The sequence below is a fragment of the Sapajus apella genome, unplaced genomic scaffold (assembly GCF_009761245.1).
Source record: "Sapajus apella isolate SASKATOON/1434 unplaced genomic scaffold, GSC_monkey_1.0 scaffold13, whole genome shotgun sequence".
In the NCBI taxonomy this organism is placed as follows: domain Eukaryota; kingdom Metazoa; phylum Chordata; class Mammalia; order Primates; family Cebidae; genus Sapajus; species Sapajus apella.
In genome coordinates, this window is record NW_022436953.1 from 25,999,805 (window position 1) to 26,071,394 (window position 71,590).

General features: G+C 40.3%; 4 protein-coding genes across 6 annotated transcripts in view; 1 reads left to right on the forward strand and 3 right to left on the reverse strand.

Moving 5' to 3' along the window:
* Window positions 1-410: 410 nt before the first annotated feature.
* Window positions 411-27,723, reverse strand: CUZD1 (CUB and zona pellucida like domains 1). The gene is made up of 10 exons (XM_032281914.1): window positions 27,641-27,723; window positions 13,857-14,316; window positions 9,766-9,916; window positions 7,616-7,830; window positions 6,008-6,158; window positions 5,437-5,654; window positions 4,789-4,961; window positions 3,321-3,712; window positions 2,267-2,535; window positions 411-708 (listed from the first exon to the last, which is right to left on the reverse strand). Exons 2-10 carry the CDS (start codon window positions 13,936-13,938, stop codon window positions 536-538), a joined length of 1,824 nt encoding a protein of 607 aa, XP_032137805.1. The 5' UTR covers window positions 13,939-14,316; window positions 27,641-27,723; the 3' UTR covers window positions 411-535.
* Window positions 17,228-27,877, reverse strand: FAM24B (family with sequence similarity 24 member B). Of its 2 annotated transcripts, none has more exons than XM_032281915.1 (3): window positions 27,641-27,877; window positions 18,509-18,635; window positions 17,228-17,559 (listed from the first exon to the last, which is right to left on the reverse strand). In XM_032281915.1, exons 1-3 carry the CDS (start codon window positions 27,864-27,866, stop codon window positions 17,385-17,387), a joined length of 528 nt encoding a protein of 175 aa, XP_032137806.1. In that variant the 5' UTR covers window positions 27,867-27,877; the 3' UTR covers window positions 17,228-17,384. The 2 variants fall into 2 exon arrangements, with proteins under 2 accessions (XP_032137806.1, XP_032137807.1); XM_032281916.1 differs by lacking the exon at window positions 27,641-27,877 and adding an exon at window positions 19,334-20,934.
* Window positions 27,878-51,437: 23,560 nt separating this feature from the next.
* Window positions 51,438-56,987, forward strand: LOC116553672 (protein FAM24A-like). Its single transcript, XM_032281130.1, has 3 exons — window positions 51,438-51,635; window positions 55,489-55,667; window positions 56,664-56,987. Exons 1-3 carry the CDS (start codon window positions 51,438-51,440, stop codon window positions 56,836-56,838), a joined length of 552 nt encoding a protein of 183 aa, XP_032137021.1. The 3' UTR covers window positions 56,839-56,987.
* An 8,064-nt stretch (window positions 56,988-65,051) lies between these two features.
* The window catches only part of CUNH10orf88 (chromosome unknown C10orf88 homolog), a 21,522-nt gene continuing 14,983 nt past the window's right edge, over window positions 65,052-71,590 (reverse strand). For both annotated transcript variants that reach the window (XM_032281919.1, XM_032281920.1), the window contains one exon: window positions 65,052-66,802. In XM_032281919.1, the coding sequence (XP_032137810.1) occupies window positions 66,568-66,802 (235 nt within the window). In that variant the 3' untranslated portion in view covers window positions 65,052-66,567. The remainder of the gene's footprint in view (window positions 66,803-71,590) is intronic.

A 71,590-nucleotide genomic window follows, 5' to 3' on the forward strand; every position in this document is an offset into this window, starting at 1 on the left:
GAGGTGTCAATTTGTAATTTTTTTTTTTTGAGATGAAGTTTTGCCCTTGTTGCCCAGGTTGGTGTGTAATGGCACAATCTTGGCTCAATGTAACCTCCGCCTCCCAGGTTCAAGTGATTATCCTGCTTCAGTTTTCCAAGTAGCTGGGATTATAGGCATGTGTCACCACACCCCACTAATTTTTGTAGTTTTAGTAGAGACAGGGTTTCACCATGTTGGTCAGGCTGTTCTGCAACTCCTGACCTCAGGTAATCCACCCACCTTGGCCTCCTGAAGTGCTGGGATTATAGACATGAACCACCACACCTGGCCTCATGTAATATTTTTGTATCTTTAGTTCCTAAAATGAGAGCCAACTGACATGATATTTCTTTATTTCCATTGTCCTGTAATGAAACATGTTGACACAGTGACATGCACGCCTGTGTGTCACTTTCAGGCCCTTCCTAATTTATTCATAATATATGTAGCCACGAGGTAGCATTTCCTTTGGCATCCTGGAGAAATGTGTCTCACTTAGGGCTGGACCTGTTAGTTAATAGTTCTGCAGCTTCTGGTATTTGTAGTCTGCCCGTTGATTTACAAAATGCCTCACTGTCATTGTGGCTACAATCACTACATTCAGAGCTAGAACCATGAATGAAAATAGATGCAGACTGTTGAAAGGTTGGTTTGGTGTTTCTTCCGCATGTGTTTCATGCTGAAATCCTGTAATTAGAAACAAGATGAAAATCAGGATTTAAGAAGTAGTAACATTATAAAATGTTGATAACTTTTATAATATCTCTACATATCCTATGTATCTTTTTCTTAACTCTTTTATTTATTTATTTATTTTATTATTATATTTTAAGTCCTGGGGTACATGTGCAGATCATGCAGGTTTGTTACATAGGTATACACGTGCCATGGTGGTGGTTTGCTGCATCCATCGCCCCGTCATCTACATTAGGTATTTCTTCTCATGCTATCCCTCCCCAATCCCCACATCCCCTGCTATTCCTCCCCCCCCCCCCCCCCCCCCCCCCCCCCCCCTGTGTGATGGTCCCCTCCCTGTGTCCATGTGTTCTCATTGTTCAGCACCTGCTTATGAGTCTTATATATGAATTAATGTATAATGCGTAATGCCAACACAATACAGAGGAACCATTATCAAATATTTGAATGCATTTATATTTATATTTATATTTAAACAGTTTGACACAAGTTTAAAATTAAATATAAATATAAATGAATTAGTTTCTTTTCTTGATATCACATCAAAAATGTGTAAAACTCAAGCATAATAGTTAAACGGAAATGCAGGTTCACTTATGATGGTCACTGTTGCTCATTGTTGCCAAAATACATTTTGCCAACAGAAAAAACGTTGTTCATTCCCTTGATATAGGAAAAAAATATTGATGGTTTTTCCATAACAACTTCTCATATTGATGGTATTTCCATAACAACTTCCATTTATACATTTTTAACTAATTTCAAACCAGTGTCTATAGATACACTCTGTAAGCCATTTAGTGAATGCATTTATAAAATCACTAAATTTAACTTTTTTGTTTTTGTTTTTTGCCATAGAAATATTTTGCTACAAACCAGAATCATACTCCTTTATAGTTCTCATCATAATGAATAAATACAGAGGTCATAAAGGTACTTTAATGCCATTTACAACTAAGATAACTTCTTATAGTTTTTCTTTCATTATGGCTTGTCTTAAGCCATTTAATTGCAAACTCTCCTTGAGTATTTACCATCATTCCTTTCATGCATCTCGGTAGATCTCAGGTTTCAAGCCTTTCAAAAGAAACAGGGCTGCCCTGTGTTATTATAATAGATGCTTTGTTTTTAAAAGAAAAAATAAGTTTTTTTCAAATAGGCTATTATGTGGAATGCTGGTTCATTTTGTTTTACTCATTTAAGAGTTAAAATACATTGCTTTCTGATTAATTATCTGCTATGGAATCTATAAGAAGGATTCAGGAAACTAAAGAAAATTTGTTTTTAGAGATGAGGACATTACACTTATACTTAAAAGCCAAATGAATAATGACAAATTATCAGTGTATCATATGCTTACACTGTACATGGTATGCATATTATCAACTGATGGCAATAAATATTAATCCTGTATACTTAAAATTCAGCCTATTTGCTAAAGCTCCTATTATATATCTCTAAACTGTACATGCTTAAGAGTTACTGGATTTGAGCAGCATTTTTATGAGCCATGATGTGCTCTTTGATCATGAAATAACTTTTTTCTTACCTGAATTGCCACTTGCCCTTTGATCCCTTTTCAGACGAATGGGTCCTATGATGGAATCTGTTTTCCACTTATATGAAGAAATATCTCTTTTGCTTCTGGAGATACAACCCTGATTGCAGCGAGACTGGTGGTCACTGCTATCACATATCAAAACTTTACACTGCAGATACACAGAGCTCATACTTCTCAAGAATTTAAAGGCATTAAACTGGAATCTCCCATAGTGTTCAAATAAGGGATACACCTTACATGTCTCATCTCGACTACATCTGAAACAGAATTTATGAACATGTTTAGAAGATACAGACAAATTTAGTCTTTTCCATACTAAAAAGAGATGATACAAAGTTTTCTCTGAACTAAGTTATGAATCCAAAAATCTCTCCAGAAAGACAGTGTCTCTAGTTCATACTACAGTGAGTTAAGACTATAGATCTGATTCCTGGGTGAGATAGCAAGGTTCCTTCTACTCTAAAACTCCTGGTCCATATGACTTAATCAGAAAAACAATATTTATATATTGGAAGTCAAACTTATTTCCTTACATGCTTATCATTAATGTATCAGTACAAATAACATAGCTAAAAACCAACAACTTGTAAGGAAAAAAATGAATTTTTTTTTTCAAATAAGAACTTTATACTTTTTCTCTTAAGAACGCTACATATATTTTATTGATGGCATTATATTTTAAAGATGACACACATGAAATAATCTTCTAGGTTTTTGTTGAAAATAACCAAAATGTCCAAAACCCAAAAATACTAATAGAGCTTTTATAACAAAAAATAAATTTGTTTTCACCCACAAATATTTTGTAAATATGCTTAAAATTCTAGAAGATAAAAGCTATGTCTGTATAAATGTTTAAATTTAAATTATTTGTAATTAGTATATAGTAACTATATTTTATAAAATGATTAAAATGAATTTAATGAAATTTCATGCGGTACCAGAAAAAATGTATATATACACAACACAAAAAATTACTTTATTAAAAATGTTATTCCACAGAAAGGGATATCATATATACATCAGTTACATTAATACATACCCACTCTTGATTATGTCATAGGTTGGAGATGCAAAGTCAGAGGTAGGAGAGGCTCTACAGGTATCAAGAAACACCATCAAATTAGGATCTGAGGTGTGCAGACTGACTTGAACAAAAAGAGTTTGGTTCAAATCCACATAATATGGTGACTCAAGTATAGTATTTTCAAATGAATTGGATTCAAAAAGAGCCATGCTTATGTTATATTTGCCCACTGCAACTTGATTTTGTATTACATCATCTTCTGTTATGTACATTATCTCCACAGTAGAATTATGTTCCATTTCACACTTCACAATAATCTGGAGATGTTTCTGACGGGTGATTACTTCAGAAGTTGAGGATGCAGGAAAGGTGATTATATTGGTGTAGGTAACTGACTCATCTTCTACCTGCAGAATGAGAAAGAATTCAATTTTTATATTTTAAGTCTAGTAATATTTTAGAGCATAGATGTGAATAACATTTACAGGTACAGACATAATTTTCTTAAATCACGAGATAACAGCTTTCCTGTCCAAATACTATAAACCTTAAATGTATTTCATTGAAGAAATATTCTAGGAAAGGAAGAAAGTATGGATAAGAAATACAGCTTGCATTAGAAAGACCTGAAGATAGAATCAGAAATTTTTCAGTTACAGTAAAATCAATTTTGAATGCAGATTTCCAGCCTTAAAAAGACATTAAAGCTTACCATATATTGCTTTCCTTAAGGAGCGCTAAGTTAACGTGGCTAACTGGACAGTTTCTAAAGTATATGTATACCAAGGGTCTGCAAGAGGGACTGTCTTAACTGCCTTCCCTAGGAGTTCAAAGTGTAATAAAGCCTGTGTGTTCATTTTTGGTAAGAAATGAAGATTTACTTCTGTCCTTATCAATTCCTCTGGATTAGCCTCCATTATTTTCAATTAGGTTATTATTTAATGTCTGAGTGAAAAGTTTATGGTATGAATCCTAACGAGACCAAAGGTTGAAAATGTTTGGAATTTTGGATGAAACTTCTAGAAAATGTAGAACAAATCTCAAATTTCCAGTAATATCCTTCATGTTTAAAATAAGGATAATGGGTTTTTTTTCTGTCTTTAAAAGGAAAAGAAGAAGACCCTAAAAATTCAGCTAGATTTTTACTAAATAAGAGGTATAAACATTTTCTGCATATGTGTTACTGGTAGGCTATTAAGCTCACTGAGCATAGACGTTCAAACTCCCTCTAGTGAGTTTTCAGAGTTCTTTACCTTCTGGGAAAGGTAACCATCCTCCAGTTATCCTGAAAATGAATGCAGCAATTTGGCAGCTGTGTATGAATGGATATGTGCACTTACATGCCTTCACATGCTTATCATGCAGTTAAGCCACTAAAACTTGTGAGTTGTTTGTTACAGCAGCTAGCAAACATTACCCTGACTGCATTGGCCAACATGCATTCAGCATTTGACAAAATCCAGCTATCAGTACTTCACTTTACCTTTTTAGTTGTACCACATCCATTAAGAGGGAAAGAAAATTCCACAACATTTGATAATTTTGGTCTGCAAGTTGGGTCATTTAGTTGTAAGTTATTCTCATTAGAGTGAAAATTCTCTAGGAAGAGTTTACTTATAATAACTCTCATCTTGTCAGAAGAGCAAGTTAAAGATGCTGTCAGGGGAAAAAATAAAATAAAAATTAAAAAAAGGATGGTCATGTTTATGCCAGCTAGAAAAGCTGGGTCTTGAAGAGTTATGCATATGAGTAAATATATAAAGAGTCAAAACCATTTTGCCCTAAACAGTAATCAGAATTTTGAGATAGCCAAGCAGTTCACTTTTTACTGTGTTCATTGTGACATTGCTTAGAGCTAGAATCCAGACGTTTTTATTGCGTCTTTGCAGAAGGAATTAAGGGAAACAGTTCATATTGTCTGCAGAAATCCTTTACAGGTTAATAAAATCATTAATTTCCTCTTGCATAAGCAATGCACAGAAATGACCGTCAGGCTTAAGATTATGAATATGTCCCCAACTATATGTGACATGCTTGCAATGAGGAATAACCACAAGGCTAAAAATTAATAGTTTCTATGTATGGAATCTTCAGAGCTCAAAATAGCTAAGGAACATAAAACGTGACTTACTAGTGTTGATGTTTTCTGCATAAATTGAGGTGTAGGAAGCAGAAAAGCCCCGGTAAGAATTGGCATAATCTGTAGACAACACGACAGTCAGAGAGTTGGATGACGATTCGTAGGTGGGAGTCACGTGGCCACAGACTTGTCCAATCAGGCCAGAGTTGGTGGAAGGGCCATCATAGACGGCAATGAAATCAAACTTGCACTGTTTGTCTATTTCTAGTCTAGAGAATGAGGGCATTTGGTGAAAAAGAGTTTCAAACCAATTTAATTCTATGTTCTAACATCCCAACCATCCTACTCTTAAGCGATTATGGATTTTTTTTCCTTCAGTGGTATCTCAGGTTTACGATGACACATCTGGGGATTTGATGGTTCCTGACAAGGACCTCAGAATTTTCAGGAAAATAGTCAACCTAGTTCAGTGGAATAGTATCACTGTTTTCCTTTGTACATCAATTCTTTGAAAAGTGCCCATATATGGGAATTACATGTGATAATTTCTCCTCCCCAAATCCCCCAGTTGCCAGGTGGGGTTACTGCATTTGTTCCAATAGAACTGGGCAGCAGTACTTACAAAACATCTTTGAAGTTTAGTTTTATCTTGTAACCTTTCTCCACTTGTATGTGCCACACACAATAAGCGAGCTCAGGATGAGGCTTTGGGTAATTGGGGCTGGTGAAGGATCCTTCCAAGGTATCCAGGTAACCACCACAGTTTGGAATAGCTGAAATGGATGTGAAGTTGGTCAAGAATGTACATCAAAATAGAGACTTCTTTTCATTTCTGTGTTGTGTATCAAGCGTAACATGTCTCTCCAGAGTATGATTCCATCTCTGTCTTTCCCATGGGTCACATATTGAGGCTTTCATCCTTCTTTATCATTGAAATTTCTGCCCACTGGTGCAGGGCGGAGAGTGAATCTTTATGCTTTTGCCAAACAAATCACATTAAAGTTGTGCTGTAAGATGTGTTGCATCTGGAGATACCCCCATTACCTGAACTGAGCCATAGGGAATAAAGTCACACTCTCCCTTGAAGGCTTTTCCTCACTCTCACCAGCTCAGCTTGCCAGTCTCATCAGCCACTACTACGTGGCCTTCTGTTCTGTCCTCCCTTTCTTCCCATGACTCCTCAGGTGTCAGCTCCAGCAGAGGTGAGTCCTCCTTCCCTGAGTGCCACCCCCACCCACTCTCATCATGCTATTGTTCAAAGCTCAGCTCAGATACAGCCTTCATGAAGCAGCCCTTGGTCTCACCTTTCCCTAGTAAGTACATAAGGAAGCAGCTGGACAGATAAAATGTGGAGAAACAATGCGGAGAGCTCTTTTTGGAGATGTAAAGCACTTTAGACTGGCTGAAGTATAGGGTGCAAGCCGGGCAGTGGCTAGAGGCAAGGCTTGAAAAGGTGGCCTGGGTCCAGCTTGGGAAAACCTTGACTGCTGCACTCTGCAGATGTGCTGGCACCAATAAGTCAGTGGTTTCAGCAGGAGGATGACATGGTCATCACCGGGCCTTGGAAAGAAATCCAGAGTGGACCTCTCCCCTTGAACCCACTCACAGATGTTCTTGGCATTCTGCTTTGGGTCACAGTGGAATGTAAGCACTGTGAATGCAGAACCCTGTAAGTGTAGCCTCCAACCACCTGACAGTCTTAAATTTCAAAGGTAAGACCAGAGATTCCCAGCATGCACTCTCCAGACAACCTTCTTTGTCAGAATCATCTGGGGGCCTTATTAAACATGAAGCTTCAACCACCCCAACCAAGATCTCAGGAATCAGAGAATAGGGAGGTGTGGTCCCTGAAGAGGCATTGCAGAGGATACCAGGGTTACTATTAAATGGGCTGGATGTGGAGTCTCTGCTTTGGGCTCTGACACCGTACCCCTCAACATGGAGCCATCTGATCAGCCCCTTGTCTCTGCCTTATCTGGGAGCTGGTTAGAGAGGCAAGATCATGTGCTCCACCCAGAACCAGTAAATCACAGTATCTGCAATGGGGCCCAGAATCTGTGATTTAACATGTTCTCCAGATGATTCTTATGCACATGTAAGTTAGAGAACTACTGCTCTCCCACATAGAGAAGACTCTGAGGGAATATACTCGACTGAATATTATACGAGGAGAGTGTGTAACCTGTGCTTGCAGGAGACGTGGGTGAAGGCTGTGTAAATGAGGACTTACAGGTGTTAGGAGAGAAGAAGTAGTAGAAGAGAAAAACAGTTCTTTGAATTCTTGCCGAGTCAGTAACTATTTGAAACGTCAATGTATTGGATGATGATTCAAATACAGGAACGTAGTTATTTTTACTGCAGACTTGCCCCAGCAGAGGCCCATTGCTGGAGGTTCCGTCAAAGACTTTAATGCTTTCACTTTCACAGTTTCCATCTGGATCAAGCCTGTGGACAAAACACAACTGTGGCTGGAGAAGCAAAGGGGAGTTTGCAGAGCAGAGTCAATTGCTCACCTAGGCATGTCAATTGACAAAGTGGTGGCACATCTGTTTTCATGTAAACCTCTCCAAGACCAATCACCAACCCCACCATCCTCAGCATCAAACCACACACTGCCAACCTTAATGGGTTCAGGGAAGTGAACTGCTTTACCTATGTCTTTTATCAAGTAAATGATGAGGATGGGTATGGAATCCAGAACTCCTTTCCTTCTACCTATTTCTAGCTCTCCAGTTCCCCATGTCCATGTAAGTCTTTGATGAACCTTCTTATTTGGAATTGTTTCCCATTGACACTTGATATCCAAGGCTGTAGAAAGGTGAAGCAACCTTCTTCCATAGCCACCTTTCCCAAGGAAAAGCAAACCTTAGCGGCTCCCTAGTTGCTCCTTCCTTCCCTTATATCACCACTTCCTCATGCTGAAGGACAGTCTCCTGCCCTTCTTTGGACAGGACAGCCCAGGGTTTTAGATTGTTGCCCATTCTGACAGAGTCTCTCCAAATACCCTCAGAGGATGTACATCCAAAATAGGAAGTAATGCAAGGGTAGAGAAATCTGGGTTCTCCTTCTACTTCAGTCACTTACCTGCTATATAACTTTACAGAAGTGATTTAACCTTTCTTGCTTCAGTTTTCTCATCTGTAAAATGGGGATATCACAGCCTACTTCTCATTATTGTGTGAGGTTTATAACATTCTGAACATGAAGCAACTGCCACAGGCCTGGCACACAGGTGTGCAATAGATGTTAAACATTAATTTCTCCCCTCCCTTGCTCTTCCCACACTTTTTCTTCCCCTCTCTCCTTACACAGCAAGAATAGCATATGTTTCTCAGCAACCTTTCCAGGAAATTTGAGGCCTCTTTTGCTTCTTTGAAGCATAAATTCCAACTTCAGTGGTACAGGGCTATGGTTCTCAAAAGTGTGGTACTTGGACCAGCAGCATTGACGTCACCTGGATATTTGTTAGCTATGCAGAGTCTCAGGTCCCACACACTCCATCTGAGAAAGATAATAGACACTCTGGTGGTGGGGCCCAGCAGTTGTGCTTTAACAAGCCTGCCACATGCTTCTGATGTATGATCAAGTATAAGAACCACTGGGACAGGTGTAAGAGTCAGGGCTCAGGAGCAAGGCTGCTTGGAATCAGTTACTATCCCACTTTTATTACTTTTTAGTCTTGGACCTGGTAAGTGACTTTTCTTGGCTTTCTTATCTATAGTATGGGGATTAGACTGCATCTGCCCAGATGGTTGTTGAGAGGATTAGCTAGAGGCAGATCTCAGGAAACGCTGAGCAACACTGCAGAGCAGAGTCATGTTCTCAGCTTGGCCTCACCCTGCGGTCACCTGTGCACTTATAAAAAGCATTTATAAACATATACTTATTTCAAAATAAAAACTATAAAATAAAAAATATTGATGCCTAGAGTCTACCCCCAGAGATTATAATTGAATTATATGGTGTACAGCCTGGGAGTCTGGATGTGTGAAAGTTCCCCCGCTGATTCAAATGCATAGCAAAATTTGGAACCAGAGTTTAGTATTTTAGGGCCAAGAAACTGCAACTAGACCAGCTAGTTTCTAACCCTGGTCATGCTACTCACTATCTGTGTGACCTCAGACAAGTTCTCAGCCTTGCTGTGTTTGTAGTACTATTATAGTGCTACCCTCGAAGGACCTCTGTGAGCCAGTGCCAGGCACACAGCCATCATCAGTGACTATCAGCCATCATCCTCATCACCATCATCATCATAATGGTTGTCAGTGTCACTACCACCTCTAGCAGCAGCTGAATTATTTCTACGGAGAGTCCCCCTACCCACCCCAATGTGGTCAGTGTTCATTACCCCCTTATTAGGAAATGAAAGCGTCTACTTACTGGACAGAGGAAAAGATAATTCTGATTTTTTTGTTTTCTGGTTTTTCTATTGTCCAGGTGCAGTTCTCATTGGGATTGAGTTGCAGGATCATGGCTTTGTGGGTCTCTGTCATATTGGCACCCCCCAGACTGAATCTGCAGCTTGAATTTCCTGTTAGAGACCACAAAGGGCATTGAGGAAAGCCAACAACAGCCTCTTTCCCCTCCCTAAGAGATTAGGAAGCTGCCTCCCACATGTAATATACATACAAGCAGGCAGCTAATTGTGGATGGCACTTAGCTAACTCCAAAGTAAGTCACAAGCGGTTGATTTCTCCGTCTTGAACCCTTAAGGAGAAGTATTTGTAACTTCTCTACATATGGTCCATAAAAAAGAATATATTAGGGCCTGAAGAAGGATAGTTTATATTTTTAATAGGTTTTCATATGAAAGTAAACCTTTATTTCCCTAGCATAAATACCTAGGAGTGATATCACTGGGTCATATGTTAAGTGTATATTTAACTTCATAAGAAACTGTCAAACTGTTTGCCAGAGAGGCTGTTCTATTTTACAATCCCACCACAATATATGAGAGTTCCAGTTACACTACATTCTTGTCAACACACACTATTGTCAGGTTTTTGTACTGCTTTGTTTAGCTATTCTAATAGATGTGTAACAGCATCCCATCATGGTTTTAACTTGCATTCCCCTAATGGCTAATGACATTGAACATCATTTTATGTTCTTATTTGCCTTTCATATATCCTTTTTGGTGAAGTATCTTTAAGTCTTTTGCCCCTTGGCTTTTTGCTTTTATTAGTTGGGTTTTGAGAGTTTTTTATATATTCTGAATACAAGTCCTTTGTTGCATCTGCAATTTGAAAATATTTTCTCCCAATATGTAGCTTGTCTTTTCATCCTCTTAAGAGTGTATTTCCCAAAACAAAAGTTTCAAATTTTTTATAAAGTCCAATGTATTAATAGTTTCTTTTATGGGTTGTGCTTTTGGTGTCGAAGAACTCTTTGCTTAACCCCAGGTTTCAAAGATTTCTCCTATGTTTTTCTTTTTAAAGTACTATAGTTTTACATTTTACATTTAGATCTATGATCGATTTTGAGCTAATTTATGTATAAGAAATGAGGCTTAGGTTGAGTTCATTATTTGCATATGGATGTCCAATTGTTCCAAGACCATTCGATAAGAAGGCTGTCCTTTCTCTATTAAACTGCCTTTGCACCTTTGTCAAAAATCAATGGACCATATTTGTATGTATCTATTTCTGAACTCTCTATTCTGTTTTATTTATCTGTCTGTCTATCCTTTTGGTAAATGACAACTTCTTGATTACTGTAGTTTATAAAAAGTCTTAATATTAGGTAACATGAATCCTCCAACTTTACTGCTTTTTTGAAAAATTGTTTTAACTATTCCAATTCCTTTTCTTTTTCATACAAATTTTAGAGTCAGCATGTCTGTATCTATTTAGCAATCTTATTGGGATTTTGACAGGAATTGCACTAAATTTATAGATCAACCTGGGGAAAAAAGGATGGTTTTTAAAAGATGCTTGATATCTAGAATGTGTAAAGAATTCTTACAATTCAATAATTAAAAGGCAAATAATCCAATTTAAAATGGACGAAGAACCAGAATAGACATTTTTCCAAAGAAGATCTATAAAAACCAATATGCACAAGAAGATAAACTCAGCATCATTAGTCATCAGGGAAATACAAATCAAAACCACAATGAGATATCACTTCATATGCATTAGGATGGCTACAGTCAAACACAGAAAACAGCAAGTGTTGACAAGGACGTGAAGAAATTGGAATGCTTGCACACTCCTCATGGGATTGTAAAGTGGTACAGCTGCCATGGAAAACAGTCTGGCAGTTCCTCAAAAGATTAAACATACAGTTATCATAACCCAGCAATTCTACCACTGGTCATATCCCCAAAAGAAATAAAAACAAATGTCCACACAAAAACTTGTACACTAATATTCATCTCAACATTAGTCATAAGCCAAATATTCATCAATTGATGAATTAATAAATAAAATGTGGTTTATCCACACACTGGAATATTATTCAGCAATAAAAAGAAATGAGGTACAGTCATCCCTTGGTGTCCACGAATGACTGGTTCCAAGAACCCTTGTGGATACCAAAATCCATGGATGTTGAAGTCCCTTATGTAAAATGACTTAGTGTTTGCATATGACCTACACACATCCTGTACACTTCAAATCATCTCTAGATTACTTATAATACCCAATACAATGTAAATGATGTGTAAAGTGTTGCTACACTGTATTGTTTAGGGAATAATGACAAGGAAAAAAGTCTATACATGCTCCATAACTAACCATTTGTTTTCAGATGTTTTCAATTCACAGTCGTTGAATCCATGAATACTGAACCCACAGGTGCTGAGGGCCGATTGTATTCATACATGCTACAACATATATGAACCTTGAAAATATTATGCTAAGTGAAAGACCATATATTACATGATTTCATTTATGTGAAATATCCAGAATAAGTAAATTTACAGAGACAGAAAGTAGAGTAGTGGTTTCCTTGTGCTGGAGACATCAGGAGAAATGGAGAGTGACTAGTAATGAATACGGTTTCTTCATATATATACATATCTCCACAAAAGCTTGTACACTAATATTCATTGCAACATTAGCGTATATATATATATATATATATATATATATATGGAGAGAGAGAGAGAGAGAGAATCTCACTCTGTTACCTATACTGGATTGCGATGGCACAATCATAGCTCACTGCAGCCTGAAACTCCTGGGCTCAAGTGATCCTCCCACCTCAGCCTCCAGAGTAGCTGGGACTACAGTCATGTACCACCACACCTGGCTAAAATATTTTTTTAAACTTCTTAGCATTGGGGTCTCACTATGTTTTTCAGGGTGGTCTCAGACTCCCGGCCTCAAGCAATGCTTCCATGTCGGCCTCCCAGAGTGCTGAGATTGTAGGCTTGAACCACTGTGCTGGGCTTGAGACGGTTTCTTTCGGGGGTGAAGAATATGTTCTGGAATTAGATAGTGGTGATGTTTGCGCAATTTTGCATATATACTACCAAACACTAAATTGTATACTTTAAAATGGTGGATTTTATGGTATGCAAATCATATGTTAATAAACCTTAAAAAATAGGAAAAAAAGAGAAAAGGGGAAGAGGAAAAATCACTGGATCCTAAACTGTTAGCAGTGGAATTACCCAGTAAGGGGCTGGTCGTGGTGGCTCACACTTGTAATCTCAGCACTTTGGGAGGCCAAAGCGGGTGGATTGCTTGAGCTCAGGAGTTTGAGACCAGCCTGGGCAATGTAGTGAAACCCCAACTATAAAATATTTTTAATTATTTGGTAAATTTTAATATTTTTATGTGCATTGTCAGATGGGCCCAAATAAAATTAGTACTAATTCAAAATCCCACCAAGATTTTGACTAATCCTCAAAAACTCCACCTACATAGGAACAAAGCTTTATTTTTATTTATACTCCCATAACCCCAGCCACCCAGAAACAATCATCATCGAAACCTTGGTGTAAACACTTCTACACCTGTTCCTTTTCTCTATTTCTACATGTTTAAAATGCTCGAATGTATATATTTCAAACATAAGAACCATCATATTGTAGAAACTTCAGATCTTTTTTCTCTCTTAATGTAGACTATGGACACACTACAGATCAGAGTTATTTTAATTTGCCATAAAGAGTGTTCCATTGTATGGATTTACCCTAACAATGAAAATTTGTGTCGTTGTTTACAATTATGTAAGTGCACATATTTATACCTATATCTTTGGACACTTTTATGCTTATTTACAAAACATAAACTCTTAGCAGTGAAATTACTCAGTAAAATCTATACACTTTTGATATTTTTATTGATGTTGTCAGATGAGCCCAAATAAAATTAGAATTTAAAATTGCCCCCCAAGAGTATTAGAGTACATTTTTCTCTGAACTGAGGCCAACAGACATAAACACTTTGAAAAATTCTGAAAGAGGCCTCTTAAGAAGAGAACTTCTCTGTTTTAGTGAATAAATCTGGTTGTTTTCTTACCTTCAGCCTCTGCCAATGTCAACTCCACCAAACAAGAGAGAATTAAGAGGGTCAAAGGCATAAGCCTCCTTACAAGCTCCATCTTGGCAAGGGGCTTGTCAGCCTTAAGGACTGGCAGCTTTTACAGGCTCTGTGTTACATCAGCTTTCTGGACACCTCCAGGGAAATGTCAGTTCCAGCCACACAAGGGGTAGATTTGTGTGAGAACAGAGCAGCTGTGCAACTAGTTTCTTATCAGCAGTCCCCACAGTGAGGGTTCTCTCTCCCCAACTCCTTCCTGGAAATGTTGCCCCCAGTAGAGGCTCTTTGTGGGGATCTCTAGCAGCTGGTTCCCAGCAGGCACTGTGTTGTTTTCCCTGAAACTGACAGGGAGCTGTGCCTTTCTTCTATGCCTGCACATCACAAACAGGTGGTCTCATTGACATCTGAAGTCTTCAGGGCTCTGCTTTGAGAAGGGAACCTGTGGGGGAACAACAGGCCAGTGGGGCAAGGCAGGGGGTGCAGCACCTGGGCAAAATCTGGGTCCAGCTGGCACATTCAGATGCCCTGCCTGGTGGCTGACCCTGTAGCAGAGGGGAAGAGGGTAGAGGATGAAGAGGAAAGAGTGCAGATCCAGATTTCCCTACAGGGATTTCTAGCCGGTTATGTCTGGAGAGGCTGAAGCAAGTGAATTAGTCACTCTGGTATGGTGTTTTCCAGCCGAGAGAAAGAAATCCCAGCGTCCACAGTGAGACTGGGAGGAGCAGGTGGTGGTGGGTGGGAGCTGCCCTCTTTTAATTCATTCATTCATTCATTCATTCACTCAATCAGTAAATATTACTTATTGGTCTAGCGCCTAAGCAACATAGAATTGAATGTGAGAGACAGTCTTGCCCTCATGAAACTTGGATTCTAAGTGGAGAGTTAGACAACAAAAATAAATGAAGAATTCAAATAGTGACAGGAGCTATAGCTACAATAAACAGGATGACTGCATAGATGGTGGTTGCTTGGGGTGGGGAGAAAATCTGACAGTGAGAAGGAGGGCATGTTGAGAGATGAAATCTGAACAAAGGCAGAAAGATAAGAGGGAGGCATTCATGTGTGACCCTGGCTTAGGAGCTTGCATCTTAGGCATAAGAGAGGCCAAGTGCAAAGGCCCTGAGGCAGGGACTAGATGGGCACACCTACAATAGTAGGGAAGAAAGAACAGCCTGGCTGTATGTGAGTGAGAGGAGCGAGCTGGGAGGGGAGGATGGAGAGGAGCAGGTGAAGGTCAGATAGGGAAGGACTCACAGGGCAAATGAGGAGTCTGGGTTTTACTCTAAGTTCAGGTGGAACATTTTGAGTGAATAATGCCGGGACTGGCTACTTTTTGAAGAACCTTTGTGCAGCTCTGTGGCGTTATGACACCGATGTAGGCTGTGTCTCCTAGGGTAAAACCCTCTGGCTACCGTCAGCCACTCTGTTGTTCTGACTGTGCTGCAGCCCAGGACACCTCCCTAGAGAGAGTACAGTCCTATGCTGTGACTCAGGAGATCCATTCCTTTTTGGGCCCACACCTGATGCTGCAGGGGAAAGGCAGCACCTGAGATGCCATGACTTGGTGCTCAGGAGGAGCTTGGACCCTCCCCAAGGCTCTGCTCCATTCCTATCTGCCTGGTCTGGCTGTGAATGAGGTGGGACTGGGTGTCCTGGGGTGAGTTAGCAGGGCACAGGTGTTTGAGGTGGGGCACCCTTCTGGTTACTAACTGTTTGCAGCTGTGTCCACGAATCTCACCCCCACCCTGGGCTTTCCCTCTGATCGCTCTTCCTCTCCCATGGCTGGGATCTTCAACATCCCTGATCCCTCTCCACTGAGTGCGAGAGTTTCATGACCACACTCTGTCAGTGGCCCTGGTAAAGGACCCAGGATTCCAGGTCCAGTCAGGAGAGAAGCCACCTTCAGGCCTCTGGCAACTTCCTGGGAACCATGGGGTGTTGTGGGGTCACCCTGCCTCATCTCACTGCTTCTTCCCTGTCACCTGTGCAAGTCCCCACTTCACACCAAGGACACAGAGGCTCAGAGGAGTCAAGGGACTTTCCCTGGTGAAGGCTGAGTTGGGATGGGAATCGAGTCCATAGGGCTGTAAAGCCCATGTGTGGTGTTCTGCCCTCCTGCGAATGGGAGCATCCTGAAGACCCTTGTCCCACCTGCCTCCCTCACGGTCCCTGCAATACCTGCACCAGGTGTAGTTGCCCATGCAGAGAGGCCCTGGCACAGGCCTCTTGGGTCCAGGCACTGGGCCATCCAGTGGGTGGGATAAGAGGGGATTTGTATGTGTTCCATCTGCTCAGAGCTTGCTGGTGACAGAAATTCAAAGGCAGGGGATGGAGACAGTGTCCAGAAACTTGAGGGGGACAAGTGACCTCCAGCTGGAGGTTTCCCTGACTTGGCCTCTTCCCAAGTATGTGAGGGCTCAAGGCTCAGCCTCCAGGAGGTGCTTGGCTTCTACCCACATCTGCAGCTCCTCTACCCACATCTGGCCCATTTATGTGCCTACATGTCACACCTATTTCCTTCATTTGCAACTTCTGTTTCCTTTTTACCCCCTTTTAGTAGGTTACCACCTGTTACTAGCTAATAATTCCTTACATTCAGTATACATGTGATGGTCACAAGCAAGGGTTTAGTTCATGAGAGGAGTGCACATGGTTACAGATGGGGAATCATGCTTAGAAAGGGGTTCCAGGAGTCTCAGGGGAAGGAGCAGAACAGAAGGCAGTTGGGAGTAGATGTGGGGAGGGGTGCTTCCTGCTGCCTGTTGTTGTGGTCAGGGAGTCTAGGCTTTGGCCTTTGGCTGATGGTTCCTGTTACAGTTGAAGATGTTGATGGCTAGATCAACACACATCACTGTTACCGTGACCCAGAAAGGAGCCACATGCTCTGAAGATTTGGGGGTTGCAGCAGGAGGAATATGGTTTTCAAAATGTCCTTTTGAGGCCACTGAGCTCAGGCCTATCTTACACAGGTCAGACAACTTTAACACAGGGAGGTCCCGCCTGGCTCCTCTCACTGTCTTGCACAAATGGACAGGACAACAGGACAGGTGTCAGGACAACATGACACCATTTTCTGCAGTGGATGCCAACCACCCAAGCCCTCAGGACAACTAAATGAGCAACTCCAGCTGGACAAGATCACCTGGGGCTGAAACTGGGCATGTCCTAAGATCAGTGTGCATTTTCCTTCTAGGGTGGGAGATGTGCTGGACACTTATTTTCTACTCCAACTCTCTTTCTTCTATTGCAATGCTACAAGCTAGTTCCCCCACCTTCCAAAGTGAGTAATAAATATATTTAAACAAAACATGTTTATGATTAACCATAAAAAATACTAGAGGCAGAGACGATTCTTTTTAATATTGTACATTTATTCAAAAGTATATAAAACAACACTGTAAATTATATAGTAACACATAAAATCCCTAGAACTTGATTTGAATAACAAAATATTCTATTAAGAAAGAAATACTGCTCATGAAGATTTTTGTGCCCACCTTTCCCAGGTCAGAGGCCCTCATTTATGTCACAACAGCAAGGTGGCAGGGAATCAAAATCGGCGTATATTGTACATCCTTCACAGCACTGTAGGGCAGGACAAGACTCTGTGGCAATGGTGTTGGCCTGGCTGTTCTTGGCATACAACACTTTGTCTGGGTTGTGACCAGATTCCTTTGCAGCTCTTGAGAAAAGACACACACAAAGCACAGGCTTAGAATTTTTTCTTCTCAGTCCTTTTGTTAGAAATGTTGGGGATATCTGGGAAGTTTAGTGCTGAAGCCAATCAAACATGAACACCAGTCCTAAATTAAAGCTCTCACCCCTCTCCCAAGTTCCTCTCAATTTTTTTCCTCTCCTATGATTGCTATAAATGTAAACTGAGGTTATAAAAGTAAGAGTGAGTGAATTCGCAAGCAAAGTCACCCAGCTGGTTACTGCAGGCCCTCAAGATGCAGAAATGATGAGAAGGTGCTGCATTCAGCTGTGCCCAGGGCTCCCGGATGTGCCATTGTGAACTCCTTTGAATGGGGACACAATTGCATCTGACAACTAATCTCTACTGTACTTAAAGGGTCTTCTCCCCAAACTGCAATCTTCTCTTATCTGACCTACCCTCCCTTGTCCGCTGTCCCCCAGGTTTTTCACACAGTTCAGCTGTCCCTGAGATCTAGAGGCCCAGTTATTTTCCCCAAGGCCGTCAGAAACAAATGGAGAGCTCCCAACACAGGCAAGAAGAAATCAATCCAGCAGCCTGTCCTCCATGTGAGCACAAGGCAGAGCTCATTCACGCAGCCTCCCCTACAGAATCTTCAGCCTACAGTGCCCAGGACAGAGGGAGGGTTGGCCATGGTACTGAACTAAACACCAGATGGTAAACTTGGTGAGGTCCTGTGACAGCCAAGCAGCACTGACACTCACAGCCCCAAGCTGAGAACATTCTACAAAACCCAGCCAGGAAGGAAAACAAATAAGATTATGCACTCAGCTGCCTTTTTGCCTTTTCAAAGCTGCCTGTTCTTCTTGACCTCACCTAGGAATATGGCCACAGTAGCAAGGAATAAACTTGCTCCAACAGGGAGCCCAGATATCCCATTGAGGGAGTGTTATTCCCTTTTCCCCAGGTGACTCACTTTAGTGCGTTGCCTATTTTGAAGTAAAGACAGAGCACAACAACTACCAGCAGGAGCAAGGCCATCAGGATACCACCAGCAATGACAAGCATAATTATTGTACGGAGGTCAAAAGACGTTGATGTACCTAGGCAGAGAAGTGCAAGCAAAGCAGTGAGCCCATGTGGCCTCCCACCCCCAACACAACCACTAAGCAATGTTCAGTGGAGGAAGAAGGAACCCCAAACATAGATGTTTGTGTGTGTAAAACACCAATGTCTTCCCAGGGCAGCCTAGATCCTAAGCTGGCCCAGAGATGGGGGTAGGGGGGGGGGGGGGTAGGGGGGGAGGTGGGCAGTGGCGGGGGCGGGGGGGAAGCTTATTTGTCAATGAAAAGGAATTGAAATGCAAAGTCCAGAGAGAAGGATATCAAAAAGACCCTGGGAAGAATCTTTCTCTTTCACAGGGAAAGATTGTGATATGCAGCTGGAAATAACAAGCAGGCCTGCACTGGAGTTGATGGCATCACTCCCCAACACCCGGGCCTCCTGAGCTATGCTCACTTTCAGAGTCAGAAATGACCCCTTACTGGATATCAGGCTCAAAGATCTTCTGTGGGAATGTTACTGTCCAACAATACTGAGACTATGCAAATCCATTTGTAAATGATGCATGTTTTAGGAAAAGAACTTTACAATTCTTTCTCTGACAACTGACATTTTTCCTCCTAAATCTTAAATTCTCCCAAGAAATCTAATTTGGGATAATTAATTAGTTTAACTTTCTGAAACTGGAAAAAAGTGAGCCAGGGGAGAATAAACAATCTGACTGCCAAAGCATACTTACCACCTTTTAACACTTCATGGCTGGATGAAAGCCAACAGTAAAAAAAACATACAGTCAAAGTAAACTTCAGGGAATAGGACATCTTATCAGGAATTTCTCAAACCTTTAACTTGAGAAAGAAAATTCTAATGATTAACATCCAAAGTTGAAGTGCTTGCTTTTAGAAACAGTCTTCCACCAGAGCTAGCAGAATGGATATTCATAATCTAGCTCCAACTTCTGTGCCAATCAGGACACAGGCTGTGTGACATCAATCCTCTGGCCATCAGTTCCCTTTCATGGAGTTCTGAATTCCATTCCATTTCCGGATATATGTTAGCACAAATGGAAGTGGATATGCCTAAATACTCTCTTAAGCCATGTAATACTCAATCTCCCCTTTTCAGGTTTTGTTTCCCTCAAAGAAAAGTTTTAGTTAAGATTCTGATTCCCAGTGATGCCATGTTATATTATTTTAAACGTCCAGTTTTCAAAACAGCCAATAAGAAAAAAAGTCTATAAGAGAGTATGGCCCATAAAGGAGTGGGAAAGCAATAAATAAAAACTTTTCTGGAAGAAGCCCAGACATTGACCCTACTAGAAAATACTTTTAAAGTCTTTAAATTTGTTTAAAGGAATCCATGTCCAAAAAACTAAATATGAGAATAATCGAAAATAATTTCATCATAGAAAATATCAATAAAGATAAAAATTATTAAAAAGAACCAAAAAGAAATTATGGCATTGGAAAGTACAATAACGGAAATGAAAAATTCACTACAAGGGCTTAATAGCAGATGTGAACTGACAGAAGAAAGAATTGGTGAACTTGAAGAAAGTTGAGATTATCCAAACTGCAATATAAAAAGAAAAAAAAGGGTAAAAATGAACACAAAATTTCCGGTTTCTGCACCAACATGTGAAGAGCTTGGGAGTATTTATTCGCATCCTCACAAGTAAAAAACTGAATACACTGACCGAATAAAAGCTGAATCAACAACTCCTAAGTCAACCAGAAAACTGAAGTCATAGGGCAAAGAACCACCCCCAAAACTAAAGAGAGAGGTGAATACAGAGAATACCAGCTTAGGAGCAGAGGCCACTGCCAGAGCCGGCAACTGGTAAGAACACTTAAATGGTAACTGATATCTTCCTGGATGATGAATATGGACTAGCATATTTTAAAACTCCTGAGGGCCCAATTTTGTTTTGTTTTGTTGGGTGGGGGCACACTTTCAAGAGTCATATCTCCCGGAGCTCTCCAGGTTCTTATAATGAAGACTACAGGAAAATCCCTTTATGTTTTAGTCTCCACTGACACTGCAGTGAAGGCAGCCTCATTACCACTGTGAGTTAAGAAAAGTCAGGAAATTTCCCCAGACCTCCTCTGGTGCCATACCAGCAGTTAGGTGGTGAGACATTGATCACCACCTGCAGAGGTCTGTCCTGCAGACCCTGACTCAATGACGGATGAATAAATGCACTCTCACACCTGGTTCAGTGATCCAAGTGGGCTAGGGATGGTCGTCAGCTGCTTTCCGAGGGTGACTGCTGCCTATAGACCAAGACCCCCGTCCCTCCACACATTTATTCAGTAAAAATTTTATAACAGAGGTTCTAAGTTAACATGCCTGTGGATAATTAACATGGTTAAAAGAGTGATTTCAAGAATGATAAAAGCTTTAGGTTCCAGGGCCCAGAGTAAACACTATTAATGGGTAATTCCCTTTTGACCTTCCCCTGAGAGGATCATCCCACACAAAGTTTACGTGAGTAAACAGTTAGAATACAAACAAAGGGATGTGGGGTAAACAGAATTAAACTGGGAAAGTCTCTTATCATCCCTATCTTTTCCCTAACATAATGGACCAGGCTGCCCCAATAAAATCTTTCAGGCTTCCAAAAGGTTTGAGACTATAATCTATAACTTTCCCTAATATTTTGCCAGCCACCCCAGGTGAATCCCAACAAGATGCAAAGTTGCCCCATTACCACTGGGTCAGAGGGGAAATCCAGACTCCCCAAGGCGTCTCCACTAATACCACAGGGGTCAGGTTATCACCCAGAGTTGAGTCTCAGCTCTCTATTCAGCCTTCTCTGACACCACCCTGGTGGAGCAGTGCTTTGGGACACTTCTTTACAGCTTGGTAAGAGTAGACATCTAGGCTCTCTACTCAGCCTTCACTGGTGGAGTTGGGATAGGGCTATAGTTTTTTCTACTTTGTTTGCCTAGAATGCAGAAGCTATTATCTAAAAGTTTTCTGTCACATTGAGCTGCCCATTTCCTGGTCTTTGGGCCAGAAAAAATAGTCTCTTGTTGGGGCTCTTTTGTCTGAACCCATTGGTGTTTCCAAGTTACCTGTTTCTTCAGCTCCAAGTTTAGAAATCTGAGACAAAAAAAAAAAAAAAAAAAAATTAGGGAACTCGCTACCATGTTATTACTTGGATCCCAAGGTCCCTAGCTAGGCTTCCTTCTTCTCTCCACCTATTCAAATCTTATGTTTGTTTTGTATATAATGTCCATAGATTTTAGTTGTACTTCGGAAGAATAAGAAAAAGTATCTTTTCCCATAAGTGGAAGTCCCCCATACGGGAAATTTTTTAATCAATCATCTGTTTAAAAGCCACAAACTCTGCACCAACCCTACACTTGCCCAATCCTGAAAAGGCAGTTACATGTCTCCTTAAATTTTGTACCCTGGGTCCTCTGCATGTGTTATCCAGTCCATATCTCAATGTAACATCTTTCCAGCCTCATCTCCCTCTGCATTACCCCATACCCCATGCATTTTGATGCCTCAGAGCCTGACTAGATGGCCCTCCCTGTTCCTCATCTCCTCTATCTGCTGAAATACCAATCTTGCAAGACTTCAATAAAATGCCATGTCCTCTATAAAACCTTCACTGATTTCTACCTCTCTTCCTCCAGTGTTAATTATTCCTCTCCCTATGTATCCATGCCCTTTGTTTGTACCTATATGGAAATTTGAATTGTTGGCTAAGTGTAGTGGCTCATATCAGTAATCTCAGCACGTTAGGAGGGTAAGACAAATGGATTGGCTTGAGCCCAGGAGTTTGAGACCAGCCTTGGTAACATGGTGAGACCCTATCTCTACAAAAAAATTTAAAAGTAAAAATGAATTACCAAGGTGTGGTAGCGGATGTCTGTGGTCCCTACTTGGGTTCAGAGGGATATAACCCTGAACAATTTTGGTCATCATTAAGGAGCTAGGCCCTGTGGACCCTCCCACGGAGGTGGTCTCTCGGTTTTCCTCTATTTCTGTGGTGACTTGACTGATGTTTGATAGTCTGTTGGCTTGTGCATTGAACATTTGCTTTTTCAAGGTGTTTGTGAACTCCATGGGAGCAGGAGCTCTGCAACCTTAGGTATCAGAAGACCTAGAACCCTTTAGGTGCTGGCACATGTTATGATCAATGATCGAAATCTAAATTTTGTCAATCTGGTATTCACTTTCTCTGACTAAGCTTCAAAATTTAGACAGTGCAGTAACTCAGACACAGCAGTTAAACCCTGACCAATATTATTTCATTTATTAAAGAATGCATATTTTCCACATTGCTTATAAGTCACCAACATTTAACAACTTCCAATATGTTTTAGTAATATCTTTCTGAGTTGCAATGAAGACAACCAGGAAGCAATAACTAAAACCTGTTTGAAAGATGAGGAAACTGAAGCTCAGGAAGTGGAAGTGACTCCCTTGGGTCACACAGCAAGTCACCAGCAACAAGGAAACTAGGACCTGGTTCTATAACCCTTCCCTCCATCTCCTGATTCTCAGGTCCAATGCTCTTCCACCCTCAACCTTCCTGAACCCTCTGAAATGATGTGCTGTTCCCCATTCCTTTTGGCTGTCAACTGAAAGATCTGCTAGGAAATCCAGTTGCATTTCATTTAAGGAAGGGGCTGATTTTTGTTAATGTTTTCATTCTAAGCAATATCTCACCGATGATTCACTTATGGTGACAACTCAAGAGTAGTGAGAGGAACAGGGTCGTGTTAAAAGGTAGACAGCAACTGTGCTTGAATCAGTGAGTTAAACTTTGCAATGCAATTCCTGTTACAGGGGCTGGCCTTATCTCTATGGAAATTCTCTGTTATTCATATCCACAAGGACTTTCACCTAATCAGTTATTTGAAACTGCCCATCCTGTGACTAACATATGAGTCAAATGGTTGCAAACACCCTGATGCCTGCTGAATTGCATCTCTGGTGACAGAAACGTCCTGGATCCAAAACTACATAAGCCTGTGAGCCCCCTACCTGGCCCAGTTCCCATCTCTGTGCCTCCTCCACAGCTCCTTCTGCTCTGCTCCTGGGAATCTCACCTTTGCCTTCAGACTCTCGGTGCCAACGAGGACCTTGCTATGGCCCTGGCAACTGCCATGAGAAGAGCTGGGTTTTGCTCCAGAGAAAGGATCTCCTTAACTGAATCCTTTATTCTCAGAGGAATAAAGATTGTGGTATACAACATGCAATCAGATTTTATGAACTGCCAAGGTTTGAAGACAGTTTTTGAGTCTTTATAAAATCCAAATGGCATATTTTACTAATGTGTCCCAGAACCAGATTACACCTCTCTTCCCATCTCCCAAATTCCCATCTAATCTTTCCCTCACCCAACTTTATGGCTGTAAAATCAGTTTTAAGAGAACCAAAGAGAAAAAATTTGCAAACTTAGTAATGGATTACCATGTTCTACCTTATTAGTACCTGTCTAGGTAGGTGATCCATGCAGACCCCCCGCAGGTGCAGGATGACGAGGAAGGTCACAGTCTGCCACTGGGCTTTGGGATTTGCCCTCTAACTCACAGACTTAACTTCCAAAAAATGTGACAAGACTGAGCCTGTCAAACCAATCTCTCATTTCTTTGGAGGCATTCTTCTCCATACTCACATGAGCCAAGAGAAGTGAGTTCTTCATCTTATTTCATCTGCATAAATAATGGCTCCTCTCCAGGAAGGGCAAGAAACATTTCAAAAAGAGCTCCAACTTCATCATGTGTTGGACACCCCCTTGTCAGGCATCCTCCAGGGGCTTCTAAATGCAGCTTCCCATCTCACTATTTCTAAGGCACTGGAGAGGAGAATAGAGACCAGTTCAAGAATTCTCTAGCTCAGGAAAAAGGAGATCATTCAGCTTGTCAGTTTCTTCAGTCTACAGTACCTCAGACAGAGGAAGAGCTCAGCTAACATGCTGAGCTAAACAACCAATAGTAAACTCAATTATTTAAAGTGACAAGGCAGCACTGATACACAGAGCCACCAGGCTGAGAACATTCTGTTTATGAGCTCACAGCCCAAAGCCAGAAGGAAAAAAAAGCCAAGACTGTACACAAACATGCCTTTGCCTTTCAACCTCTCCTGCTGTTCCTGACCTGAACCATATATGGCTGCCACAGCAAGGAATGCCCCTGTTGAAGCAGAGTGTCCAGGTATCCCATTTGAAGGGATATGCCTCATTAAGTGACTCACATGTTTGTGAGTGACTCACATCTTTGCCATGGCACATTAGAAGGAGACACAATCAGCATGAGCAGCAACCAGGAAGAGGCCAAGACCAACTATAATCTCTGACCAGCAGTCTCACGTTTATATGGATAGACACCCAACTTGCGGTGGCTTACTTTGTGAAAAGCCAAATATCTTCTATGAGGAGCAAAGTAGCCAGTGGCAATTATATTCTCTATGAAACAAACAAGCAACCTCTCCTGCTGTTCTTGACCTGAACATTATGTGGTTGCTGCAGCAAGGAAAAAATCTGCTGAAGCAGGAAGTGTCAGCATGGTGAGTCAGCAGTGCCTGCCTTCAAGGGGCCAGCCTTGGGGGAGGTCCATAAAGCCCTGATTCTGCAGCTCAATCCCAACGAGAATGGCCTTTGACACTGGAAAGACCAGACAGCAAAAGCATCTGAACATCTTTCCTACTTCCAGTAGGTTAAGGCCTCAGTCTCAGTCTAGCCATGCTGGGGAGTCTACAGGGGTCCCTCCCTTCTTTCCATGGGCCTAAATCAGGACTATAGAAGCATCCTCACGGGCCCCAGTGGTTCCTTCTCCAGTCCCCTCTACCCTGGACAGATCCACTGCATGTTGCAAAGAGATGTAGACAGTGATTACAGATAGATCTTCATTTCACCTGGACTGAGATCACCCTGGGTTGCTGCTGCTTCCCTCAGCCCCTATATCTCCCCCTCCCCCTCCCACCTCCAAACACCAGTGGCCTCATGATGTCCCTGAGCTGCCAGCCCTAAAAGCCAGGCCCAGCTCTGCATTTACAGTTCACTGGATGGAGACAGATAGAATTTAGTTGCTTGTAAGAATGAGGTTCCTATTTCTTCCTGACTGATGGCCCGAAGCCACTCTCAGCTCATACAGGCCACCCACTCACAGGCCCTCTCTCACTACAAGGCAGTTTACTTCTCCTTTCAGGCTAGCAGGAAAGCCTCCCTCTGATGCTCCACCCACCTTCTTTAAAAGGGCTCACCTAATAACGTCAGATCTACTCAGATAATCTATATTGATTAGCTCAAAGTCAGCTGATTAGTAACCTAGACACAAGGGTGACATTCCATCATATTCACTGGTCCAGCCTGCCCTCTAGGGGATGAGAATATACAGGATATCTGCATGGGGAGCTGGACTCTTGGGGGTCATCAGAGAACTTTGTGTACTATTAGGTTACTATGCTGCCACTTATAAAAGGTAACCATTTTGGTCCAAACCACAAAGCCAACAAGCTTTGCTGCAATTGAATTTTCACTATTCATTACTGCTATTACTTAAGTCAGTCTTTAAAGCAATAAATATTGAATTACTATCTAATCCATTTACCCTTCACCACTGGTCATTTCTCTTACTACATTTAAATAAGTTTATAAAACTCAAATTATCAATACAACCCTGGGAACATTTACCTCTGCTCCACAAAGGCAATTTTGGTATGCTTGTGCATTTATGATACTTGTATATCTGTTTCCTTGTATTTCTCTAGTTCTGTCATTTTCTCCAAAGCACTCATCATTCAGATTTGCCTCCATTCAAGTGTTGAGGCCTTCATGACAAGAAAGATTTATAAACTCTTAAGTACAGACCCTTCAAACTCACACTTCTAGGCCTTAAACGGTCAAATTGAAGCTTTAAAAAAGAAGAAAATAAAACATTATCGGTTTAGTTTTATGTCCCCCACATGGGCTGGAAATGTGTGTCAGTGCCTGCCCACGACCTGACAACTAATCAGGCACCAGCAAGGCCAGCTCTGAATGCTCAGGATGGTTCCACTGTGCCTCTGTGCATCCCTCCCGATGCACACCCGTGCCCCCAGCAGGAGATCACTCCTCCTGCGTTCTTGAATGTGCACCTTCGGGTCCTGAAGCCGGAAAGTTCTAGGACCAGGGAGAAGACCACAAAGAGTGGTTACCCAGGTATCCCTTACTATCTGTGGACTACACAGAATCTCTGAATCCTTCTAAACATGCTGTCCCCAGTACCAGTGAGAAGTACCCCTTTGGCTGGTGCTCCCCAGAGACTACAGAGGGGGTGCACTAAGGCTTCTGGGCACCCCACCCTCCCTGGCAGTTATGCAACAGACTTCTGTGAGCGAAATCTGAACACAGTTCTTCTAGGGATCTGGTAATATATTAAATTTCCTTAGGAAAGATGCTTTTTTCTTCTGGCAAACTTTCGGTTTCCATATGAGGTTCCTCTTCCAGGACTCAGGAAACTAGGCTCCCGCAAACTTGGTCATCCTTGGTCTCCCTGAATCTTTTGGATGAAAGTGGATAGCACACGTAAGACAAGGCAAGGCCTGACTGATTCTACCGTTAAAGATACAGCAATCCACTTCTCTATTCAGATGGTTTAGTACTCAGACACTGGAAGACAGATTAGCCAAAGGTGCCCCAATCGCAGTTTGAACCAACTAGACTCAGGAGCGGCGTTCAAACTGCGGGGAAGCGCGAAAGAGCAGAGCGTGTGCACTGGCTGCCCGTGGCTCTGGCCGATGCACGCCGTGCAGTCAGGGAGCATCAGCTGAGACGGCACCTGGGAAGGCCTGCGTGGCCCAACACCCACCACTAACGCTGTTCAATATCCATTTCAACTCCCCTCTAACGCGAGAATGCTTGGGAGGGAGGGAGGGTGAGTTCGGAGTAAAATTAACCCAAATCGACAGGAGTCCGCAGCCTCGTTGCCACAAATGCTGCAGACCCGATGGAGTGAAGGCAGAAAAGGCCCAGGTGTCCGCTTGGGAGAGAACGAGGTCAGGAGTTGGTCCTGCACGTCGCGTAGAGCGAACAGACCACACCTACCCGATCGCAGACGCTCCCCATCCTGCCCAGCAAACGTGGTCCATGCTGCCTGCCATTTGTTCACTGCCAGCGTCGAAAAACCGCCCTCGTGTCCGCGCGCAGTACACCGCGCCTGCGCATAGTCTCGAGCGCCAGAGCGAGGGGCTGCCAGTGCACACGCTCGCCTCTTTCGTGCTTCCCCGCACGGTTTGAACGCCGCTGCTGAGTCCAGTAGGTACATGCGCATGCGTGTCTCTGGTGCCTGCTCTCCCTACCAAAGCCACAGGCGGCGGGTATTTGACATGAAGTGAGCCGGAAGTCGCTCTGCCTGCCCATTTCCACGCGGCCCTGGCCGACACTCGAGCACTGGAAGAGAGGTTCCGGGGCTGGGCTGACCTGGCAGGAGGCGGCGGAATGGAGACGCGGACCGAGGACGGGGGCCTCACCCGCCGCCCCACGCTGGCCTCCTCCTGGGATGCCACGGGCAGGGCCCTGACCCACAACCTCCTTCTCACCCGGGCGGGTCTCCGCGCCCGCGTCTTCTACTGGGAGGAGCTGCAGGCGCCACCTGCTCCAGGGTGCGCCGGGCCGACGGGAACTGGGTCGCTGCGCTCCAGACTGCCGCGCTCCTCGGGAAGCTGTGAGGGGAGGCGGGAGAGTCTGAGCCCTGGATCGGGGAGAGCAGTTGGTGCCGGGTCTCTGCCGGGGAGGGGAGCTGCGAGGAGGCCCCGGGGCATGGGCGGGGGAAGGTGACCCGGAAGGTCCCCGTCAGGCGTGACAGCTCGTCGGGGCCGCTGTCAAAGTCAGTCCGCCCTTCTACCCCCAAACAAGCCAAACTCCTATCCACCAAAACAGGCTGTGTAAAAAGTCCAGCTATAGACGACCGCTGTCGACTTCATTTCGAAAAAAATACACCTTGTCTTTTCTTGTGTTCTGCTCCCACTCCTATACACAGTAGGTGTCCAGTAATTTATCGGAGAATCAATTGCAGGGGACTGAGTAGAACGTTGATGATTGAGGAAAAAATAAAGGGGGAAGCCCAGATCTGTGAAGCCTCCATTTCCTTATGAATCCTGTGTTGAGCATCTGTTAGAAGAAACCCCCCGGCCTAACAGGTGGGCTAGGAGCCATGTTCAGAGAGCTATACTGTGTGATGTTTTCACCAGTTTTCCCCTCAGCCAGGATCTGGTAATTTTGAAGAGAAGCTTGGACAACCAAGATGATAAACCCTTGCTTCCTTTACCTGAAGTTTGGCCCTGATGGAGGTGAAGAAATCGCTTCTCTTGACATTTTAAGTTCAGCAAGAAATATAGAAGTGTACTTCGGAGAGAAATACTGTGGAACCAGTAGGGGCAAGAGTGTTTGTACTGTCCTGGATGACAGGTATGCGACTTGTATACGGGAAAGTGTTCTTCTGAATTAGTGTTTTGATTTTCCTCACCTTTTGCAATATTGATTGATTCTCTGACATTGATGCTTACATTAGAGAGGAGAAGATAAAAACGTACCATGGGCATAGAAGGTTACACCGTTAAAGCATCTTCTAGGCAATCTAGATCAGCTTCCTCATTTTTAGGAATGTGGAAATTTAGAGCTAGTAAAAGGGAAGTGAGCCTGGAGAGGGTCATACTAGTTAAAGTGTCCAGGCAAGAGTGCAGTCCTTATTGCTGCTTCTTGACTCTCTCCATAAACTCACAATGGTCTGTTTTCCAGAAGTTAATCTGACAGTCAGTCTGGAATTTGATCACATATTTTGTAAGGAAGCGCATTACAAACATGTACAAGCCCAAGGTTGTGCCACACCAGCCTATTTAGTCCATATGCAATGTGTTATAGTTTGATCTTTTCTCTAGTCCCTTATGGGAACATTCTACACTAATCTCACCTTAGTGAAGTAAAAACATCAACTATTTTATAAATTATGCATATTAGAAATAATAAATACACAACACAGTGTTATTAATTAGGTCACTTGAGAAGGGATCTCTACTCTTGGTCCCCTACCCGGCAAACTGAATCTCAGGATTTAAGTAATAGCCTGGAAACAATTTATTTTTTACTGCAGCTGTTTAAAATGATAATTTATACAAGTGAAAAAAATTATTCTATTTTATTTTTGGTAAACACAAAATTATTTTCTACAAAATTATTTAATATTGGCATCCTCCACTCATGCCTGTAAATTAAAGGTAGGTCATCACTGCATTTTAACTAATCTGACAATTGCAAATGTTTATGTATAATATGTGCTGTCGGTTTGTTAATACAGTTAGTCCAACTTGGTCCCTGTTTATATGAAACTATGGTGCCAAGAAAACCACGTTTTGGCCCCATTATATCAAAAAAGATAAGAATTAGAGATGTTACAGAGGAAAGCACCTAAAAGCTATTTGGACTGGTCCCTTGAATATGAAAAATATTGTTGAGGTGAACTTTAGTGATGTCTTCAGAATCTTAGAGTGCTGAGCTACAAATCAGCCCAAAGTATTAATGCAGTTATGTTACTCACTGGCTGAGTGACCTTGGGAAAATCTCTACATTTCTTTGTACCTACCTTATGGGTAAATTAGAGAACTAAAGAAAATAAAGCATTGAATTCTTCTTATCTCCACATTACTTTATACAGGGTTGTGAGATTTACTTTAAGGTAGAAGTTGGTGAGGCATGGTGGCTCACACCTGTAATCCTAGCACTTTGGGAGGCCGAGGCAGGGTAATCTCTCGAGCCCAGGAGTTTGAGACCAGCCTGGGCAGCATAGGGAGAACCTGTCTCAAAAGAGTAAAAAATAATAAAAAGAATTAGGAAAAAGTTAATGATTTTTATAGCAAGCAAGTAACAGACTTACAGATCAGATTGTTCCAAGACATTGTTTTGGGTAGTATGTATTAATAGCTTCCAGAGTCATTTAAATAAAGTGATTTATTCAACAAATATTTGAGTGCCTACTGATACCAGATACAGACTGTAGTAGGCATTTAGGAAACAGCAGTAATAAAATAAATTGGAGTGACTGTTGTTTTCCTCAGCTAGGTCATGCTGCTTATATTCTAATGGGATGAGACAGGTAATGAACACACTGAATAAAATTGTGTTTTATTTGGTGGTGAGAAAGGCTATAAGGATTAAGAAGCAGAATGTGGATAATAGGGAGGATGAGAGGTGAGTGTTTAAATTTAACGGGGTGTTTCCTTAATTGTGAAGGATGGTCACATCTTTGGTGCCATAGGTCTGGATTGACCTGTGTCTTCGGGTTACTTATGGCTCTGTATGTGTCTCTGAAGATGCGTATTTTTTGTAACTATTCTGTGGAAGTATATGTGAGTGCAGAGGGTCATTTCATTTACGAAAATCCCAAGCCTACTAAAGCTTATTCTGAGGCAACAGAATGTGAAAGTTAAAAAAAAAAATAGTTACTGATGCATATTTTCAAATACTCAGTAGTAGGTACTCTACTAGAAATTTTCGCACATAATCATAACCACCACGTGAAATCGTTGATATTATCTTCCCTCATCTTAAATTCTGACTTGGGTTTTGGCATTTGCCCAGGATCATGCAGGCTGTAAAGAGCAGACTCATAATTGAACTCTGGTCTTTCTCATTCTAAATCCTGTTTCCTTTCCACTTTGATGCTGTTTTCGGTGCTGCACATGAAATGTCTTTTGGCTTATAAACATGGATGAAGAGACGCAGCATAAAGCATTGGAGAGGGCACTGTTATAACAACTAGGAAAGCTAGGTTCTAAGCCTGACTTTTACTAATTGAGTAATCCTTTGATAAGTTAGAAAATTACCCCTGACTTCATCTTTTTAAATGTATAAACCAGTGGGTTGCATTAGACCTTCTTGACTCTGCCTTATATTTCTGAATGGCTCACTTATATTTACTAATTCAGTAAACACTTTGGATGGGCTTCTGAACACCCTTATTTTATATTAAATAATATTATAGTAAACTGCAATGTGTTAAAGTCTCAGATTGACATAGTTTGAGTTGCTTAAATAAATGAAACTTTAATTTTACCTTCTTTTGTGTATTTAGTATATTTTTTTAGTTTGAAAATGACATTGTCTTATATAAATTGTTCTTCTGAGTTTCATAATAAATTGGAACCTCTGACCATTACTGTATTGGGGAAAACTTGAAAATAGATTTAAAATTTATATTTGTTTTCCTGAATACTTTACTGTTGCTGATAATACAAAGAAGTGACCTTAAATAGTGAATATTGTTTAGTATTATTATTTATTTTCCTGAACTTTGTATTGTAATCATTGCTGTCGTTTGGTGAAAGGCAGTGTGTGTTCATCAGTAAAGCTGTGATACACACGAGAACAGTTTCAAATTCTTCAACAAGCTCTCCTGCTCTAAAATCAAGAATAGACCTAGACAGGCGCCAAACCGTAATGGAGTCCATGGGGCCCAAGTTATCTCCTGGAGCTCAGCATTTGATGAATATGGTTAGGTTTCAGCAGCGGGTAAAGTAGAAATGGATGACTTTTTAGATACCGTTAAAAATGTCAAAGCGATGGCTTTTTATAAGTACATGTAGTGATGTGAATTTTTTCTTTGAAATTTTGTAATTGATTTAACTTATCCTTATTTGCTTGTGTAAAAAATAACATTTCATAGACTTACCCTGTTACAAAATGTTTTGATTACAAATCTTCATACTTTTTCATGAATTCATTCACATATTCATTCAGCAGGTATTTATTAAGCATCTTAGTGAACAAGGCACTAGTTTGAGTACATTTCAGGGGCAAAGATTATCAGTTAGTTTATAATTTGTCTTTAAGGATTTACATTCTAGGACATATAAGTGGGGAAGGATGAAGAAGATTAGGAAAGGCCCACTAAAGGAAGTGGTATTTTATCTAGGCCTTTAACAGAGAGGATTAGGCAAGTAAATTTGGAAAAAGGACAATTCAGACAAAAAATGGGGTGAATAAAATCTGCAATGCTAGAAGAATTGGATGTGGCTGAGAAATGAGTAGTAGTTCATTTCTCTGAAGCAGAAAGGTAATAGGGGAAGTGTAGAGTAGATTTCAGCTAGGTCATAATGAGAGCTTTGAATGCTACTTTATTTTTTGAGATGGAATCTTGCTCTGTCACTCAGACTGGAGTGCAGTTGAACAATCGCGGCTCACTGTAACCTCTGCCTCCCAAGTTCAAGTGATTCTCCCACCTCATCCTCCCAAGTAGCTGGGATTACAGGTGCCTGCCACTACACCCAGCTAATTTTTTTTTGTATTTTTAGTAGAGACAGGGTTTCACCATGTTGGCCAGGCTAGTCTCAAACTCCTTACCTCAAATGATCCACCCACCTCAGCCTCCCAAAGTGCTGGGATTACAGGGGTGAGCCACCACACCCTGCCTGAATGCTACTTTAAATTTGTAAATATTTCCACTGTCATGTGTAAGACGAATCAAAAGAAAATGAGACAACAAGGAGAAGACCAGCTACATGTTATTCCCCTCATCCAGATGACTGTGAATGAGGGTCTAAGACTGGACATAGTAATGATGCTGGATGGTGAAATGCTAAAACAATGGGACTTTACAACCAACTTAATATTGGTGTTGTGGGAGAAAAATAGAATCAAAGGTGAAATTGAGGCTTTAAGGATGGCAATGCCAATAATATGAATTCAACCCAAAGGAGGAGGATGCTTGGAGGAAAAAGGAATTTAATTTTGGGTTTTAGCTGTGAATAAGACATTAAGAATATAAAATAGAATATTTTATATAGAATAAAATACAATATAAAATAGAATATTTTATAAGACATAAGAATATAAAAAGGAATTTAATATTGAGTTTTAGCTGTGAATAAGACATTCCCTGGAAGACTGTTGCAAACATCTGGAAACAGAGGATTAGGAGAAATGGAATGAACCTTCAGTGGCTGGAAGGGAAGTTTAGGGGTATACTCACAGTAGCTAACAGGGAGTGTGGTGAAGGGAGGACTGAAGCAAGGAAGAAACACCCTTGGAGAGTAGCTGCATTTGTAAAGATAGAGAAAGGAAAAAGGAACCAGAAATGTAGAAGGCAGCAGTGTGATAGAGTAGCAAGAGAAAGATTTGATGTCAGTTGAGGTGACTTCAAGCTCTTGTCCCACCTCTTTGTAGTTTTGCATCCTTTGGGCAAGTTGATACATATTTTTTTTTACTATAAATTCTTCATGTACAAAATCTAAATCTAAGTGATAACACTGTAACAATCACAGGATTGATGTGAAAATTTAAAATAAATAATGCAAGTAAAGAACTTGTAGATGTGTGGCCTACAGATACTAATGTAGTACCAGTATTACAATATGGGCTGAGTTAAGAGAACCAGGAGAGATGATTATAGAAACGACACAAGGAAGAGTTTCAAACAAGAGGGAGACGGATACTTTTCTTCCATGCCATGATCGATCTCACCTGGAAACCTCAGGAGGTTCCTAACTAGTCCTCCAGCTCTGCTAAAATCCATTCTCCATGGTACACTCAGAATGGCCTCAAAGTTCTCATCCTTCTCCTGTGTAAAGCCTTCTCACTGCTTTCCATCACACCTAGAATTAACCTTGAATCCTTTGATCTGTAAGATGTGGGCCCTGCTTGCCTTCTCAACCTCATCTCCTGCCATGTTTCCTTGGGTAGCTTGTTCCAGACATTCTGAATATGTGTATTCCATAAATATCCAAATGTGTTTCTACCTTAGGACCTTTATGCTTGTCACTGTTTTCTTTCCCTAGATCTTGGCATAACTGACTTTTTCGTATCAGATTTTGGCTTAAATGTTACAGCCTCAATGAGATCTTCCCTAACTACCCAGTTTTAAGTAGCCTTTCCCTCCAAATCTGTATCACATTTTCTTCAGAGCCCTCTTGACTATGTTTACTGTTATTTATGTGTTGGTTTGTTTATCTCATTAAAATGTAAGCTTGGTGCAACAGACACCTGGTCTTGCTTGTTTATAGCATGGAATATATATACAATAAGTGTGCCCTTTGGATGAACAACTAAGGACTCCTTGGAGATTGTGAGGGGGGTCAATTTGAATAGTGATGAGGTGGAAATCAGATTTTCAGGGATTTGATAGTAAATGGGTTTTTGGAATGTGGAGGTACCCAGGGTAACAAGGGTTTGTTTCAAGAAAAGTAGAGATAAGGAACTTCAAGAATCCCTTCAAATGTTTATAAAATGCAGACTCCTGACTCTCACCAATGCCCTGAATCCTCGGGGGTGCGATTCAGGAATTACTATTTTAAACAGGCATCTCCAGATGAGTCTTATGCATAGTACGTTATGAATATAAACTCTGTCTAGAGCTTTCTTTGCATATGGAAGCATATACCTTTCAGTAAGTAAAATGTGTTGTAACAGATTCCCACTCCCCAATGCCCCCCACCTCCCACACAAACACTTGAAATCATTACATCTGGAGACATTTGGGGAACACCGGGGGAAGAAAGAATGTTAAATCTTCCTTTTAAACATGCTAATAAAAGACTTACTTCTTAATAAGAAAGTTCTTGTTTATGGAGTTAACAAACCAGACATCTATATATTGTCTCCCTGGAAAATGTCATATAAGCTTTCTGACTATCTGAGTATAAAATGGGGATGTTTCATGACCAAAACAACTCTTGCGTAATGGTGTAACTATACACATTGTCTAGGCAGGGTCTGTCCTGTGTTAGAAGTCTCAGCCACCCTCAGCTTTACCTCTGCATTGACATTACTTGCTTTCTTGAAAGTTTTCCTAAAGTTTGGTATTCTGAGTCATGTGAGTCTGAAATGGTCATCTAAACTTTTGTGATATCTTGATAAATATAAATGTTTTTTCCCTTGTGTTTGAAGTTCAGATTGCTGGCTTTGTTTGTGCTTCACAATTTAGAATATTGAGTAGGAATTCTGTATCAAAGTGTGTAATATACTGTTGTCATTTAATGTTATCTGAATGAAAGGATGGTATTCCCCATTTTCTCAAAGAATATATTCCATTATTCATGATTTATACTGTTTACTTTTTCCCTTCCAAATAAAAATAGCTTTATTGTTTTTCTTGTTTTTTCAAAATGATATGATTTTTTATAATAAATAAGTAAAAATCATTTGAGAAATCCTGTAAGATATTCAGAGATAAAACAATTGACTTTTCAGAAATTTCACAGGGTGTGTTCACATACATGAAATTATATATATACACATATGTTTATATAGTTATTTACATATTCATATATAAGTATATTGACACAATTCTGCATAAATACTTCTCATGTTCCTTTATGCTGCTCTATAGTCATTTTCCTCTAACATATGAGGGCCACATTCTAAGCAAGAAGTATATCCCTATGTCATTTTTAATGACTGTATACTATGCCACTTTATGAATATTTTGTACTTATTTAATCACTACTAGATTAGTGAGTAGATTCCTCAAATTTTTTGGTACTATGGTTAGCACTGGAAAGCAGAAACTTTTAAGAAAATTGTCAATTCTTGTGACTCAGTTGAAAGTACTGCATTTTATTACTGTAAATTAAAGAGTCCTTTGTAGTGGAAACATTAAAATATGCCAGTGCCACTTTACTAAGCATTCTAGTATTTATTTTAATATATTTTTAGAAAAAACTACTGTGAAATGACTAAAAGCCCCAACTGTGGAGTTAAGTGTCCTCAGTGCATGTTGCAGTTCAACCACTTACTGGCTGTGTTACTTTGGCCAGGCTACCTTTTTAGCATTTGTCTCTTCAATTTAATTTAATATAAAGTAATAGTAATATCAGCCTACTTCATAAGGATGTTTTGTTGATCAGATGAAATAGTGCACAGTGCCTGACTCATACTCTAAAAGTTAACAGTCAAGATTACTAATATTAACATTTACTTATCTTGTTTAGAATTGTATTCCTATCAAAGATTAGCTTCAGTCAGTGTTGACCAATACTGGATACAAGCATATGATTGGACTACAATCCTCATCTACCTTAGGAGCCTTAGAAAAGTCATCCTCCACTCCTTTTCCTTTTAGAACTGGATTGGCATCTGCAAATGTGATGGAAAACTTAGAAGTTTACATTGATAAAAGTACACAGGCATCTGGTGGAGAGAATGCCACAAAGCTTGATGAGTGTAAAATTGTGCTACAAAACCATTCCCTTTTTGAAAACGATCTTAAAAATGCAATGTCCTCTTTCTTACCAAAGAAAGCAAGGAACAACTTAAATGTACCTAACTCTGAGTTGCTGCCTTTTCTCCAGAATTTATATACTCAAGTTAACCATCTCTGTCTGGGACGTAAGGCTGACTGGCAGGAAAACCTCACCAAGACTGATGAAGGCAATCTTGGTGTTGGGTAAGTATTGTTTTAATATGGATGTAGTTTTGATTTAGTAGGTGGGAGAATTAGATGAGGAGAAAGAGAAACACATTTGTCTCAATGAGTGCTGCCTAACATCTATTTCAATAGAAAATTTTAGCAACTTTTTAAAATATTCTTTATTTATTTTGAGATGGAGTCTCGCACTGTCACCCAGGCTAGAGTGCAATGGCAAAATCTCGGCTCACTATAACCTCTGCCTCCCGGGTTCAAGTGATTCTCCTGCCTCAGCCTCCTGAGTAGCTGGGATTAAAGTGCCCACCACCACACCTGGCTAATTATTTTTGTATTTTTAGTGGAGACGGGGTTCCACTATGTTGGCCAGGCTGGTCTCAAACTCCTGCCCTTGTGATCCACCTGCCTTGGCCTCCCAAAGTGCTGGGGTTACATGTGTGAGCCACTGTGCCCAGCCCAGTTTACTCCTAATATACTTGTAAGGAATAACTATTGTATAGAGGCCAATAGATTGTTTTGAAGGAAGTGCCTATAACTGGAGGTGTTGCACACTTGTCAGGCATTTTGTCAGTTACAAGCATTAGCTAATGGTTGAAGTTAAAAGTGGTCCGCAAGAATGAAGAGCAGCTATGGGAACCATAATATGTATGTTATTTTCCTGATTGTACCAAATGAGCCATCATAACAGATATTCTTTGTAGGTCATATTTAATCTAGGCTAATTTTGAAGTCATCAAAAAATGTGTTAACATTGTAATCGTTTATAGCATGTAGGCCCTCATGCCCTGGTCTCATAATTCTAAGTTTGTGGCAGTCCTGATTTGATTGAGGACAACCCAACTATATGCTGAGTATTTAGTACATTTCACATTCTTTACATAGACATAACGTGCTGAAATATTGCACTAGGCTAGAATTCAGGACTCCAGTCAGAGACCTAGCTTAACAATTTTGCCTTACTAGTTAAATCTTTTGATGTAGTTTTTTTTTTTTTTTCCCAGTATGTAAAGTTAGATATTTGTATTGGTTGAAATTTGTTTAAGGTTTCCAACAGTGTTAAAATTTGGGGAATTTAATTTATTGAAACGAAAGTGGTTCCTAGGATATAGAAATATATCATTAGTGTTCATTAATTGGTGGTGTACATGAATGATAATTTCTTGTTGTATGAGATGGCATAGTCTTCAATTGTTGATAGTCTATCAATGATAACTAGTTGTTGTATAATGGCAAAAAAAGAAAAATCAAAAGACTATACAGTATACAGGGATTCAAAAACTGCTTGGGACACTTCTGGGTCCAGCTGAGATAGCACATTGTCATTCCTCACAGATCCTAATTTTACAAATAAAAATCCTTGGACATAACACAACAAATAAACATACAAGGACTGTGAAAGGTAGAAAGAAGTCAGACTGCTTAGGGACTGTGGGATTTGAGGAGCAATGCAATGCTGAGGGTTTTTTTTGTGGGTTTTTTTTTTTTTGCCTTCCGTATATCTTGGATGGGGTGCCAGAGAAGACTGCAACCTGGGACAACCAACGGGGACAAAAATTAAGAGCTTCAAGAAAGCCTATTTCTTCTAACCAAAGGACCAGAAAAAGGGAGTCCTAACAAAACAAAACCTTTCAATAATACTTGTCCTAATCCAGTCAAACACCAGTGGATATACTGCCCTCCTGCCTGCTCTGTTGAAAGAGGCAGTTATACTCTGGTTTCTCTATTGGGGTGGTATCAGCAAGCTAAATGGTGAGCTGTTCTTTCATCTCTCGCTCAGAGGAAGTGGGCAGCATTCCAATTCTGCTACTGAGGTGGTATCAGTAGAGCCAAGTAGAAGCTGAACTTCTAGCCCTTGCTCAGCTGAAACAAGCAATACTTCAGTTCTACCAGGGTGATGTCACCACCATGCTGCAAAGTCAAGTGATACTTTAATGTCCCAGCTGGGGTAAAAACCGAGGAAGGGAGAGTTTGGATCTGAAAATATCTAAAGAAATAATGGTTGAAATTTCCCGAAAGCCAAAATGGTGAAAGGCATGAACTTACAGATTCAAGAAGCTGAGTAAGTTCTACACAGGATAAATACAAATAAGCCTATGCCAAGTCATATCATAATTTTTTGAAAAATGAAAAGTTCTAAAAGAAAGCTGGAGAGAAACAACATATTCTCATAGAGAAATACCAAGATTGTTGACACCTGATGTCTTGTCTGAAATTATGGTGGCCAGTAAGAAAAGGCACATTTTTTCAAGTGCTGAAAAAGAACTGTGAGTCACAAATTTTATGTCCAGGAAAAAAATCCTTTAGGAATAAACATCAAATAAAGACATTCTTAAATAAATAAAAACAATTTATTTGGCACTGGCAGATCTACCCTTAGATAATGGATAAAGCAAGTTCTCTAAGGAAATGATGACAAAAGAATGCTTAGAACCTCAGAAAGAAAGAAGGATCAATGGAATGGATAAAAATAGAGGTAAATATAAGAGGCTATCCTTCTCATAAATCTCTTAAATCATGGATGGTTGAAGTAAAAATCATAACACCATATGATGTAGTACTTAATATCTGTAGAGGAAGTATCTAAGATAATTATGTTTTAATAATTACTTTAAATATAAATGGCTAGATTCACCAATTAAAAGAGATTTATAGGGTGGATTATAAAACACAACCAACGATATGCAGTTGACAAAACACACTTCAAATATAATGACACAGGTAAGTCAAAAGTGGAAAGATATGTCATACAAACATTAATTTTTAAAAAGCAGAAGTTATATATTAATATCAGGCAAAGTAGGCTTCAGAGCAAAGAAATTCACTAGATAAAAAGAGGGACATTACATAATAATAAAAAGACAATGGCATAGTGAACCTAAATGGGTATGCACTAAATAACAGAGGTTCGAACTACATGAAACAAAAAACTGATAGATATTAAAGAAGCTATGGACATATCCATAATTATAGTTGAAGACCTAACACCCCATGCTCAACTCTTGATAGAACTATAGGAAGGATATAGAACTGAATAGCACACTATCAGTCAGCAGGATCTAGTTGACATTTGTAGAACACGCCATTTCAACCACGGCAGAACATACACTCTATTTAAGCACCTATGAAACATTCGCTGAGACCATATGCTTGGTCATAAAGCAAACTCTCACAAATTAAAAAGAATCAAAATCATGCACAGCATATTTTCTGATGATAAAATCAAACTAGAAGTCAATAACCAAAAGACAGTAAAAAAAAAAAAAGAAAGAAAACAACAACAACAAAAAAACAAGCCCTTAGAAATTAAACGGCATGCTTCTAAACAATCCATGAGTCAAGAGGAAGTCTCAAAAGCAATGAAAAAAAGAATAGCATAGAACTGGGAGAAAATAAAATTCCAACATATCAGAATTTGTGAGCTGCACCCAAGCAGTACTGAGAAGGAAATTTTTACATTAAGTGTATATGTTAGAAATAAGAAAGATCTCAAATTAGTAATCTAAGTTTCTACGTGAGGGAAAGAAAACAAGAAAAAGAAGAGCAAAGTAAACCCAGAGCAAGTAGAAGGAAGGAAATGGGGACAGCCAAAATGAATGAAAACAGAAAAACAACAGAGAAAAATCAACGAAACAAAAAGCTGATTCTTTGAAAAAAAAAAAAAAGATAAACCTGTACTAAGACTAACAAAGATAAAAAGAGAGAAGACAAATCAGGAATGTAACAGGGCATATAACTATAGATTTTGTGACAAGAGATATGAACCACTTTACACTCATAAAATTGATAGCTTTGATGATATGAACCAATTTTTAGAAAAACACTATAACACGACCAAGATGAAATAATCTGAATAATTTTGTGGCTATTCATGCTTTTTAGAAACTGAATTTGTAAAAGTCCCCAAAAGAGAAATGTCTAAGCCCAGACAGTTTTACCAGAGAAGACTACCAAATATTTTAAGAAAAGATTATACCAATTTTACACAATCTCTTCCAAAAAGTAGAACTCATTTTATGAGGCCAGTATTAGCAAAACTGGACAAAGACAGTAGAAGACAAAGGAAAACTGCAGACCAGTATCTCATAAGTTGGTTGCAAGAATATGCAACAAAATAGCAAGTCAAATCTAGCAGTGTACCATATACACAAAACTATATACATGGCCAGGCGCAGTGGCTCACGCCTGTAATCCCAGCACTTTGGGAGGCTGAGCCAGGTGAATCACAAGGTCAAGAGTTCAAGACCAGCCTGGCCAACATGGTGAAACCCCATCTCTACTAAAAATACAAAAATTAGCTGGGCATGGTGGTGTGTGCCTGTAATCCCAGCTACTTGGGAGGCTGAGGCAGGAGAATTGCTTGAACCAAGACCAGGGAGGCAGAGGTTGCTGTGAGCCAAGATCATGCCACCGCACTCCAGCCTGGGATACAGAGTGAGACTCTGTCTCAAAAAAAGAAAAACACACACGCACACATGCACACAAATAAACCAAACAAACAAAACAAAAACAAAACTATATTTACCTGACAACCAAGTGGGATTTAGTCTAGGTATGCAAGACTGATTCAGTTTTAGAGAGTTAATGTAATCTACCATTTCAGCAGACTAGAAGAAAATTCATATGACCATATAAATTAACACAGAAAAGTATTTTTAAAATTCTAACACCCATCTATAATGAAGGGAACTCTCAGAAAACTAGACCTTGAGAGGAGCTTCCTCAACTTCATAAAGGATGACTACAAGAAACCTATAGCTAACATAATACTTAATGGTGAAAGACTGAATGCTTCCCTCCTAAGTCAGAAACAAGGCAAGGATGTCTTTTCTCACCATTCTTGCTCAACCTAGTACTGGAAGTTACAGCCACAGCAGTAAGATGACAAAAAGAAATTAAATACAGATTGCAATGAAAGAAAACTGTCCTTATTTGCAGATGACAAGATGGTCTATGTAGAACATCCCAAGGAATTAAAAAAAAAAAAAAGATTTAGAACTAATAAATGAGTTCAGCAAAGGTCACAGGATGAAAGAGAAAAATATGCTTATCTATATTCATATAGATAAGCAACTTATCTATATTTTTTATAAATATATATTTTGCACCATGGATTCAACTCATTGTGGATCAAAAATAGACAACAAAAAAATCTGCAATTTTTTTCTTGTCCTTATAAGTAATACAGTATAACAACTATTTACATAGACTTTACTTTTATTAAGTATTGCCATTTTATATAAGGGACTTAAGCATCTGCAGGTTTTGGTGTCGACAAGGGTAGGTTTGGAGAGGGAGGTCCTAGAACCAGTCTCCCACAAATACTGAGGCTTAACTGTACAAACAATGACGTGAGGAAGCCAAAATTTAAAACACAATTTCTTTTTAGAACTCAGCTGTCAACAACGAATTATTGAATTAAATGTTGGCTTTCTGGTATAAAATTGTAAGAATAAAAGTAAACTTTTCAACTTAAAACAGACACACTCACTATACTATTTATAGTTGCTCCAAAGAAAACTGAATACTTAGGTATGAATCTAACAAAACTTGTACAGGGTATATATATATATATATATATGCTGAAAATTGTAAAATGCTGATGAAACAAATCATAGGAGATCTAAATAAATTGAGGGACATACGCTGTTTATGGATTGGTGACTCAACATAGCAAAATTGTTAGTTCTTCCTATTGATATACAGACTTAATGAAATTTGTATCAAAATCCCAGCAAGATTTTTTTGTAGACAAAGGCAAGACTTTAAAATTGTATGAGAGGCAAAAGTAGTAGAATGGCTAAAACAACTTGTTTCTCTTTTTTCTTTTCTTTTTTTTTTTTTTTTTTTTTTTGAGACGAGTCACACTCTGTCACCCAGACTGGAATGGAGTGGCACCATCTTGGCTCCCTGTAACGTTCACCTCCTGGGTTCAAGCAATTCTCATGCCTCAGCCTCCCAAGTAGTTGGGACTATGGGCACCTGTCACAACACCCAACTGTTTTTTGCATTTTTAGTAGAGATGGGGTTTCACCATGTTGACTAGGCTGGTCTTGAACTCCTGGCCTCAAGTAATCCACCTGCCTTGGCCTCCCAAAGTGCTGGGATTTCAGGTGTGAGGCACCAGGCCCAGCCTAAAACAACTTTCAAAAAAAGAATTATGATTGGGAATCATTATTCCCAGTGTAGAATATCCAATACTGTGTAGTATTGGTGTGGGGGTAGAAATATAGATCAATGGAACATAATAGAGGGCCAGAAATAGACTGTCACAAATATTTTCAATTGATTTTTGATAAAGGTGCAAAACTAGCTAGATGCAGTGGCTCACACCCATAATCCCAGCACTTTGGGAGGCTAAGGAGGGCAGATCACTTGAGCCCAGGAGTTCAAGACTAGCCTAGGCAACATGGCAAAGCCCTGTCTCTACAAAAAACACAAAAGTTAGCCAGGCATAGTGGTACATGCCTGTAGTCCCAGCTACTTGGGAAGCTGAAGTGGGAGGATCACTTGAGCCCAGGAAGTCAAGGCTGTGATGAGCTGCGATCGTACCCACTGCTCTTCAGTCTCAGCAACAGAGTGAGATCCTGTCTCCAAAAAATGGTGTTAGTGTAGTGGGAAATCAGAGAACTGGAGAGACAGATGGGGTTGCAGGAGGATTTTCTTTAATGTGATTACGAGCTCAGCGGAATCGCTTCCTAATTCTGAGCAAAGGACAAAGAAAATGGGATATATTTTATGCATCTAGGATGATATAGCAGGTACAGAAGCCAGAACAAAGAACAGTTAATCAACTTATGACATATTTTGTGATGTACTTTACATTTGAAAAGTAACATTTTGAGAAACGCATTCTGCAGTTTTTATTTGCTCTGTGACCTTGCAGCTGGTCAGCAAGAAAAACAGGAATTTCTAGATGTCTGGGAACTTTGCTAAGAATGTGGGGAGGTAGATAAGGGCTAAATGGTTTGCAGGAAGGCAGTTAAAAATTTTGCCTTAAACAGAGATGGGGGTGGTATTATATTAAACAGCATACAACACAGCAAAATTTACTTTATTATATAGCAACTACAAATTATAAGGCTTTGTTTTACTATTATTGCTATTATTTAATTTCTTCACTAGAGCAATTGAGTATCCAAATCCTTTCACCTAAACTTCACATCCAACACAAAAATTAACTCAAAATGGGTCATAGATTTAAATGATCTTTTAGATGGAAACTGGAGAAAATCTTTAGCACTAAGAATTGCAGAAAAGTACTTAAACATGACACCAAAAGTAAAATCCATAAAATAAAATTAATAAATTAGACTTCATTAAAGATAAACTTTTGCCCTCTGACCCAATTAAGAGGATGAAAATACAAGCCACAGATGGGAGAATATATTATTTGCAAACCAAATAATCTGACAGACTCATACCTAGAATATATTAAGAACTTGCAAAACTCGACAGTTTAAAAAAAAAAAAGCCCATTTAGATAGGAGATATTTCACCGAAGAGAATATACAAACAGCATATGAACATGAAAAGATACTCAACATTACTAGCCATTAGGAAATTCAAACTAAGACCATGATGAGATATCACAACACACCTATTTGAACAGCTAAACTAAATGCTCAGGTGGCAGGACAAGGTGGCAATGTGCAAGTAGCCCTGCAGCCCAGCTTCACAAAGGCTCATGATGCACCTCAGCCCTCAGGCACCAGAGGAAACAGCCCAGCTGAAAGGGTGGTGAAGAAAGAGCCCAAGAGGAGGCCCATGAGATTGTCAGATAAACCTGCTCCTGCAAAAGTGCAAACAAAACCAAAAGAGGCAGCAAGGAAGAATCATCCTCAGACAAAAAACTGCAAACAAAAGGGAAAACGGGAGCAAAGGGAAAGCAGGTCAAAGTGGCCAAACAAGAAACTAAAGATTTAAAGATTTACCTGGAGAAAATGGAGAGACTGAAAATGAGAAGAGTACAGCATCTGAAAAAGCAGGAAAGAAAGAAGCCACATCTGATTCATGTCAAGTACCATGTCTTACCAGTGGTCCCTGTCTCCCTTCTTGTGTAATCCAGAGGAATATTTTTATCAACTAGTTTGTAACTATACTTTTTTTAGTAGCTCTAGGAAACATTTAAAAGGAGGAAATACCACTTCATTACACTTTTTTTTTCTTTTTTTAATTTATTTTATTGCATTTTAGGTTTTGGGGTACATGAGAAGAACATGCAAGATTGTTGCATAGGTACCCACGTGGCAGCGTGATTTGCTGCCTTCCTTTCCATCACCCACATTTAGCATTTCTCCCCAGGCTATCTCTCCCCAATTCCCCACCCCACGTTGTCCCTCCCTTATTTCCCCCCAACAGACCCCAGTGTGTAGTGCTCCCTTCCCTGTGTCCATGTGTTCTCATTGTTCAACACCCGCCTATGAGTGAGAACATGCGGTGTTTGATCTTCTGCTCTTCTGTCAGTTTGCTGAGAATGATGGTTTCCAGGTTCATCCATGTCCCTACAAAGGACCCAAACTCATCGTTTTTGATGGCTGCATAATATTCCATGGTGTATATGTGCCACATTTTCCCTGTCCAGTCTATCATCGATGGGCATTTGGGTTGGTTCCAGGTCTTTGCTATTGTAAACAGTGTTGCAATGAACATTCGTGTGCACGTGTCCTTATAGTAGAACGATTTGTAATCCTTTGGATATATACCCAGTAATGGGATTGCTGGGTCAAATGGAATTTCTATTTCTAGGTCCTTGAGGAATCGCCACACTGTCTTCCACAATGGTTGAACTAATTTACACTCCCACCAACAGTGTAAAAGTGTTCCTATTTCTCCACATCCTCTCCAGCATCCGTTGTCTCTAGATTTTTTAATGATCACCATTTTAACTGGTGTGAGATGGTATCTCAATGTAGTTTTGATTTGCATTTCTCTGATGACCAGTGATGATGAGCATTTTTTCATATGTTTGTTGGCCTCACGTATGTCTTCTTTTGTAAAGTATCTGTTCATATCCTTTGCCCACTTTTGAATGGGCTTGTTTGTTTTTTTCTTGTAAATCTGTTTTAGTTCTTTGTAAATTCTGGATATCAGCCCTTTGTCAGATGGGTAGACTGCAAAAATTTTTTCCCATTCTGTTGGTTGCTGATTCACTCTAATGACTGTTTCTTTTGCTGTGCAGAAGCTGTGGAGTTTGATTAGGTCCCATTTGTCTATTTTGGCTTTTGTTGTCAATGCTTTTGGTGTTTTGGTCATGAAGTCCTTGCCTACGCCTATGTCCTGAATGGTTTTGCCTAGATTTTCTTCTAGGGTTTTTATGGTGTTAGGTCTTATGTTTAAGTCTTTAATCCATCTGGAGTTAATTTTAGTGTAAGGTGTCAGGAAGGGGTTCAGTTTCTGCTTTCTGCACATGGCTAGCCAGTTTTCCCAACACCATTTATTAAACAGGGACTCCTTTCCCCATTGCTTGTTTTTGTCAGGTTTGTCAAAGATCAGATGCTTGTAGATGTGTTGTGTTGCCTCCAAGGCCTCTGTTCTGTTCCATTGGTCTATATTTCTGTTTTGGTACCAGTACCATGCTGTTTTGATTACTGTAGCCTTATAGTATAGTTTGAAGTCCGGTAGTGTGATGCCTCCCGTTTTGTTCTTTTTGCTTAGAATTGACTTGGCTATGGGGGCTCTCTTTTCATTCCATATGAAGTTTAAGGTGTTTTTTTCTAGTTCTGTGAAGAAGGTCATTGGTAGCTTGATGGGATAGCGTTGAATCTGTAAATTACTTTGGGCAGTATGGCCATTTTCACAATATTGATTCTTCCTAACCATGAACATGGAATGTTTTTCCATCTGTTTGTGTCCTCTCTTATTTCATTGAGCAGTGGCTTGTAGTTCTCCTTGTAGAGGTCTTTTACGTTCCTTGTTAGTTGTATTCCTAGGTATTTTATTCTCTTTGTAACAGTTGTGAATGGCAGTTCGTTCTTGATTTGGCTCTCTCTAAGTCTGTTATTGGTGTATAGGAATGCTTGTGATTTTTGCACATTGATTTTGTATCCTGAGACTTTGCTGAATTTGCTTATCAGTTTCAGGAGATTTTGGGCTGACACGATGGGGTCTTCTAAATATACAATCACGTCGTCTGCAAATAGAGACAATTTGACTTCCTCCTTTCCTATTTGAATACCCTTTATTTCTTTTTCTTGCCCGATTGCTCTGCCTAGAACTTCCAGTACTATATCGAATAGGAGTGGTGAGAGAGGGCATCCTTGTCTGGTGCCAGATTTCAAAGGGAATCCTTCCAGTTTTTGCCCATTCAGTATGATATTGCTGTTGGTTTGTTGTAAATAGCTTTTATTATTTTGAGATACGTTTTGTCAATACCTAGCTTATTAAGGGTTTTTAGCATAAAGGGCTGTTGAATTTTGTCAAAGGCCTTCTCTGCATCAATTGAGATAATCATGTGGTTTTTGTATTTGGTTCTGTTTATGCGGTGAATTACGTTTATAGATTTGCATATGTTGAGCCAGCCTTGCATCCCTGGGATGAAGCCTACTTGATCATGGTGGATAAGCTTTTTGATGTGCTGTTGCAATCGGCTTGCCAATATTTTATTGAAGATTTTTGCGTCTATGTTCATCATGGATATTGGCCTGAAGTTTTCTTTTCTTGTTGAGTCTCTGCCGAGATTTGGTATCAGGATAATGTTGGTCTCATAAAATGATTTGGGAAGGATTCCCTCTTTTTGGATTATTTGGAATAGTTTCAGAAGGAATGGTACCAGCTCCTCTTTGTATGTCTGGTAGAATTCGGCTGTGAACCCGTCTGGACCTTGGCTTTTTTTTGGGTGGTAGGCTCTTAATTGCTGCCTCAACTTCAAACCTTGTTATGGGTCTGTTCAGGGTTTTGGCTTCTTCCTGGTTTAGGCATGGGAGGAGGCAAGTGTCCAGGAATTTATCCATTTCTTCCAGGTTTACTAGTTTATGTGCATAGAGTTTTTGTAATAATCTCTGATGATGGTTTGAATTTCTGTGGAATCTGTGGTGATATCCCCATTATCGTTTTTTATTGCATCAATTTGGTTATTCTCTCTTTTCTTTTTCATTAATCTGGCTAGTGGTCTGTCTATTTTGTTATCTTTTCAAAAAATCAGCTCCTGGATTTATGGATTTTTTGAAGGGTTTTTTGTGTCTCTATCTCCTTCAGTTCTGCTTTGATCTTAGCTATTTCTTGTCTTCTGCTTGGTTTTGAGTTTTTTTGATCTTGCTCCTCTAGCTCTTTCAATTTTGGCAATAGGGTGTCAATTTTAGATCTCTCCCTTCTTCTCATGTGGGCACTTATTGCTATATATTTTCCTCTAGAGACTGCTTTAAATATGTTCCAGAGATTCTGGCATGCTGTGTCTTCGTTCTCATTGGTTTTGAAGAACATCTTTATTTCTGCCTTCATTTCATGGTTTATCCAGTCAACATTCAAGAGCAAGTTGTTCAGTTTCCATGAAGCTGTGTGGCTCTGAGTTAGTTTTTGAATTCTGAGTTAATTTTTGAATTCTGAGCTCTAGCTTGATGGCACTGTGGTCTGAGAGACTGTTTGTTATGATTTCCATTCTTTTGCATTTGCTGAGGAGTGATTTACTCCCTTTATGTGGTCAATTTTAAGAGTAGGTGTGATGTGGTGCTGAGAAGAATGTATATTCTGTGGATTTGGTGGGGAGAGTTCTGTAAATATCTATTAGGTTTGCTTGGTCCAGGTCTGAGTTCGAAGTCCTGGATATCCTTGTTAATTTTCTGTCTGGTTGATCTGTCTAATATTGACAATAGGGTGTTAAAGTCTCCCACTATAATTCTGTGGGAGTCTAAGTCTCTTTGTAAGTCATTAAGAACTTGCCTTATGTATCTGGGTGCTCCTGTATTGGGTGCGTATATATTAAGGATCGTTAGCTCTTCTTGTTGCATTGATCCTTTTACCATTATGTAATGTACTTCTTTGTCTCTTTTGATCTTTGTTGCTTTAAAGTCTATTTTATCAGAGATGAGAATTGCAACTCCTGCTTTTTTTTGCTCTCCATTTGCTTGGTGAATCTTCCTCCATCCCTTTATTTTGAGCCTTTGTGTATCCTTGCATGTGAGATGGGTTTCCTGGATACAGCACACCGATGGGTTTTGGCTTTTTATCCAATTTGCCAGTCTGTGTCTTTTGATTGGGGCATTTAGTCCATTTACATTTAGGGTTAATATTGTTATGTGTGAGTTTGATACTGCCATTTTGGTGATAGCTGGCTGTTTTGCCCATTAGTTGATGCAGTTTCTTCATTGTGTTGATGCTCTTTACCATTTGGCATATTTTTGGAGTGGCTGGTACTGCTTGTTTCTTTATATGTATTGAGCCTCTTTCAGGAGCTGTTGTATAGCAGGCCTGGTGGTGACGAAATCTCTGAGTATTTGCTTGTTCTCAAAGAATTTTATTTTTCCTTCACTTATGAAGCTTAGTTTGGCTGGATATGAGATTCTGGGTTGAAAGTTCTTTTCTTTAAGGATGTTGAGTATTGGCCCCCACTGTCTCCTGGCTTGTAGGGTTTCTGCTGAGAGATCTGCTGTGAGTCTGATGGGCTTCCCTTTGTGGGTAACCCGACCTTTCTCTCTGGCTGCCCTTAGTATTTTCTCCTTCATTTCAACCCTGGTGAATCTGACGATTAGGTGCCTTGCGGTTGCTCTTCTTGACGAATATCTTTGTGGTGTTCTCTGTATTTCCTGGACTTGAATATTGGCCTGCTTTGCTAGGTTGGGGAAGTTCTCCTGGATAATATCCTGAAGAGTATTTTCCAGCTTGGATTCATTCTCTTCTTCGCATTCAGGTATACCTATCAAACGTAGATTAGGTCTTTTCACATAGTCCCACATTTCTTGGAGACTTTGTTCATTCCTTTTTACCCTTTTTTCTCTAATCATACCTTCTCATTTTATTTCATTGAGTTGATCTTCGACCTCTGATATCCTTTCTTCTGCTTGGTCAATTCGGCTGTTGAAACTTGTGCATGCTTCGCCAAGTTCTCATGCTGTGTTTTTCAGCTCCATCAATTCACTTTTTTTCCTTTCTAATTTGTCCATTCTCGTTAGCATTTCGTCAAATCTTTTTTCAAGGTTCTTAGTTTCTTTGCATTGGGTTAGAACATGTTCTTTTAGTTCACAGAAGTTTCTTATTACCCATCTTCTGAAGTCTGATTCTGTCATTTCATCACACTCATTCTCCATCCAACCTTGCTCCCTTGCTGGTGAGGAGTTGTGATCCCTTGTAGGAGGAGAGGTGTTCTGGTTTCAGGTGTTTTTATCCTTTTTGCACTGGTTTCTTCCCATCTTTATGGATTTATCTACCTGTTGTCTTTGTAGTTGCTGACTTTCAGATTGGGTCTCTGGGTGGACATTCTGTTTGTTGATGATGAAGTTATTTCTGTTTCTTGGTTTTCCTTCTAACAGTCTGGCCCCTCTGCTGTAGGACTGCTGAGGTCCACTCTAGGCCCTGCTTGCCTGGGGATCACCTGCAGCAGCTGTAGAACAGTAAGGGTTGCTACCAGTTTCTTCTTCTGCTATCTTTGTTCCAGAAGGATACCCGCCAAATGTCATTCTGATCTCTCCTTTATGAGGTGACTCTTTGGATACACAGGGGTCAGGGAGCTGCTTGAGGAGACAGTCTGTCCTTTATAGGGGCTCAAGTGCTGAGCTGTGAGCTCCATTGTTCATTCAGAGCTGCTGGGCAGGTACGTTTGTCTGCTCTAGCAGAACTCATGAACCGCTTTTTGTTCCCAGGTGCTCTGTCCCAGTGAGTTAGGGCTTTATTTATGAGTTTCCATTGTGCTGCTGCCTTTTTTTTTTTCAGGGCTTCCCTGCTCAGCAAGGAGGCAGCCTGTTCACTGTCTGCCTGCAGGGGCTTTGCTGAGTTGCTGTGGGCTCCACCCAGCTGCCGTGTGAACTTCCCTGAAGTCTTGTTTATATGGGTGTAGTTAGAACTGCCTTGGCAATGGTGGCCCACCTCTGTATTGGCCGACTCTCTCTGTAATGGCAGATTGCCTTGGCAATGGCAGGTAGCCTCAGCAATGGCGGGTTGCCTTGGGAATGGCAGGCTGCCTCAGCATTGGCTGACTACCTCCGTAGTGTTGGAGTGCCTTGGTAATGGCGGACGCCCCTCCCCCACAGAGCTGGACCATCCAGGGTTCAGCTGTGCTTGCTGTGAAACCCTCAATCCAGGGAGTTTCTGGTTACTGTTCTTTTGTGGGGGTGGGAATGAGCCTGATCACCTGGCTCCCTGCCTCAGAACCTTTTTTTTCCTTTTTTAGTTGAAGAGTCGACTCTATCCCAGTCACCTGTTGAAAGGGCGCCCTGGGATCTGTGTGATTTCCCATGCAGTGACTCACTGCACCGGCTTAAACAGCGGTGCTGAGATTCATGGCGCTTTTATTGCCTGGGAATCTCCTGGCCTGGCTCCGTGTTCAGTCCCCTCTTTAATCAGATGAATGGGCAACTTCCCGGGTCTCCAATCACCAGCCAAAAGGGCACCAGACCAGTGTATTTTGTACGGAGAACCGCCAGCAGGGGTGCCAACAAAGAAGCCGCGCGGGGCAAAGCAGCCGTGCTGACCAAAAGAACCGTGCCGGCCACAACAGCCGCGCTGGCGACCCATGGGGCTCCTCCGCCTGGGAATCTCCTGGTCCATGGGCAATAAAAATGCGGCATCCACTCACCCTCTGCGCTTTCATTGGGAGCTGCAACTCCGAGCTGTTTCCTAAACGGCTACCTTGGATCTTCTCCCAGAAAATAATCCTCATTACACTTAAATTTTAAGGTGTAAATGCTTTTTTTTTTTAATTTAATAATTTTTAACCTGCTTGGCAATTTCTAGAGTGGTAGTTCTCATATGTTTTCATCTCAGGATCTCTTTATAATCTCAAAAATGAAGAACTCAAAGAATATTTATTTATATATACTATATTAAAATTTGTATTTATTTTAAAATAGTAATTACTTGCATATAAACAATAGTTTTTATTAAAAACTATCTTGTTTTCAAAAAATCAGTGAAAAGAATGATATTGTTTTAAATTTACACAACTCTGTATTAACTTGCTCATGTCTGCTTCTGCATTATAGTACATGTAGTCCAATACAGCATAAGAGCACATTATAACTACTCAAAACAAACTCAATCGATCTCTTAAAAAGCAAACATTTATACCCTAAACCTAGTACCTTAGGAAATTATAGAAAGCACAAAAATATACTACTATCATACATTCTATTAATCATTATATCAATAACAGGTTATGTAGTTTCTGGAAAATACCACTGCGCCTTCATGAGAGAATGAGGGTGAAAAAGGCATGTATTACCTCAATGTTACTATAAAAACACAAAGGTTACTATAAAAACACAAAGGTTCCTCCTGGAATCTTTAAAAGGATCCTATAGTATTCTATGAACCATACTCTAAGAATCACTGCCCTAGAGTGCAATATAAGTTTTGTTTTAGAAACTGGAGTGCTTTTTAAAAAAATCTTTAATTGTCCCATTCCAGTTAAATTCTTCCTTAGTTTCATACAAAGAGCTTTCTAATACTTTAGTAAGGTTTGTATGAAAGAAAGAAGATAAAACTGTTTAAATTGTAGGGTTGCTTGGGGAAATACTTGGAAAATATACATGTTGACCTTAAAATAAGTTGGGCAAGATCAGTTTTGATTTGGAGCTCCATATCAGAAAGACTCATTCTAAGGACTTGGTCCTTAAAGAGTCATCTTCTCTTTTATATTCCCATTTCAATTGTGTACTGTATTTGGTAAATGTTTAAAGAAATAAGTATGTGTTGATGACTGTGGTTATCTGTTGTGGATGTATGTTAGAACCTGGAAATACATTGTTAAGAAGACAGCACAGTTTGTAGGAACAAATTTCAGCAATATATGTTGGCTCCTTGTTGTATAGTTCAGTTGTTTTGTTAAAATATTAGGGAAAATTGATATATTTTAAAAATGTATTTCCAGAATGGAAGAGCAGCCTGTTTGCTCCTACTTGGAAAATATTCTTTCTAAAATGAATATATAAACTCCAGGAGCATATTGATGATAAGATTGCTTTGTTAATGGATTTGCTGCAAAATCCCAACTCCTCACCCACTGGGATGCCTCTAAGACATTATGACTCTGGAGAAAGACTTTCAAATGGAGAAAGATAAACTCTCAACATAAACAATGTACTGCAGATATTTATTACATATTTATTACAAAGCCAAAACCCAAAAATGTTTATAAAAAGCAAGGATTTAATGTCATCATCTTACTTACATGAAGTGATCTCAGTGTTCATTATTCCTATACTTGTACTGTATACTAAGAGTTAATGTGATATAGTCCTAAATTACTTTTGCTAGTCATATTTTTCACTCATAAGTTTATGTATACTTCTGTGTTATATTTCTAAATGTTAAATAATTTTTAATTTATAATATATAAATAATATTATATTATAATATAAATAAAAATTCATTAGCTTATATAGTATATGTTTGATTTAAGTACTGTTTTGATTTATATGAAGAACTTATTTTATAGTTTCAGGGGTATAAAAAGAATGATTAGAGTGTTTCATTTTTTTTTTTTTCTAATTTACTGTTCTTGGAAAACTGGCTACTTAAGCTGGAAGCTTTACTTTTAGACCACCAAGTTAAATTTTATATTGTTTATTCAGATTAAAAATTAGATGTGATCTTTGGCATGTATAAAATCAGTTTACACTGGGACCATTAATTTTACATTCTGTCACATTGTAACAGGAGTTAAGAAAGTGAATATCAGAACTGGCCTATTCCTTGGTAGGATTATTACTCTGGATTTAGTGTATGATGTAAAATGGGAGCATTCATCTAGTTTTATCTCAATAAACCCAGAAAGTGTAAGGAAGTCTGTTTTGTTTGTTGTTTTGTTGGGTTTTTGTTTTGTTTTGTTTTGAGCTGATATAGATTCTTTTTTCCAAGCCCCTTCCTGATACATTTGAAGTGTGAAATGCTGAGGCTTCCCACTGAACCCAAAAAATTAATGGAAGGGAAATAAGACCTGAAAAGGTAAAAGACTTAGAATTAAGTGATTCAAAATAGTACAATATTTCACAAGAGCAAAAATATACCTGTGGAATGGAATTCAGAACTCCATGAAAGAGAGCTGGGGTCCAGAGAGCTGATGTCACACAGCCTGTGGCATGAATGTTAGTGTTGGCCCATTCTACCAACTCTGGCTGAGCCTGAGCTTCCAAAAGTGATCTGAGCTGTTCAACCTTGGTGCTTAATTACTTCTAGAAGAGATCATTATGTCCCTGTTTCTCAGATTACAGGCTTGAGAAGTTCTGAATATCCCATACCCTAAAGTTTTTTTTTTATTATTAATTTTATTGTTACAATTGGCCTTCATCTATCTCTAGGTGGTTGAACTGTAGTAAGTATGCTTACCTATCAGATTGGTTATTCTCTCCTGGCTCACTGTTCCCTAATTCAGAGTGTTAGATAAAACAAATTACTTATTCCAAACAAATTGGGTTTCCTGGGAGAATTTGGTATTTACAAGGAAAAATGGCAGACGCAGGCCTATGATCTACTAGGAAGACAGAATGAGGTACATGGGGCTCCTGGATAAGCTGGCTCCTGGTCTGTACAGCCCCCTCCCATCTCTGAGCCCTAACCAAGGTTTAGCTAGAAGCATCGATAATATCCTTACACCCTGAAATTATCCAGTTGTCAGTGGGAAAACTTAAAACTGTTTTTCCCAAAATACTTATCACTTACAAAATAGATTTACATATTCTCAGTATTGTTGGACCAAATTTTTAAACTATCTTAGTTTCATAAAATAATTTTAAACCTAATGTACAGTGAGGGGTGATTTCTGACTCTCTGAGTGAACGTATTTCAGGGGTCCAGGTGGTGGGGAGTAAAGCCATCAGCTCCAGGGTAGGCCTGTGGTCATTTCCAGCTACATATCACGCCTGTGAGAGGAAAAGAGTCTTCCCACTGTCTGTCATTCTGACTTCCTTCCCTTTGGAGTTTGCATTTAAGTCCTTTTTTTTTTTTTTTTTTTTTTGAGACAGAGTCTCGCTCTGTCACCCCGGCTGGAATGCAGTGGCATGATCTCAGCTCACTGCAACCTCTGCCTCCTGGATTCAAGCAATTCTCCTGCCTCAGCCTCCCGAGTAGCTGGGACTACAGGCACATGCCAGCAAGCCTGGCTAATTTTTTGTATTTTTAGTAGAGACGGGGTTTCACCTTGTTAGCCAGAAGGGTCTCAATCTCCTGACCTAATGATCCACCTTCCTTGGCCTCCCAAAGTGCTGGACTTACAGGCATGAGCCACTGCATCTGACCTTAAATCCATTTTTATCCATAAACAAACCCTTTTGTCTACCTGGGCCAGCTTAGGAACCTAAGCCTGTCTGGAAAGATTTGCTTGCAGTTTGCATGCATAAGGATCTGTGTTTGTGGTTCACTCCTCCTCTACTAATGGAAGTATGCTGAGGTTGCTTAGTGGCTGTGTTGGGAGGGAGGCCATGTTCTGCTTTCCTGTACTTTCTCCATAGGTGTGGCAAAGATGTTTGATCTCAGAACGAAGATCATGATCGGCATTGGGATCAGCTTACTGGTTGCCGCGATTGTGCTCTTATGTGTTGTGCTCTGTCTTTACTTCAAAATAGCCAAGGCACTAAAGTGAGTCACATGGGGGAAAGTGAATCATACCTCCTTAAATGGGATATGTGGGCTCCCTATTTGAGCAAGATCATTCCTTGCTGCTGTGCCATACCCCCGGATGAGGTCAAGAAGAACAAGCAGCTTTAAAAAGGCAGAAATGGCAGCTAGAGTGTAAAATATTTTCCCTTCTGCCTTGGGTTTGTAGAATGTTCTCAGCTTAGGGCTGTGAGTGTCAGTGCTGCTCGGCTGTCACTGGACCTCACTGAATTTACCATCAGGTGTTTAATTCAGCACTTTGGCCAAGCCTCCCTTTGTTCAGCACCTTGGCTAGTGCCTCCCTCTGTTCAGCACCTTGGCCATTACCTCCCCGGGCACTGTAGGCTGAACTCTGCAGGGGAGGCTGCGTGAGTGAGCCTGCCTTGTGCTCATGCAGAGGGAGGACAGGTTGAATTGATCTCCTCTTGCCTGAGTTTGGAGCTCTCACTGTGTTCCTTTGTTGCTGGTAGCCTTGAGGACAAGGAGGTGGACCTTTAGGACTCTGGGACAGCTGACCTGTGTAAATATCCTGGGAGACAGCAGACAATGGAATGTAGGTTGAGCAAAAGACAATTAGTTTGGGGAGAAGACTCTTCAAGTGCCAGAGAGATTGGCTGTCAGATACAGTTGTGTCTCCATTCCAGGGAGTTCACAATGACACATCCCGGAGCCTGGGGCACAGCTGAACTCAGCACCTTCCCATCATTCCTGCATCTCGGGGGCCTGCAGTAACCAGCTAGGTTACCTTGCTTGCAATTCACTTACCCTTACTTTTGTAACCTGAGTTTACATTTATAGCAATTGTAGGAGAGGAAGGGATTCAAGAGGAACTTGGGATGGGAGCAAGCTTTAATTTAGGACTGGTGTTCATGTTTGATTGGCTTCAGCACTAAATTTCCCAGATACCCCCAACAGTTCTAACAAAAGGACTAAGAAGAAAAATTCTAAGCCTATGTTTTGTGTGTGTCTTTTCTCAAGAGCTGCAAAGGAATCTGGTCACAACTCAGACAAAGTGTTGGACACCAAGAACAGCCAGGCCAAAACCATTGCCATGGAGTCTTGTCCTGCTCAGCAGTGCTGTGAAGGATGTAGAATGTATGCCAATTTTGATTCCCTGCCACCTTGCTGTTGTGATGTACATGAGGGCCTGTGACTTGGGAAAGGTGGGCACAAAAATCTTCATGAGCAATATTTCTTTCTTAGTAGAACGTTTTATTATGCAAATCAAGTTCTAGAGTGTTTACATGCTATTATATAATGTACAGTGTTATTTTCTGTACTTCTGAATAAATGTGCAATATTGGAAATAATCCTCTTCCTCCAGTATTTTTGTTAGTTATAAACATCGCTTATTTAAATATATGTATTATCCCCTTTGGGATTTGGGGTCACTAGCTGGTAATATTACACTGCAGCAAAATAAAGTTAGAAAATAAAAATGTCCAGCACATCTCCCACCCTGCAAGGAAAATGTGCATTGATAGTAGGGCATTTCCAGTGTCAGCCTCGGCTGATATTACCCAGCTGAAGTAGCTTATTCAGCTCTCCTGAGGGCTTAGGTCATCTGCACCCAGCTCCTCCACCGCAGATAATGGTCCATTCATCCAAGACAGTGAGAGGAGCCGGGGGAATGTCTCTTGCATTAAAGTCATCTAATCTGTGTAAAAGTAGGCCTGAGCTCAGTGGCCTCAAAGGCACATTTGGAAAACCAGATTCCTCCTGCTGCCACCCCCAGATCATCAGAGCAGGTGCCTCCTTTGTGGATACAGTAACACTGATGTGCATTGATCCAGCCCTCAACATCTTCAACTATAACAGGGACTTGCAGCCAAAGACAAAAACCCAGACTTTCTGGACCACAGGGAGAAAGAAAAGGAGCTGTTTATCTGAGGATAACAGGTAAGCATGATGAGGAATGTGAGCCCCCTTTAACTATCAGGCCCAGAGAGGCATTGAAATGAAACAGCAGTCATGTCTCACTGCCTCACCCCATCTTGAGCTAAATAATTACCTCACGAAGCCACTTGCTATGTGGGCTCGCAACTGATGCCAAGAAGCCATAAAAAGCCATATGCTGGACATGAGAACTCATATCCCATAATCCAACACTGTAGAGCCAATCGCTAACCTATGTTATCTCTGTAAACCAGTGAGAATTCCTGTTAAACAGCTCTGTATTAGCCACTCCTGATCCCCTTTGCCTTTTTTTTTTTTTTTTTTTTTTTTTGAGACAGAGTCTTACTGTGTCTCCCAGTCTAGAGTGCAGTGGCGCAATCTTGGCTTACTGCAAGCTCCACCTCCTTGGTTCAAACTATTCTCCTGTCTCAGCCTCCTGAGTAGCTGGGATTATAGGCATGTGCCACTATGCCCAGCTAATTTTTGTATATTTAGTAGAGATAGGGTTTCACCATGTTGGCCAGGCTGGTCTCAAACTCCTGACCTCAAATGATCCATCCACCTTGGCTTCCCAAAGTGCTGGGATTACAGGCATGAGCCACCACACCTGGCCCCCTTTGCCTTTAAAAACCTAGTAACAGGCCGAACAGAGCACTTTCCAGGCAACCTGGAAGTGTGTCTTGGCTGGTCCTCATCCTTGGCCCAAATAACCTCTCTATGTTAATTTTCCTTCAGTTTCTTTTTCTAGGCCAAGGATAGCAACAGGCAGCAGGAAGCCTCCCTTGCCTCTTCTGCTCCCAGCTGCCTTCTGTTCTGGCTCCTTCCCCTGAGCCTCCTGGAAACTCTTTCAAGCACCAGAAAGATGTAACCACCCTGTGCACTCCTCTCATGAACTAAACAGTTGCTTGTGAACACCACATGTAGACAATATAAAGAATTATTCCAGCCTGGGTAACATAGAGAGGCCCTGTCTCTACAAAAAATAAAAACTAAAAAAAACTTAGCTGGTTGTGGTGGTGCATACTTGTAGTCCAGCTTCTCAGGGGCTGAAGTGGATCACCTGAGCCCTGGGGTCAAGGCTTCAGTGAGCTGTGGTCACACCATTGCACTCCAGTCTGGGTAACAGAGAAAGATCCTGTCTCTAAAAAAAAAAAAAAAAAAAGGAATAAGAATTATATTAACTAGTAACAGTTGATTACCTACTAAAGGAGTAAACAGGAAAACAGGAATAGCAAATGAAAGAAACAGCTGTGGCATCCAGGCGATGGGGTGGTGAACAAAGATAGAACTAAGCATCTGGGGGGCCACCTGCTGGCTGAGCTCCAGGGCTCCAGGCAGAGTGTGTGGCAGTCTCGGGGATCTTCAGGACCTTAGTGCTGGGGAAACAGGCCAGAGGAGGCCAGTCCCAGCAGCTCTGGAGGAGCCATCCGCCCTTGGAGCCAAGCAACTCCCTGGAGACAGCCCTGAGACCCCCTCCTGGAAGTGACCTCTTAGCCTCCAGTTTCTGGGCACTGTCACCATCCTTTGACACTGATACACTTTTGTAACCAGCAAGCTCTGAGCAGAAAGAGCACCCACAAGTCCTCTCTTACCCCACCCAGTGGGGGATCCAGGAACATGGGCAACTATGCCTGGTGCAGGCATTCCAGGGGAGCCATGAAGGAGGTCTGTGGGACAAGGGTCTTCAGGATGCCCCCATTAGCAGGAGGGCAGAGTACCACACGTGGGCTTTAGAGCCCTACAGGCTCAGTTCCCATCCTGATTTGGCCTTCACCAGGGGAAGTCCTTTGACCCATCTGAGCCTCTGTGTCCTTGATGTGAAGTGGGGACTTGCACAGGTGACAGGGAAGAAGCAGTGAGATGAGGCCTGGTGACCCCACAGCACCCCATGATCCACAGGAAGTTGCCAAGGGCCTAAAGTTGGCTTCCCTCCTGACTGGACCCAGAAGCCTGGGTCTTTTACCAGGACCCCCCCCCACCCCACCCCCCCCCACCCCACCCCTCAGAGTATGGCCATGAAACTCACACTCAGTGCAGACGGATCAGGGACGTTGGAGATCCTGGTCATGGGAGAGGGAGAGGGGTTCAGAGGAAGAGCCCCAGGTGGGGGTGGTTATTTGTGGACACAGTTGTGAGTAAGCAGCACTTAGTAATCAGAAGAGTCCCCTCTCAAATGCCTGTACCCTGCTCACTCACCCCAGGACACCCAGTCCTACTTCATCCACAGCCAGCCTAAGCAGACAGGAATGGAGCAGAGCTGGGCAGGGGTCTTGGAGAATGCCCAAGCTCCTCCTGAGCATCACATTCCGGCATCTCAGGTGCTGCCTTTCCCCTGCAGCATCAGGTGTGGGCCCAAAAAGGAATGGATCCCCTGGGTCACAGCATAGGACTATGTTCGCCCCAGGTAGGCACCCTGGGCTGGGCCGCAGCACAGTCAGAACAATACAGAGGAGTTGGCAGTAGCTAGAGGGTTTCCCCCGCAGGAGATACAACCTACACCAATGTCAAACCTCCACAGAGCTGCACAAAGGTTCTTCAAAAAGTAGCCAATCCTGGCATTGTCCACTCGAAATGTTCCACCTGAACTTAGAGTGAAACCTAGATGCCTCATTGGTCCTACAGGTCCTTCCCCATCTTCCCTTCCCAGCTCACTCTTCCCACTCACATCCAACCAGGCTCTTCTTTCTTCCCTAATATTGTAGGTGTGCTCAGCCACTCCCTGCCTAAGGGCCTTTGCACTTGCCCTCTCTTTTGCCTAAAATGCAACCCCAGAGCTCAGATCACACATGAATGCCTCCCTTTTATCTTTCTTTGCTCAGATTGCATCTCTCAAGACTCACTCCCTATCTCCCACCCTCTTATTTCCTCCCTTCTCCAAGGCAGCCACTGTCTATTAATAGAACAGGTCACCCATTTTATTGTAGTCAGAGCTCCTCTCACTATTTGAATTCTTCATTTATTTTTGTTTTTTAACTCTCCATTTAGAATACAAGACTTATGTCTCTCATGTTCAATTCTGTATTGCTCAGGACCCAGAACATTACATAATATTTGCTAAATAAATGAAAATGAAAAGAGGGCAGCCCCACCTTCCCTGATACACACACATTTGCCCTTCCTAGTCTCATCACGGACATCAGGATTTCCTGCTCTTGGCTGCAAAACACAGTGCCCAAGGGACCAAGCTAACTGCTCCAGCCTCTCCAGATATAACCTGTTAGAAATCTCTGCAGGGGAACAAGGATCTGCACTCCCTTTTCCTCCCCATGCTCTGCCCCCTCTCCTCACCCCTCAGTCATCTGGCAGAGCATCTGAGTGACTATAAGGTAAACGCACCTGATATCAATAACTTAAGCATACCCTGAGATAACCCTGTGTGGCAGATGCACCTGAATGTGTGTTCAGAGGTAGTGAATCCAGGAGTGGTTAGCCCTGAGATTCATTTCTTGTCTGTGAGGAACATCTGAGCCCCGATCCCATCCTATGGAATGTAGGCCAAACAGGAGGCCAAGGCCATTTTGGGTTAAGTGAAGGCTGCCAGGTGGAGACTGCTAGGGGGAGGGTGCTAAGTGAAATTGCCACATAAACTGCATGCTCTTTGCCAGCAGTTGCGACTTTCCTTCCCAGCCCATCTCCACTGGGCTATGCAATTATTCTGTCCAGCCCACACTGAACTCTGTCCCCTGCATGTAGTCCATAATAAAATCCCATGTCTCAGTTTCTGGCTCTGAGTCTCTTTTTTGGCCTCTTGAGCCTGATGAGTTTGGAGTTGATAGGCATTCGGCAGGACAGTGACCCAGCTGGACCCAGAGATTACCCAGGTGCCACATCTCCACCTTGCCCTACTGATCCTCTGGTCTCCCACAGGCCTCCCTTCCCAGGCCAGAGGCCCAAAGGCCTTAGATGTCACTGAGGCCTCAAATGTCAAAGGCCTCAAATGCCAGTGCATGATTTGCAGGAACAGTGCAAAGTCCAGCTCCCTGTCATTTCCACAGCAATTTTCTCATTGCCTGCTGGGTGCCAGCTGCTGGAGATCCCCACAAAGAGCTGCCACTGGGGGCAACCCTTCTAGGAAGGAGCTGAGGAGCTGAGGAGAGGGAATTCTCACAGTGGGGACTGCTATGAAACTAGTCATGGAGCTGCTCTATTCTTACACAAATCTACCCCTTGTGTGGCTGGAACTGACGTTTCCTTGGAGGTGTCCAGACAGCTGATGAAACACAGAGCCTACAAAAGCTGCCAGTCCTTAAGGCTGCCAGCCCCTGACATGATGGAGTTTGTAAGGAGGCTCATGCCTTTGGCCCTTTTAATTGTCTCTTGATTGGCAGAGTTGATGTTGATGGAGGCTGAAGGTAAAACATATTTTTTGTCAAAATACTGCCCTTTAAAAGGTGCTTGCTAATTTTAGAACTTTTTGAGTGCTCTGCTGGCCCCAGTGTGTAAAAAACATAACTCTTAAATATTATTAGTTGGAGATTAAGTTAGTATCAGTTTCATTCTGGTGATACTGTAATACATATAAAATATAAAAAGCACATGGAATTTCACCAGGTAATCTTACTTCTAAACACTTAGCTTTAGGAAACAACTGTAAGTGTCCAAAGATGTATGTGCAAGCATGCACATTATACCATATTAATAAATGTAACAAATAACAAAAGTCTCCATTTTTTACCATGAATCTTATGCTAAAGACATACAAAGAACTGTGTGGATTTTAGTTTTTAAAGGACACTGATCCAGGAGAAGGAAACAGAGAAAGATGGCTGCCAGTCCTTAAAGCTGCCCAGTCCCTGGCCAAGATGGAGCTTATAAGGAGGGGCATGCCTTCGGCCCTTTTAATTGTCTCCTGACTGACGAAGGCTGAAGGTAAAACAAACATCCTCCCCACAGGAACATCAAATTGAACAACTATCTACACCAAAAAAGCATCTTAATAAAAAACAAAAACCGCCGGGCATGGTGGCTAGGGCCTGTAATCCCAGCACTTTGGGAGGCTGAAGTGGGCAGATCACCTGAGGTCGGGAGTTCACGAGCAGCCTGACCAACATGGAGAAATCCTATCTCTATTAAAAATACAAAATTAGCAGGTTGTGGTGGCACACGCCTGTAATCCCAGCTACTTGGGAGGCTGAGGCAAGAGAACTGCTTGAACTTGAGAGGCAGAGGTTGTGGTGAGCCAAGATTGCACCATTGGAATCCAGCCTGGACAACAAGAGTGAAACTCTGTCTCGAAAAACAAACAAACAAGCAAAAAGATGAGTGATCACAGTAAATGTTTTTAACTTCATATCACTGCAAGAGGCACTGAAGAGGATGGGAAAGACAGTCGTAAATTGCCAACATCACTCACCTCCCCCATCCCCTGGCAGCGGCTAAATGACATGGAGAAAAAAAAATCTGTGCACTTGATGAGAGGGAGAGCGCAGTGATTGTGTGACTTTGCATTGAAACTCAGTGCTTCTCTGTCACAGCAGAAAGCAACACCAGGCAGAAGTCAGCCAGCGCCCATGGAAGGAGCATTTAGACCAGTTACAGCCAGAGGGGAATCACCCCTCCCAGTGGTTGGAACCTGAGTTATGGCAAGCCTGGACACTGCAGGCTGAAGTGCTCTGGGTCCTAAATAAACTTGAAAGGGGGTCTAGACCACAAGGACTGCAATTCCTGGGCAAGTCCAACTATATGGAATTCAGGAAACAGGAAAACCATGGAGGTGATAAAGAGAGCTGTGGCTGCCAGAGGTTGGGGAGTGAGGAGGAATGAGTAAGTGGAGCATAGAGGATTTTTAGGGCAGTGAAACTAATCTGTTTGATACAATAACGGTGGATACATGTCATTATACATCTGTCCAAACTCATAGATTGTACAACACTAAGAATGAATTCTATGTGAACTATAGACTTTGGGTGATAATGACGTCAATCTAGGCTCGTCAGTTGTAATAGATGTACCACTCTAGTGAGAATGTTGATAGTTTAGGAGGTTATACACATGTGAGGATAGGGAACATATGAGAAATCTCTGTAGCTTCTCTCAATTTTCCTGTGAACCTAAAATGGCTTTTCAAAAGCCTTAAATCAAAAACTTGAATTTATTAACTTCTATAAACACATGCACTACAAAGACTTGCATAATACATCTCTAAGTTTGAAAACAATTGAACATTTGTGTCAATATGGAAACATCCTAGCAAATACTGCTTTTCTATTTCAAAGAAGGAAACTAATTTCCCTGTTAATCAAGTATGTTTTCACAACTATGAAAAATGCTGACCCTTAATAAATGACCCTGCATGGCTCCTTAACTGTAACACTTTTTTTTTTGTAGAGTCAGGGCCTCACTATGTATACCCAGGCTGGACTCAAACTCCCTGCCTCAAGTGATCCTTCTGCCTCAGCCTCGCAAAATGTTTTTAAGATTGTAAGTGTGAGCCACCATGCTGAGCCAGACTATAATACTTTAATTTCACAAGTTTTCTGCCTCACACTGGGAAGCCAAACTAAATCAGCCATTTGAAATAGAAATACTTTTAGAGACCAGGTGCAGTGGCTCATACCTGTAATCCCAACAGTTTGGGAGGCTGAGGTAGGTGGCTTAATTGAGGTCAGGAATTCAAGACCAGCATGGCCAACACAATGAGACCTCATCTCTACTAAAAATACAAAAATTAGCCACGTGTGGTGGTATGCTACTCGGGAGGCTGAGGTAGGAGAACTGCTTGAACCCAAGAGGCAGACATTGAAGTGAGCCGAGATCATGCCATTGCACTTCAGCCTAGATGACAGAGTGAAACTGTCTCAAAAAAAAAAAAAAAAAAAAAAAAAACAGTTTTAGGAATATTTTGTCTTTGATTTTTAATATAAACACTAAGCTAATTCAAATAACAGTTCCTCTATGTTATGCTGACATTGTTCCAAATAACAAATAAATAAAATCTGTAGAGAAATCGCAAATTTATCAAATTTCAAATTGCCAAATATTACTTTTTCTTGCTTCCCAATTACTTTATCATAAAATATATGCAGAAGGAACTCAGAAATGACCTTTCAGCTATCTGCCCCTATCTTCATTCATCATCCTTGCTTAGAATGCGATAATTGCTACTACATCATAGTGAGGCATTCTGTGAATCAATGAACAGACCACAACTACGAGAAGATGCAGGACTATCAACAAACAGACTCAAACTTAAGTGAGACAGACTTCTCAATGAGAAAGGAGATACTATCTTATATCTATAGGAACTGTCCCATAAATAATGGCTCTTCAGGAAATAACAAAAGGGATATGCAAATCCTGACATTACTGTGGTCACAGTTTGTTCTATATACTACGTCACCTTTGTAGTATGATAAAAATGAACAAACAGCACACAAATCAGGCTTCCTTTTGTTACCAACAAAGCTGGTCCTCCAAAAGATGGGGTCTTTCCCTGCGGGGTGTCACAAAGCCAATGCCTGAAACCAAAAGTGAGTGACAAACAGTGCAGGTTTTATTCAATGGCCACAGAATTGAGAAGCTGGAGCATGGCTCGCAAATCAGCTTCTCAACTAATGAGGATTGAGGGTGTTAAAATATAATTTATCTAATAAAGCTGTTGCATATTAAAGCAAAGGGAGGAATATTCATGTATTTTTCAGAAATGGGCAGCAAGCTTCCTAAAACGAGAGTGCTGCCTTTCTTTTTGTCTTTTCATGGCTTCTTCTGGTCATTGTCATGGCGACTGTCAACTGTCATGGCACTAGTGGGAGTGTCATTTAGCACAGAAATAAGATTATAATAAGGCTGAGGTCTTTTTCAAGTCATCTGGTCAGGTATCCTACTTGTTATCAGTCTCCACTGGTCTGGTTACAAAGGGAACTTTTTTCACAGGCATTCTGTTTCTTAAAGATACGCAGAGTTAGGGCAGGGTAGAAATTCAACTATGTCATGCAGGCATTACATCAGTTAACACTTTTAAAGAACAAATATGCCAAAACATTAAAGGAGTATGAGATATCCTTTTTCTAAAAGATAAAACATTTGAAGCAAAGATTAGTTGAAAATAAAACAGTTCTACTAACTAAAGACAAGTAGTTTCCAGAACAGGTATATTTATTTTTATATGCGAATATATCACCTTTCAACACATATACAATAGTTATAAAATCTGAAAACTAAGTCTACCAGAGAGAATTGCAATCTCTTGACTCATATGTATTCATCCTTCCATGCGGAGCCTCAGTATTTCACACAATAAACATGCCAGAAAAGAATTCTGGGGAGAAAACCTGTATCAGCTCAAAAGAAGAGGTTTTCTTATACTGTCTGGGGTTACTGAGGTCAAACAAGATGACTGCACCTGTTTTACAGGAAACATTAAATCCAAAGTACTAATCCTAACAAGGACTAGGCTGGCTCTGATGTTTACTCTCCTACCCAGAGCAACTCTGTAATGAAACAAATAGTATTAACAGGCCCAGAGTGAGCTAATTTTACACATCCCAAATATCATACCTTATTTATTATCTCAGATAAACAATACAAAATGTAAATTAATAATCTGAATTAAAGGCTCCTAGTCTGAAGTATCCAATTTCCCAAGATAATTAGAAAAAGAAAAAAAAATCAAATACTCTAAGGATCATTTTTCATATTTCTAAGACTATAAAATATTTGCGTAAATAAAATTTATACTTAAACACACATACAATACAAACTAATGAACTATATTAGAAATCCTCAAGCATTTTAAACACAAGTATACATAAATTTCTGTAAGACTGAAAAATATCATGAGCAAAAGTAATTTGTATCATATTAACTCAGTGTACAATACTGGATTTAAAATAACAAGTGTAATAAAAATGAAAACTGAGGTCACTTTATATAAGACAATGATCTCTAAAAGGACATTAAATACTTGCTTTTCTTAAATATTTTTGGGTTTTGGCATTGTAATAAATATGTAATAAATATCTGCAGTACACTGTTTTATGTTGAGTGCTTATCTTTCTCCATTTGAAAGTCTTTCTCCAGAGTCATAATGTCTTAGAGGCATCCCAGTGGGCGGAGAGTTGGGATTTTGCAGCAAGTCCATTAACAAAGCAATCTTATCATCAATGTGTTCCTGGAGTTTATATATTCGCTGATCAATGTAATCCATAAGTTTCTTTTCCATCAGTTCCATATTTTTAGAAAGAATCTTTTCCAAGTAGGAAAAAACAGGTTGATCTTCCATCCTAAAAATACATTTTAAAAAATATATAAATTTTCCCTAATATAACAACAACAATCAAGCTTATTAAACAAGCAGCCAACATATATTGAGATTTGTCTCCACAACTCTGCTCTGTCTTCTTACAATGCATTTTCAGGTTCTAATGCACATCCACAACAGGCAATCACAGCCCTAAACGCCCAACATATTATTGTTTAATTCTTTTTTAGTATACAATTGAACTAGAAATATAAGAGTGAAAAGGAACCCTGAAAGAACAAGTCTTTAGAAAGTGTTGTTTTGCTTTGAGCTCCAAATCAAAACTAATCTTGCCCAATTTTCTTCTAAAGTTAGCACGTATATTTTCAAATACTTCCCCAAGCAACTAGTTTTTTCTTCCTTCATACAAACAACCTCACTAAACTACTGGAAGGTTCTTTTATTAACCTGATATAAAAACACTTGGGAATTTAGAATGGGAAAGCCAATAAATAAAAAGCACACCAATTTCTAATGCTCACAATGAACATCAGAACGGTAAGTCTCGGGCCAGGCATGGTAGCTCACACCTGTAATCCCAGCATTTTGGGAGGCAAGGTGAGTGGATAACTTGAGGTCAGGAGTTTGAGACCAGCCTGGCCCACATGGTGAAACTCCATCTCTACTAAAAATACAAAAATTAGCAGGGTATGGTGGTGGGTGTCTGTAGTCCCAGCTACTTGGGTAGATCGACTGAACCCAGGAGATGAAGGCTGCAGTAAGCCGAGACTGAGTCACTGCACTCTAGTCTGAGTGATAGAACAAGACTCCATCTCAAAACAAGAACAGTAACTCTCAGACTGTGGTCCACAAAACCCTGGGGTCTCTACGACTCTTTTAGAAATTCACTGAGATCACAAGTGTGTTTACACTAAGATGTTATTTTACTTTTTCATCCTCATAATCATGAATTTTCCAGAGGCTACAAAATGTATGTTATTGCTCTGATGACTAACAGAATTCGTAGTTGTGTATTCTTCTCTTTCCTAAAATTTCAAAGTCGTAGAGATTTAGTGTATAAATATATGCTTTTTCAGAGATTAATCCAGTCTGTTCTCAGTATTCCTACTGTGCTCTTACTAGCTATATTTGACTATACACGCTATAATTCAATATATATAAAACAGCTGAAAGCTATTATGTATTGATTCATGTACATTTAAAATAATGCTATTCTCGATAAAATTTTAGAAGACAGTCTGGCAGTTTTTTCACAAACACTGTTATTTATGTTAATACACAGTGGGTTGTTTTTAAACAAATAAATATTTTTATGTAGCCTAGTTTATTGGGATCCTCAATTATTTGTAGGAGTGTAAAGACCAAAAGTCTGAGAACCACTACTCTAGAATACACCAGAGTTTTTAAGAAGCTTTTTATTTTGAAATAATTATGGATTCACAGGAAGTTGCAAATATATTAGTTCCTCAGTGCCCTTTATCCAATCCTCCCAATGGTCACATCTTGTCTGCCTATAATCCAATATCAAAACCAGGAAATTGATATTAGTATAATGTGTGTGTGCAGTGCTATGCCATTTTATCACATGTACACATATGTATTTAAACACCACCATAATCAAGAGGCAGAACTATTCCTTCACTACAAATGATCTCCTTCCTCTACTCCTTTATTGTCATATCTACTTCCCTGAATTCTTCTTTCCCTAATACCTGCTAACCATCAGTATGTTGTCCATCTCTACAATTTTATTATTTTGAGACTATTATATAAATGAGATCATACAGTATGTGAACTTTTGAGATTCTCTTTTGTCATTCAGCAAAACGCCTTTGAGAGACATCTAAGTTACTTTTTACTGCTCACCAGTATTGCATGATATGGATGTATCACAGTTTAACCATTCACCTAAAAATATATTTTAGTTGGGACTTTTGGGATATTACAAAGAAAGCTTCTATGAACAACTGTGTGCAAGTTTCTGTGTGGACATGAGCTTTCATTTATCTGGGATGTCCAGGGGTATAATTGCTGGGTTGTATGGTAATTACATGTTTAGTTTTTAAGATATTGCCAAAATACTTTTTAGAGTGACTGTACCATTTTATATTCCTGCCAACAATGTATGAGAGATCCTGTTCCCACACATCTTTGTCAGCATTTGACATCATTACCGTTTTTAAATTTTAAGCATCCCAATAAGTTTGTAGTGATATCTTGTGGTTTAAATATGCATTTCCCTAACAGTCATGAAGTCAGTGTTGATCAACTTTCCATGCGCTTGTTTGCTATTTGTATATCCTGTCTGTTGAAATGACTATTCTTTCATCCGTATTCTAACTGGATTGTTAGGTTTTTTTTCTTTCTTTTAAACATAGAGTTTTGAGAGTTTTTTATGTATTTCAGATACAGGTCATTTGCTGGATTTGTAGTTTGCAAATATTTTCTCCCAGTTTTATTTTAATTCCCTTAACAGGGTCTTTCACAAACAAAAGTTTTAAATTTTGATGGGGCCCAATTTTTCAGTTTTTTATTTTATGGATCATGCTTTTGGTGGCATATCTGAGAACTCATTTCTTAGTCCTAGGTCCCCAGTTTCTCCCATAGATTAGAAAGACTTTGTAGTTTTACATCTTACATTTTAGTCTATAAGTAATTTTGTGTTAATTTTTGTATAAAGTATAAGGTTTAAATCACAATTCATTTTTTGCCTGTGGATATCCAACTGCTCCAGCACGTTAAAAAAAACAATTCTACCTCTATTGAATTATTTTTACATCTTTGTCAAAAATCAGTTGGTGTACTTGTGTAGAGCTATTTCTGTGCTATCCATCTATATGACTATCTCTCTGACAATAGCACAGTCTTGAATACTGTGGCTACGTGACTGGAAATCAAGTAGTGATTTCTCTTACTTTATTATTTTTCAAATTTTTTTCTATTTCCTTTATCTTTCCATTTTAAAAAATTCTCCATTTCTAAATTTTAGAATCATCTCATTTACATTTATGAAAAATCATGCTCAACTTTTCATAGGAATTGCATTAAATTTATATATCAACTAGAAGAGGATGACATTTTTACTATGTTATGCCTTTAAATCAATGAATAAGGTATGTCTCTCCAGTTTTTAGGTCTTCTTTCATCAGTAGTTTATGATTTTCAGTTCACATATCCTGCATATATTTTGTTAAGTTTATAAACTTTTATTTTTAAAGATTTATATATTTTACATATATTTATATGTATTTTTCTGTATTTTAGTTTTGGGGGCAATCTAGTTTGGTGTCAGGTTAATACTGACTTCATAGAATGAGTTGGAAAGTCTTCCCTTCTCTTCTAGTTTTTAGGAGCATGTAAAATTGGTGTTCTTTAAATGTTCAGTAGAAATTTCCAGTGGAGCCATCTGGGCATGGATATTTCTTTTTCATGAGTTTTCCGATAATGAATTAAATATTTTTAGTGGTTATAGGACTATTCTATTATTTATTTCATGTTGGCTGATTTTGGTAGTTTGTGGTTTTGGGGAAATTAATCCATTTCTCCTAAGTTGCCAAATTTTGAGCATAAAGTTGTTTGTAATACTCCCTCCCTTATTATCTCTTAAATGGCCTTAGGATCAGCAGTGACATCTCAGTTCATTCCAGATACTGATGTTTACACTTCTTTCTTTTCATCTTTTGATAGTCTTGTTAGAAGTTTATTAATTTTATTGAAATTTTCAAAGAACTGGCTTTTGGCTTCACGGATTTTATTTGCTTGTTTTCAGTTACATTGATTTCTGTTCTTTATTATTTCCTTCTTTCTGCTTGCTTTTAGCTCAGTTTGCTTGGCTTTAAAATTATACATTAAATCTTTTTAATGGTTATAGAACTATTCTGATTATTTTATTTTGGTTGAGTTGTAGTTTTATGCTATTAATTTGAGAACAATCCCCTTTTCTAATGTAATCATTTAGTGCTATAAATACTTATCAACACTTCTTTAGCTGCATCCCACAAATTTTGATGTGTTGTATTTTCATTCATGTCTGTGTATATTACTTTTTTTTTTTTTTTTTTTGAGACGGAGTTTCGCTCTTGTTACCCAGGCTGGAGTGCAATGGCGCGATCTCGGCTCACCGCAACCTCCGCCTCCTGGGTTCAGGCAATTCTCCTGCCTCAGCCTCCTGAGTAGTTGGGATTACAGGCACACGCCACCATGCCCAGCTGAATTTTTGTATTTTTAGTAGAGACGGGGTTTCACCATGTTGACCAGGATGGTCTTGATCTCTTGACCTCGTGATCCACCCGCCTCGGCCTCCCACAGTGCTGGGATTACAGGCTTAAGCCACCGCGCCCGGCCATTACTTTTAATATCTGTCAAAACTTTCTTGAACCATAAATTTAAGTGTGCTGTGTAATTCCCAAGTATCTGGAAATTCTGTTGTCTTTTATTGATTTCTAGTTAGATTCATTTCTGGTCAGAAAACATACATTGTCTTATTTCATTCCTCTTGAATTTGGTCAGGTTTGCTAGATATAATCTATCTTTGCAAATCTTCCATAGATGCTTGAAAAAAAAAATGTATATTCTGCTATTGTTGGTACAGTTCTCTATGAATGTCAACTCAATCCTGTTGGTTGTTGGTGCTGTTTAGTTACAAAATAATCCAACTACTTCATTTTCAAATGAAATCTCTTAGGCTAAAAAAGATTAAGCAGTGTGGCAACATGTTTAAGCCAAAACCACACCTAGACTCCAGAATTTCCAGTCTAGAATACCATTTGACACACTATATCTACTTAAGCAATTAGGAACATACTACTAA

Coding starts and splice junctions, on each gene's coding strand:
- CUZD1 (XM_032281914.1), bottom strand. CDS start 13,938: ATGGAGCTTGTAAGGAGGCTTATGCCTTTGACCCTCTTAATTCTCTCT. Junction 2,536..3,320: donor TATGACATAATCAAGAGTGG/GTATGTATTAAT, acceptor ATTCTGTTTCAG/ATGTAGTCGAGATGAGACAT. Junction 709..2,266: donor AAGGGCAAGTGGCAATTCAG/GTAAGAAAAAAG, acceptor TTCTAATTACAG/GATTTCAGCATGAAACACAT.
- FAM24B (XM_032281915.1), bottom strand. CDS start 27,866: ATGCGCATGTACCTACTGGACTCAGCAGCGGCGTTCAAACCGTGCGGG. Junction 18,636..27,640: donor TGGGGAGCGTCTGCGATCGG/GTAGGTGTGGTC, acceptor TTCTCTGCCTAG/GTACATCAACGTCTTTTGAC. Junction 17,560..18,508: donor AAAATAGGCAACGCACTAAA/GTGAGTCACCTG, acceptor TCTTTTCTCAAG/AGCTGCAAAGGAATCTGGTC.
- LOC116553672 (XM_032281130.1), top strand. CDS start 51,438: ATGAATGGGCAACTTCCCGGGTCTCCAATCACCAGCCAAAAGGGCACC. Junction 51,636..55,488: donor CTCCGCCTGGGAATCTCCTG/GTCCATGGGCAA, acceptor GAGGTTGCTTAG/TGGCTGTGTTGGGAGGGAGG. Junction 55,668..56,663: donor AAAATAGCCAAGGCACTAAA/GTGAGTCACATG, acceptor TCTTTTCTCAAG/AGCTGCAAAGGAATCTGGTC.